This window comes from Nelumbo nucifera, chromosome 3, assembly GCF_055504915.1.
Source record: "Nelumbo nucifera cultivar China Antique chromosome 3, China Antique-T2T, whole genome shotgun sequence".
Taxonomy (NCBI): domain Eukaryota; kingdom Viridiplantae; phylum Streptophyta; class Magnoliopsida; order Proteales; family Nelumbonaceae; genus Nelumbo; species Nelumbo nucifera.
In genome coordinates, this window is record NC_142651.1 from 61,924,222 (window position 1) to 61,996,310 (window position 72,089).

The window sequence follows — 72,089 nt, forward strand, 5'->3', positions numbered from 1 at the left end:
GCGACTTCAATTCCAAGGAAGTACCTGGCAGGTCCTAGATCCTTCATTTCAAACTGAATGGCAAGAAAAAACTTCAATCTCTGAATTTCATCCTCCCAGTCACCAGTAACAATTATGTCATCCACATATACAATTAGAGCAACAATTTTACCTTTTCCTCTTTTCACAAACTGTGTGTGATCTGATTAACATTGCCAGTATCCTTACTGCTGAACTGCCACATGAAACCTACTGAACCAAGCTCTTGGTGATTGTTTCAGCCCGTATAAGGACTTCTTCAACTTGCACACTTTCTGTTCATTGCCTTGAGCTAGAAAACCAGGAGGTTGAATCATGTGCACTTCCTCTTCAAGGTCACCATTCAAGAATGCATTCTTGATGTCAAGTTGGTGTAAAACCCAATCCAGATTAACCGCAAGAGAGAAAAGAACTTTAATGGAGTTCATCTTGGCAACGGGGGCAAAACTTTCTGCATAATCAACTCCATACACTTGAGTAAATCCCTTTGCCACTAAGCGAGTTTTATACCTTTCCACTGTTCCATCAGCCTTATGCTTGACTGTGAACACCCATTTACATCCAACTGGAACATTTCCCTTAGGAAGATCAACAAGTTCCCATGTGCCATTTTTGTGAAGGGCATTAATTTCTTCCTTCACAAAAAAAGAAAAAAAAAAGATGAAAAGACTGTAACTTCTGGGTCGAACTGATTACACCAGATTAGGAGTTCGATGGAGACAGCTCTAGGAGATGAAAGGTCACTAGAACTTCTGAGTCAAACTGGATGCAACAGCTTAGCATTTCGAAGGATGCAGCTTTGGGAGATGGAGAGACCATCTGCACTTGACACCACCCTTCAGGCCTAGACGACTTGCTCTGATACCATGTTGAGCAAGAGCAAGAGAATAGAGGAGAGGAGAAGAGAGAAGAGAAGAGAGGAGAGTGGACTGAAAGCCCTCCTAAATTCAGGGGGCGAGTGAAAGAGTTATTATTTATACTGGCCCAGGCGTACAATATAAACAAGAGAGAAATTACAACAGTACCCTTGTGGTACTAAACCTGAGTACACAAACAACTGTCAACAAGTCACATGGATGTGATCTGCCCGAAGGATGATAGCTCAGCAAAAGGAGCCTAGTCAGCAGTTTTTAGAGCATGGGTGTTCGGTCACCTTGGCACAAAGCCACCTCGGCATAAAGTCACCTCAGCATAGAGGCACCTCGGTACCTAATCCAATTTGGGGCCCAAGAACCGGTGACACGTAATCGACTCCAGAAGCTTCCTAGCAGACTCCAAACCTCATGGGATCACGCCGTGTAACGGTTGGCCTTATCCTCTCCTCGTCCGGATCGGGTGGAGACGATAAACTTCATTAACTGATACGTTACTCCCCGATTAAAGTGGAAACGGTACTCATCCACTCAGGCCGAAGATCCCAGAACCGTTTCGTGAGACCCACGGCAGCTCAACTATATAAGGGCAACAACCTCTCGTGGGGCCTAGGTACGCGCGATTATTTGCTCACTAGTACACTTATCATTCAACTTTCAGCTCGCAATACTAATCTAAGCATCGAAGCAACCTCACTGGGTTAGCCACCCCGGGTTCTCTGAGCTTCACTATTCTGCAAACCAAACCAACTCACCACGCAGCCAAGTTCCAAGTCATCCTCTAGCTAGGAGCATCCAGATCGTGCTCCGTCAATCTCTTCTCACCGTTCAAATAAATAAAGGTAGTTTGGGAATTTAAAAAATTGAAACAATTAAATGAAATTTGTTTTAAAGTAAATTGAGGAAATACTAATGAAAGGGTCTTTGTCTAACGGCTAAAATTCAAAAGGGTCTTTATCGCAAATTAAAGTTTTGGGTGATCCTTGTCACCGATCCATAGTATATGGGGTCTTTGCAATTTACCCTTCCAATTAAAAATTAGGCCTCGAGGAGATTAATACTACTTCCATTGTATTAAAATGTATCAAGGCTTTTTAGCCGTTGATTGAGATGCATCACGGATGGATTGTGGCTGACATTTTACTATGGGAATATAATTGTACGGGTGCTCCTACCCAATCATAGAGGTAGTCCAGGAAAGAACCATTATCAATTTATTGCATGGTTCTAAGTTGTAAATGGTGTGGATCATGGACCACTTTCAGAGTTTTAGAGTCCGATCTCGTTACACACCTATCTAGTCAACGGCGTTATTGGGGACAGAGTGTAGGTTAGGTGGACGGGATTGACCTACTCACTTTTTTATGGTTATGGACCTTATGGTCCCAAGCTACTACCAACGAGTGTTTAAGATGCGACCGGACTATAAATCGGAGTGCTCTACGGCAATGTTTTAAAAAACTGATTAGAGGTTGAACTGTTTTTGCCACGGCGTCATGTGTCATGTATAGTTATATTTTGTTTATCATAAAATAAGTATTATTTTATGTTTAATTTATATTTTTTATTTTTTATTTTAAAAAAAATGTTAAAAATTGTGATTTGATGCCAAAAAAATGGTTTTGGGTGAAAATAGAAAGACAAGGTGCCTTTGGCCCCTTGAAATGCATAGATCTTGAAAAATTGTCCAAAATAAAATAAAAAAAAAATCACCCAATCAGACATTTAAGCACAAAGTTATGGTCTTTGGAAGTTTGCAAATACATTAATTGTGCAACTAGTGATTTGGTCATTGGGTCAAATAAGTCAACGGTTCAATGACCTGGATCAGACAAAATTTGACCAGGTCAAAAGGTTTTGACTAAATTCTAAGGTTTAGCCAAACTGGACCCAAAATCATGGCTTGGCGGCAGTTCAACTATCTGGGTCAATAGTGGATTGAAAACATTGCTCCAAAACCATCATTTAATCAGGACTTAGGAAGGCCACCAGTTCTTGGTTTTTTCAATCCAGTTGTCCAGTTTAGGCCGAGTCTTAAAACATTGTTACCAACCCATGCATAGACATTCAACACATACTATGCTATGGTGTTATATGTAGGGACAAGCATGGATTGGTTCACTAGGTTCCAAGGAAGAATATGGAACCTACCCTATAGGGCTCAATTCTAAGTTTCTAGAATTGGAAATACCCTATCAAGATCAATTCTAGGATCGGTTTTGGTCTTGGCGGTTCTAAGGTCTACCCATAACTCTAGGCTTTCACGACATCCCTATTCGGTTGGCCTTTTGTTATCACTCTTCTATCAGCCTTTGAGCCTTTCGCTACATCACCATTGACCAGAGATAAGGAGGAAAGAAGGGAAGAAAATTGGAAAGAGAAGAAGGAAAGAAGACAGAGGAGAAGAGGGAGAAAGAGAGGGCAGATTTGGATTTTTAAAATATCATAATAGTCACGTGATGCCACATGTGAACTTAATGGAAATATTCATCCTATTGCTAAAAAACTTAAAGGTACTTTAAGTCATTTTGTAAATATTAGGGATATAATTACTTAATTTTGCAAAACCCGGGGGTAGTTTTTAGATGAAAGGTTTGGTTAGAAATGAGCAGGGGTACAAATCAAGTCCAACTTTCAGATTGAGATCATCCCTTAATACCATGAAGGGGATGCAATTTGGACATGCCCCAACCCAAGATTTTGTATGGGTTGGGCCTGATTTTTCAAGCTGTGGGATGGGCATGAACCATGAAACTCACGCTCTTGACCTAAAACTGAGTTGGGCTTGGGTTGAGATCTCAAATAGCTTGAGCCTGACCCTTGCTAGCTTAATCCAACCCAAGCCCATTTCAAACAAAGATTACATAGTTGAACCCTACATATGGGAAAATCTATGATGCGGAAAAGATATGGTATGGGAAGAGTTTTGACCAATCAAAATCCATCCATGAATTTTGATAAATAACACCTAATTGGCTACCACGTTTATTATTCCAACTGATTGGTCATAAGTTTTTCAGATATCATATCTTTTCCATACCATAGTCGAACCCCATACATATATGTATTATGTTTATATAAAAGTATTTTTTTAATTATATATACATGTGTATAAACTCCCAAGTCCCTAACTTCGTAGGCTAGGGCTGTTGATGGGTCAATCTACCCGACCAATTAGACCGAATTGAACCATTTACACAAGTTCTGGTTTTTGTGATTTTGCCTTAATAATTGAATCAGTTCTGGTCCTTGCTTCTTCTGAACTGATTCAAACCCAAACCAATTGTTTTGTTAATAATATATAAAGGCTTGATAGTTTTTCTTGTAATTTTTATTATATTTTATGTCTAAAATGGTAAATTTAATAGGTAATATATAAGATAGTTTTAGTTAAGACACTATATTTATTAACATATAAATAATTTACTAATTTATTGTAATTTTTATAAGGTTATATTATCAAAAATCAAAATTTAAGTTATTATTTATATAAATATGTAAAATCTATTATATTAGAAAGACATGGTATGGTACTAGAAGTACTTTAACCAATCAAAATCCCTCGTGAATTTTGATAAATACCACCTAATCGATTACCATGCTCATGATATTGGTTGATTGGTCACACATTTTTGGGATATCATGTCTTTCCATTATCGTAGTTGAACCCATATAAATAAATATAGATCTTAGTATAATCGGGTTTATCAGGTCAAACCCAATTATCCTAATTAATAATCGGGACGGGACTAGGACACCCTGTCCCAACCCATTAATAGTGACAACCCTACCATAGGCTGCAAGTCAGCTTTTCTGATTAGAAGAATTTCAACCACATTGGACTTGGGTTAGGGTTTGAAGAACCAACTGAAAATTTAACAAATTTCAACATAACTCAATTAGGACTGCAAATGAATTGGATCGACCCAACTAACCTATTGGCTAGGTTGAACATATAGCACCCTGCCCCTATAGGGGCAAAGCTGCATATTACATTAGAATAAAAAAAACTATATTACTATTAAAAGTGTGAATGGGAGTGTGGAATTTTTCTTTAACTAAAATACCCTAAGTTTTGAATTTGGACCCTCTCTAATTATAAAGACAAAAATGTTATTTGAACAACCACTTTTCTCCTTATTCAAAATCCTTTTCATTAAGTCTTGTGTTTAAGGTATTAACTCTCATTAACATTCATTGAATCCTATTCTTGACTAGAATACCCTTATTTTTGAATTTAGTCACTCTAAGTCTCTCTCATTAAATCTTATATTTAGGGTATTAACTCCATTAATTCATTGAATCATATATTAATTAACCATATTAAAGAAAAATGTGTGACAAAGAATAATTGTTTCTTTTAATGATATAAAATAAAAATTTAAAACCAACTAAAAAATGGAGTTGTTTTCCCGTTTGGTGCCAATTCAACAATTAAACCTTTTGGGTTAAATGTGCCAACTCTTGATGTTATAATTAAATAATAATAAAATTATAAAAAAGATGAAAAAAATACAAAAGCATAAAAAATACAAAAAATATTGTAGAAAATATTTTGGGCACATCTCTAATATCATATGTTTATCATATTAAACAAAAATAAGTGTGACAAATAAGAATAATTTTTATAGACATAAAAATATAAAAAAAAACTGTATAAAATTTTGGAAACATATTATTTGCTATCATCATTATCAAAAATTGTCATGTGCACAACTAGTATGAAGAAAAGGAGAAGCCCTAACCCTAACCTTATTTTAACTTGACAGCTTTCAATCATATTAAATCCTAAACTTCTTAACCCTAACCAAACTCAGAGATAATGATGGATTAGTTTGGACTCGGGCAATGATCGAGTTGGTTGGATTTCTTCACATTTTTCCTTTAAAATAATTTCTCATATCTTTGATTCGAAGTTAGCTAATCAAGTTTAATATTAACACTAGTTAGGACTTGTGTGATGCACAGGATTTGTTCAAAGAAATTGAAGCAAAAGGAGTTATTGTACAATCAAAATGGGATAAGCCATTTTAATCTAATTGAACAAAGTCTAACTTTTTGGGTTATGTACATGCGATACAAATGCTTTATTAATAAAATTGTCGAAAGAGTGCTTTTTTTATTCGAAGTTAGCTAATCAGGTTTAATGTTAACACTAGTTGGGACCTGTGTGATGCACAGGATTTGTTCAAAGAAATTGAAGCAAAAGGAGTTATTGTACAATCAAAAAGGGATAAGCCATTTTAATCCAATTGAGCAAAGTCTAATTTTTTGGGTTATATAAATGCGATACAAATGCTTTATTAATAAAACTGCTGAAAGAGTGCTTTAACATACCAAAGTTTTTCATGTTCAAACTAAAAATAACAACTTACTTCAAGAGGAATTCCTAATGGTAAGGCCATTTTTAAGGGAAGTTGAGGGAAAAGGAACCTTATAACAGGCAAAACCAACTGATTAACTAAAAAGTTAATTTAAAATTGAATTGAAATGTATGTTAGTTTTATTAATAATTTTATTTTCATTATTTATTATTTGCAAACCATTGGTTTTGTTATTTTTATTAGCTTTAAACAGAACAAAAAATTTATTAATAAAATTATAATTTACTATTTATTACAATAGTAAATCCTTTTAAGAGAATTGTAAAAGAGTATTATTTTTTAAGATTAATAATAATCAATAATATTTTTATATTACAAATAATTAATTTTAAGAACAATAATTTTATATAAATAACATTTTTATTAATTGTTATTAGTTATTAATAAATTTTATTTATTTTTTATTTTTAATCATTAAAGTTTTCAAAAATATTAAATATTCATTAATTTATGGAAAATACCAAAAAAATTATTAATAAAATTATAATTTACTATTTATTACAATAGTAAATTCTTTTAAGAGAATTGTAAAAGAGTATTATTTTTTAAGATTAATAATAATCAATAATATTTTTATATTACAAATAATTAATTTTAAGAACAATAATTTTATATAAATAACATTTTTATTAATTGTTATTAGTTATTAATAAATTTTATTTATTTTTTATTTTTAATCATTAAAGTTTTCAAAAATATTAAATATTCATTAATTTATGGAAAATACCATCATTTATGGAAAATACTATGAGTTGAGGGAAAATGTGGTTTCCTGGAATCTTGTTTTTAGAAGGGCTTTTCAAGATTGGGAAGTGGATCAAGTGATGGATCTGTTTGCTTTGCTCTCAAATCAGATATTAAAAGTGGAGGAAGAGGACTCCTAGGTGTGGAAGTGGTCGGCCGATGGTCTATTCTCAGTGAAGTCGTTTGCCAAAAAATTGTCGGGGGGAATAATGAGAATTTCTTGACTAAAAAAGTTTGGAGCCAGATTCCCCCTCATAAAATAAATGCACTTCTTTGGGTTGTGGCCTTAGATAGAAACTTCACTAAGTTGAATATGGTTAGAAGGGGAATGCAAATTCAAAATTTGGGTTGTGCTCTTTGTGGCCAAAATGAAGAGGACAATAGCCATCTTTATATACATTATCCTGTCTCAACAGCCTTGTGGGATCATTTTCTTTCTTCTGTGGGACTATCTTGGATCATGCCAAGTAAAGTGATGGATCTCGATCTTAAGAAACTGGGAGCTTCAAGACCTCTCCAAGTTGGCAAAAAGTGTGTGGTTGGTTATTCCTGCAGCAGTGATCAGCACCATCTAGGTAGAGAGAAATAGAAGAGTTTTTCAAAATAAATCTAAAGATGTAGACAGTCTTGTATCTTGTAGTGTGGGGAAATTAGTGTCTTGCACTTCAACTGTGAAAGGGTTCCAATCTAGGGCTCTTAGTGCACAACTGAACTCTAGAAGTTTGTTTGAGCTATAATCTAGTTTTGGGCTTGGTCAAGGTTCAAAGTATCGGAAACGCCGAGTGTATCAGAAAGTCAATTTTGAGAGACGTATTGGGATACGCCTTGGATATGCATGCGTATCGGAGAAAAACTAAGATACGCAAGCATATGCTAGGAAACACTATAAATACTAATCATAAAAATACATCAATAAGACTAAATATAAGACCTCAATGAGGTGTATATACATTAAATTAACATATTTTAATGGTTTAATAAATAAATACATTGTTGTTAATTATAATTTCATTAAAAATCATATGCTTAACTATAATTTATAAATTATAATTCTTAACTTTTAATATTTTATGGGATGGGAAAAAACACAACTCTCCTATCCAAAAATAAAACATGCATTGGCATAACCTATAAGTGAAAATATAATTAATAATTATTATTTATTATTTATTTCCAAAAATTATAAAAAATAAATAATCATTATACAATATATTTAAAAAAATATTTATTAAATAAGAAATTTCAATTGCTTTGTGGATATGATATATTATCCATATAATTATAACATATTCAGTCATTGTGATCAAATGATAAAATATAATTAATTATTATTTATTTTTAATTCTAAAAATATAAAAATAAAAAATAATAATTAAAGAAGAAATTTCAATTGGTCCATGGATATGATAAATCATCCATAAAATTATAATATATTCAATTGTTGTGATCAAATGATAAAATAAAATTATTTATTATTTTTTTTAATTCCATAGATCTAAAACATATTAAGTCTTTATAGGCAAAGAAAAAATTACATTTTCAAATTTTTTGTTAATTTATATTTTCCCAAATATCTTCATGAAATTTCCATAGATATATTAATAACACAAAAAAAATTGTGATTTTGAATGTAAGAAATGTATATCAACATAAATTTAAACATTCAAGAAAAAAAAAAGTTACCTATTTTTTCCATATTTTTTCAAAATTTGAAAAATCTTTAAAAAGTTAATGAATCACACTTGTTTCTTGCATATTTTTGCAAATCTAGTACTCTATGAATGAGGTTTGGAGTTTTAAACTCACTCGGGGGGCTTATTTCAAGGAAAAGAATCTTGCTTTCCCCCTTTATTTTTTTTAGTTTTTTGTCGTATCTTTTTCATAGCGTATCAGTTGATGCACTACTAATACGTGCTGATACACCTCCCGATACACCCCGATACACCACTGATACGGGTCCAATACGCATGAAAAAAGATGAGACACCCAGTTTTCATGTGTATCTCATATCTGTTTTTCAAAGATACAATATGATACACCCCGTATTGGGCGCATGTATCGAAATTTTAAACTTTGAGCTTGGTTCTTTGTATTCTAGCTCCGATTTTGGAGCTCCTCTATAATTTTTGTTTGTCTTAAAAAATTACCTTACCTTTTTTCAAAAAAAGAAATCTAAGACACATATTATATAGATTCTTACAAATTAATACATGTACAAAGCCATTGTTATTTTATTTTCTATTAAAGTCCAAGAAACAAAATATATGCAATCTATTTGAATTATTATATCAATTTTTCTATTTTTCTATTTTTATTTTAACATTAACATAAAATCAACTACAAAATTAATTCGCAAATGCTTGGTAAACAATATTTTCATTTTTAAAATATGTTATTATAAAATGTAAAATAAAATTTTAATTAATAATTTATAAAAAAATATATATAATCTTAACTTAAAATATATCAAATCTATTAAAATTTTGAATATACATATCATATGAAAATTCATAAATTTTAATTACTAAAATTATTATTTCATTATTAATTTTTTATTTTATAAATTCTCTAAAGTGCAAAATTATTTTCATATAAATGTAGATTAGTGGATTTGATCACTTCAATTTATGTTATATTCTCAAGTGTTTTGTAAATAATATTTTTATTTTGCAACTAATAAATATATTGTTATTTAATGCAAATTAAAATATTAATTAATAATTTATAAAAATTTGAGTATACATATAATGTGAAAATTTATAAATTTTATGTATTAAAATAACTATTCTCGTATTAATATTTTTATTTGTGTAAATTTCTTGAAATTAAAAATCATTTTTTGGTATATATGTAGATTTGATAAATTATTTATTCCATTGGTTTATAAAATACTAATTTTGAAAATTATTCTTTTAATTTGTAATTGGACTTGTTGAATATTAGTATTTGTTGTTTATTTTGATTGCATGTAGACATTAATGTTGATAAAGGTTAATGTATTTCATTTATTATAAAAAAGTATAAAGTGGTTTGGTGGATGAAGAGGCATACACTCTTAGTCGTTGGGCGACTTGTGTTCCAGGGTTCAAATCACAAAGTGAGAGCAGTTTCGTTGTTGTTAAACGAAGGTGCAATATGCTTTTGCATCGGTGTGTATCAGACCTTATCACTCGATACTATATTATACGCGTTGATATGGTAGCATATCGGACTGATACACATGATTGATAGGATATGCCTCCAATCGTGACGAATCCATGTTGGTGAGGTCTGATACTGATATTGTACGCCCCGTATTGGGTGTATCGTGTCAAAATTTTAATCCTTGTTTAGGACAGGGCTCAGAAATAAAGGATAAGAGGCTCAAAGTTCTCTTCGATATGGGTTTTGTATATTTGAGCTGACAAATAAGGTCTTTACTACATTCTTACCTTTTCTTTTGGCTTCCCTTCATAACCACATGGATTGAGAAATGCTTTCTATGCCTTTCGATGCCATGAGTCATACATCTTTCTTAAGTAGTGAGGACTTTGTTTTGGAACGAAATGTGAATGGATAGGATTAAAATGAAATTAGAGGGTGAATGTTACCTAGAGAATGCATTACTAGCTTGACTGCCCTAGCTTTTTTTACTCCCCTTTTTCATTTGTATTTCCTTTTTCAATATTGTACTTTGTTGCCCCAATTTTCTCATTTTGATTGACCATATTTTCCAATTTCCCACTTTATTGTTTTTTTAATATGCTTTGTTGCTCCAATTCTCTATTGTTTTGGTGTAAGAACATTTAAACTTTTGACATTTGTCTCTTGGAAAGGGTTTAGAACAATGATTAACATGAAGGCTCAAAGGGTTAGCTAGCTAATTAAATAAAATAGGTTAGAGTGAACAAGGTAAAGTAAATGATTGATAGATGGCCTCCCTTCGTTTCTTGATTGTACGCATTCATAAAAAGAATTACATGTCAAGCTTGTTCCTAGTTGGTAGTTTAAGGGAGAATTATTGCTCTTGAAAATGTTGGGGCTCCTTAGTTAATTTTCCTTTAGTTTCTTTTTCCTTTAGTAGTCGTACAAGACTACAGAGACTCTTTAGGTTTTGAATATAAAATAAAAGAGAAGAAGAGAGATAGAGAAGGGGCACTCGTGGGAGAAGATTTGAAAGAAGAAAGTGGTTGGAGTGCATAAAACAGCCGCCCCACTCCTTAATTTATATACATAATTTCCTAATTGTAAAAGAACTTTAATAATTACATGGCAATAAAAGATAAGATTAAAATAAAACTAATCCTAAATAAGATAGAATAAAACTAATCCTACTAGGAAAGCTGATCCTAATCAATTAAATCTAAGTACATCTTAGGGTGTCAGACGAATACACTTAATGTGGGGTCCACAGTTTCCTACACTCCCCCTCAAGTTGGGTAGTAGATATTTGTCATTCCCAACTTGCATAGATCTTCTTCTAACTTCTTTCTTGAAACAGCCTTGGTGAGTAGGTCTGCAAGCTGCATGTCGGAGGTGATGTAGGGAAGACATACTTCTTGAGATGTAACCCTTTCTCTGATAAAATGCCAGTCCACTTTGATATGCTTACTTATGTCGTGTTGTACTGGATTATGGGCTATATTGATGGCAGTCTGATTATCACAGTACAATATTAGGGGTTTCTCATAAACAATACCCAATTCCTCAAGTAAAGATTTCAACCATAGAATCTCAGCTACACCATTTGCCATGGACCTATATTCAGCTTCAGCACTTGAACGAGAAACAACACTTTGTTTCTTACTCTTCCAGGAGATCAGATTACCTCCTACAAAGGCACAATATCCAGAGGTAGATCTTCGGTCATCAACACACCTAGCCCAATCAGCATTTCCAAGAGACCATATTACCTCCAACAAAGGCATAATATCCAGAGGTAGGTCTTCGGTCATCAACACACCCAGCCCAATCAGTATATGTGTAGACTTATATCTTCATGTGGTCATTTTTCTTGAACAAAATGCCTCTACCTGGGGACCTCTTCAAATATGCTAATATCCTTTCAATTGCAAGGAGATGAGTAGTTCTAGAAGAGTGCATATACTGACTAACTACACTGACTGCATAACTGATGTCAGGTCGTGTGAGGCAAAGATAGAGAAGCTTTCCAACTAACCATTGAAACATAGATTTATCTTCAATAGGCTCTGCACCCTCTGCACTAATCCTATGGTTCTGTTCAATGGGTGTGTCCGCAAGCTTAATTCCCAAATTTCCTGTTTCTTCTAACAGATCAAAAACATACTTTCATTGAGAGACAAAAATCCCATGCTTGGATCTAACTACCTCAATGCCCAAGAAGTATCGTAGTTCCCCCAAGTCTTTTACCTCAAACTCTTGATGAAGGAGTTGCTTAAGAGACTCAATTTCACTAGTATCACTCCCGGTTACTACAATATCGTCCACATACACGGCAAGCAAGGTTACGGAGGAACCCACTCTCTTAATAAACAAGGTATGATCTAACTGAGCCTACACATATTCGAACCTATCAAGAGCTCATTTGAATCTGTCAAACCATGCTCTAGGGGATTGTTTTAGTCCATATAGATCAGGAAAAAATGTTACTGAACAATTCTGCCCTTTTGTAATGCTACTAACTAAGAGCAAGTTAGTATTAATCTTAGGAACATGTAAGATGAAGGATAGGGAAATTGCATCAGACAACTTGATGTCTCCTTTGCCAGAAATAGGAACAAGGGATCCATCAGTAATGGACACTTTGTCTTTACCAGAAGATAAATGATAGGTAGAGAAAAGTGATGGCAAGCCAGTCATATGGTCAGATGCTCTTGAATCTATTATCCAAGAATGTTTTGAATTACCTAGAGCTAAAGCATGATAAGCTGAGGCCCGATTACCTGATTGAGAAAAATATGAGGTTGAAGGAGCTGATGATGGCTGAGGAGATGATACTAAGTTACTCACTTAAATTTCTAATTGTGTCAGAGCAGCTCGAACAACAACTAGGGTATCTAGAGGGGTACCTCTTGAACCCGTTGAAGCTGCACTATCAGTGTTGACAGTCATATTGGCATTACCCTTTTTGTTTCTGAGTTTTGTTGGAACTAGATGTGGATGCAACTTCCAACAAATGTCTTTGGTGTGTTTAGGTTTCTTGCAATGTTCACAAATTAGGTCCTTTTTAGCCTCTTTCTTCATATCCCTTTCCTTATCTCCCCCTGGCTTGGGTTTAACTACTGACAGGGCATATTCAAAAGGCTGCTATTGTAACATAACCTTTCTCCTAGTTTCTTCATTGTGCACTAGGGAATAGGTTTGAGATAGAATCACACTTTCTCTTGTCAATAGCTACTATCTTACAATATCATATTTAGAATTTAGACCAACCAAGAACTCAAATACTCTATTAGTTTCAATTTTCTTTCTGTAAGTTTGTGCATCTTTCTGACTCTCTCATTCAATTGTCTCAAGGTGGTCAATCTCATGCAACAGGGATTTTAGGGTTGAGAAATAAACAGAGATATGTTTCTCCCCTTGTCTGAGATTTTTGACCTCACATTTCAGCTCATAAGCCCTAGCAACATTAAGGGGCTAAGAGTAGGTTTCTTTCACAACATCCCAAATTTCTTTAGCTGTTTTTGCCCATATGTAATTTTGGCTGATGTGTGGCTGCATAGAGTTGCACAGCCATGTCATCACCAAATAATTTTTCTGAATCCACTTAGCATAAGTGGGATCCTCCTTGGTTGGTTCATTCACATCTCCCAACAAATAGTTTAGCTTTCTTCTTCCCCCAATGGTCATCATGGCTGATTGGACCCACTCTAAGTAGTTTGAACCATCAAACTTTACAGTTGTAATCTGGAAGGTGTTTCCAGCCATGCTACCTGAACCAACCCCAAAAACACCCTCCCCTTGGCTTTTAAACTCCATTAGAATGCTTCCTAATTATTGTACCAATCAGCCTACTGGGTCTGTAGCAGGTAATAGGAGGGTCCTGATTCAGAAACCCTAATTTTGTGACAGTCGGCCTATTGAGACTAAACTGTATCAGTCCTGTTGAAAAAAAAAAAACTATTGGATCTTCCAAAGAGCAAAGGAAAAATCAAGGGAGACAAATCTGATTACCTCCCAGAAAGGAATGCAGAAAGGAAGGGTTTTTTCTTAACTGTACCTCTTATATCAAGAGATCCTACTGATTTCAAGAAAGGCTTGAAAACTTACCAGAAAATTCTGAGAAACTTTGTTGTTGATAATCAACTTCAGTCTTGAATAGAGAAAACCGATCTTGAACCATAATTCTTCTTAAACTTTGATCAAACTTCAGTCTTGAATAGGAAAAAACTGATCTTGAACCAGAATTCTTCTGAATTTTTGATCGCCACCTCTAGTCTTGATCAAGAACTGATCTTGATCAAGAACTGATCTTGATCCTCTTCTCTTCCTCTGATTCTTCCTGGTTATCAAAGATTTGATCCAATCTTTGGACTGCTGTTGTAGATAACCTCCAAGAATCAGTCGAAGGGAGCTTTCTCTATTCTTCCAGCCCTAGGCAGTTCTCATGTGGCCGGTTGGATCAAACTCACGTGATAAGCCCTAAATTTGGCTCTAATACCAAGTAGTCGTACAAGATTACAGAGACTCTTTAGGTTTTGAATAGAAAATAAAAGAGAAGAAGAAGAAGAAAAGAATAAGAGAATAAGAGAATAAGAGAGATAGAGAAGGAGCACTCATGGGAGAAGCTTTGAAAGAAGAGAGTGGTTAGATTGCATAAAGCAGCCACCCCACTCCTTAATTTATATACGTAGTTTCCTAATTGTAAAAGAACTTTAATGCTTACATGGCAATAAAAGATAAGATTAAAATAAAACTAATCCTAGATAAGATAGAATATAACTAATCCTACTAGGAAAACTCATCCTAATCAATTAAATCTAAGTACATCTCAAGGTGTCACACGAATACACTTAATGTGCGATCCGCAGTTTCCTACACCTTTTTTTTTCCTTCTTTACTTTCTTTTTGTGTGTGTGTGTGTGTGTTGCTTTCCTTTTTTATCTTATTTTTTCTTTTTCCCTTTGATCTATGCATCCTTGGGAATTTGTAGGGTTTATCAAAAGAAGGGTTTTGATGAAAGACTTAAATGGGCTAACTAGTGTTAAAATAAGTGCCAAGGGACCTTCGGAAATAATCAACCAAGGATGGCCTCCAGTCCTCTCTTCAATTGATCAATAGTTGACACTGGATTTTAAGGACACATTTATTCCATGCTAACTTGAAAGGTACATTTTATGGACTTTGTTGGTTTAAATCAAGGCTTGATAGGAGCTATCATAAGTAGATTTTTCTTTGTACTTCTAATTTACCCTTCGAATGCATATTCATTGTTTGTGCTAACTAGGTTATCCCCTTCTTCGAATATTTCCTCCTTTGAACTTCTAGTTGACAATCAACTTTTCTCATAAGCACATCCCTATGACTTGATGTAAGTCCTTAGTCAAGTTAGGTTTAACCATCAAATCCAAATACATTGGAAGGGTAAAAAGGACTCAATCAAATTTTCTACTTTAACGGGAGTAAGCACTAAAAAATGACACAAAATATACAAATTTCCATTAAGTAACAAATTGACTACAATGACATTTTTTCACAAAACGAAGTTTTATTGCAAAGTGTTTTAGGCGGCAACATATCCACAAGCTCAAGCTTAGGGTTGTATTGGTTATCATCAATATGGCGCTAGATGGCATACTTCAATTCCTAACACCTATCAGTCTCATGTCCCAGTCTTTGATAATAAGCATAGAACATTTTGGTTGAACTATTTGGATCCATGGGAGGTTTCTAGGACAGGAAATGAAGGTATCATTTCTCAACCAAGATGAGCAAAAGTTAGGAAAGTGGGCATGGTAGCGGAGTAAACTTCTTTACTTCTTTCTTGGATGGTTGAACAGGTAGAATAGGCCTTGAGACAAAGGGAGGTTTGAAGATTGGATTTGTCGCTCCTGTGTGTGAGATTAGCCAATCAACTTTGAAGGTTAACAGGTTCACTACTTCTTGAAGTTTTTCAATCTCTTAATGATTCTAAGTGGATCTCAAATCGGTATGGTCATCCTTTTTGTGGGGAACATCAGACTTTAGAGAGAATGAAGACATGCAAGGAATGAATGTTAGTGAAGTTTGTGTAAGGTGGTGTACAATGTGTATGCATATAATGCTTAGATGATGTAATTGGTGCATAGACCATATGGGTTGCAACCTACAATGGGTTTTATAGAACGTCTAAAATTTTAGGAAAAAAGATTTAAGAAGTATTTATTTAAGAGTCTTAGCAATTGATTTGTTTTGATCAATTTATAGGGTTTTAATTTTATTTTATCATCCAAGTCACACCCAAGTGCCATTGCCCAGGCTTCCTATGTACCCTTTGTGATTAGATCAGATGCAGTTATTGGAAATATTACAATTTTGATTACAAAATTAGGCAATGCTTTAATGGATATTATGGGCACAGGTAGCCCATTTCATACTATTGGAGCTACCACCTGGAGTGATGTGACTCCTGATATTCGAATTTGAAATAAATTTTGATTTGTTGTGATTCCCATGCTAAGACAAAGGCCGTACGGGCAAGTCGGGGAGGAGAGAGGGAAGGTGTTAGGCCAAAACAGACTGATCGAGTTCATACAAATGAGCAATGGATCTCTTAATAGAAGATTCCACAATTCAACAATGCAAGCAGAGTAAAAGTACATTAAATGACCTGGTTCTAGGCAGTAGATGTTCTTAAGCAATTCTTGGGTCTTTCCTAAGTAGAGAATTTAAATAGATGAATGTAGACCTTAGCTAGTGCAAACAAACTGAGTTTGAGGAATGTCCTAGACTATGGTAAGCTTCCAAAGTGTGCAAAAAATACAATAACTCACTCCTAGTTGGTATGAATTGAGTCCAAAAAGCCTTTTTGGACTTTGGTGAACTTTCTAATGTACAAGAAAAAACCATAACTCACTCCCGGTGAGTACCAACTAGGTTCACAAGGCCTTCTCAAACACTAGTGAACTTCCTTAATGTGCAAAAAATGCAATAACTCACTCCCGGTGAGTATGAACTGAGTTTGAGAGGCCTTCTCAAACTCCATTAAACTTCTTAAATGTGCAAAAAATGCAATAACTTACTCCCAATGAGTATGAACTATGTCTGAGAAGCATTCTCAGACTCTACTAAACCTCTTAAATGTGCAAGAATGAGTGTGCCTAATGGGCAACGACCAACTTACTGCTACCATCGCTACTAGTTTTCTGCATTTATTTTATTTATTTATTGCTATTATTACTATTATTGTTTGCATTTCTTGGTAGAGAAAACATCTACTCTAATGCCAGACATGGTGACAAAGTTTACCCAGATTTTTAAACTCTATTTCCCTCTATACAAGAGGCTTATTGGGATAATCTGTCAAATACCTCTTAACCGTTTCAGTCGAACGATCAAGAACCCACCTAGGGATGTTCATTAAAATGCATGATTTTGTTTCATATAAAATGTGTTAAAAATTTACCTGAAATCAGTACCGCTTTGGCCATCAGTTTCTGAGTCAATGGTTCAACCATCTGCTGTAATTTAAAATAAAAGAAAAAAAAAAAAAAAACAGACAAAAAACCATTGTTTAGGTCAAATGGATCAACAATTTGACCACCTGGGCAGTGGATCGCTACCAACCAATTGCCTAGATGATTTTCAGGCCAAATGATCTGATGGTCTGGGTCAACGATGGTTCAAAAACCATGCACAAAACAAAAATAACTGCAACACAGGAAATAAAACAATTTCTTTTTACTGATGTGGAAATTGTTTTTTATTTTCACAAAACAAAACCATGCATATTGTATAACTCCCACCTAACTAGCAGGAAACTGTGACCATTATATTTTGACCAAGATACAATTTATTTTAAATAGAGCAGCTCAGTCGGTAGCCTAGAAAGCTAATATTTTGTTGAGCAGGTCTGGTGGCATCGTTAACCATCTTGGTTGTCAAACGATGTACTGATGAATTTTCTAGTAAATATATGTTTTATTTTAATTATCAAGAAAATTGTTCAAACATGTGTACCCATCCTATAATAGTTCTTGATTTTAGAAGGGTCCCTTTTACTCGGGTGGGCTGGTAGGTGGAACTTGATCCAAGTCAACAGGAAATTGGGAACTGCATCCACTAACTTTGGGGCTATTTGGTATTGTTAGAGTTTCAAATAGACACTGCGGCGACACCACATAAGTGTTTTTGAGTTTAAACCAATGTTTTAAAAACTGACCCAGAACCGGAACCGTTTTGGCTACCAGTTTCCAGATTAACAGTTCGACCATCCGGTTCAAATAAACAGCCCATTTTAATAAAAGAAAAGTTAAAATTTATAAAAATGGCTAAAAACTGTTGAACAAGTCAAACAGATCGACAGTTTAACAATTCAGATCAACAAGTTGTTCACCAATTCAACAGTTTTTGACCAGGAACTGGGTTTGGGATAAAATAGAACTGATTGCCTAGACAGTTCCCAGCCCGAACGGTCCAACCATCCAGGTCAACGGCAGTTCAAAAGCATTAGTTTAAGCAATCATAAAAACAGTAGGCATGCTAATCCGTGTTAGGTGTCTCAAGAAATATCAACTTGATGTTTCCTGCTCTGGGATAAAACGTGTTAGGTGTCTCAAGAAGCAAAGTTTAAAACATATTAACATCACACTAGTGTGGCATTAAAGTGGTTCTGACATGGATGAAAAACGCATTTCTCACCAAACAGGATCCAAGTACAAATAGCGATGTTCGTAAGGATAAACAGCATTTCAACTCAAAAACATTGCAGGTTTAAATGCCAACGGCACCCAAGACAACTTTTATCAGTTGAGCACACTTCCCATCTATTTTAAACAAATCAAAAAAATTGTTCAAGGCATCATCATTACAGCCTAGGCTATGTTTGGATCATTCTCTTGCATCTAATCTCAGTGGAGTGAAATGCTGAAACCATGGTTCAAAGTGTCAATACGATACGTCCCGTATCTTTTGAAAATTATACAATCCGAAACGCCTGTTTTCAGGGGTTTCGGACCCCCAATTTTTTTTAATAATAAAAAGCATGCTCAAAGCTTCCCAAAAAACCAAAGTTTGAAAAAAAAAAATAAATAAGAGTTTTGGCCGTTTCTAAGTGCTGATACAATTCGGCCGAAACTCGTATCGTATCAATACTTTTTTACCTTGGCTGAAACCTGCCCAGACGACTCCCGATCTAGTAGGCACAGCATTGTAATCACAGTAGATGAACACAATAAATATTCTACACCTGATTTTAGGATGCATTTGACATTCCTTATTTTATATCATTTTTAAAGTTAAAATGCCCTTATGAACAGTGTGCGTACCTGATCCGGACAGTGTCTAGACACAGTGGTAGCCTTCCATGTTTGTGTCTTCTTGTCTTCTTGCGTAGAATCACGAAGAGGGGATGTTTGGGTAATCAAAGGGCCCTGAAAATGGAGACATGTAAGATAAGAGGGCACAAATAATTATTTGAATGTTAATGGGTATAACACAAGAAAGGTCACTGGAACAAAGAAATAGTGTTCTCAATGCATCTCCAAATATTATGGGGCATCGCATTATCTTCAATGGCATGATTTTCTTCTCTATGGCGATGGGAACCATAAACCAAAGAATCTCCCATGTATCAATTTGAAGAAGCAAAATTTCATATTCATGATACATCAAAAAATGGGTATTCTCATCACCCATAATAATAACAAATTCCCTCCAATATAAATAATTTTCTATGTATCACTAAAGAACCCCCCTCCCCCCTCTTCCAGCCCCTTCTCTGTTCTCTCCGCTTTGTGTGTTGCTCAGTTGCACCAAAACTCGGTAAATGTAGATAGAATTTTGCTAAAAACTTATCATAGTTTCTCATAGAATAAGATGTAGGCCTCACTCTGGAGGACTTCTGCAAGGGTAACCTCCCGTACATAAGCATCACTAGCATAGTACCATGTGTACTCCCCGTCTCCATTGTTGGTCTTCCCTCTGCCTTTTCTGCCTCTCACATAGGCAACATAATGGCCGCCTCTCATGGTCCCAGAGTGCTCCACCACCCCAACCAGACTGTAGTCACACCTTTCTCCCCCACACCTGCAAAGTGCAAGCATAACTAGATTATCTTCTGATAGGATCAATTTCATGGTGACATGCATGTATGCAGCAGCTTCTAAATTATTGAATCAAATAAAAAGATTTCTTTTGGTAAAGTATAATATGATACTGCAGATAAAATTTTGATTGTTTGGATGGATAACAGCAGTCCCAAAAGAATAAGAAAAACAGTCCCAAAAGAATAAGAAATTTGATTAAAAAAAGGGGAAAAACAAAGAAGATAGCAGCAGCAAGAAGGAGAAGAGAGAAGAAGAGTTTGGTTGTGCGAAGGGTGAGAAGAAGTGTTGTTCGTACAGCTCCTCCTTCCCCTAATCCTTTCATTAAGAATTAATCATTAATTTTCAAAAATTACAAGCCCTTAATTGGGCGGCCAGCTAATTAAACAAAATAAAACTGATGTTAACAGGAAGGCCCATTAAAACAGAATAGAAGTATAATGATAAATAACAACCGTGGGCTATGGGCCATTCGGCCCATCTCCTCTACAAATACTATTCAGAAAGACTTCTCAGGCTTCAAAACAAGATCAATTCATAAAAATAAAGCAGATCTCAAGACATCAATCCATTAATAACCCTATTTCCTAAGACCAATAGAGACGATTTTTGGCTTTAGATGATAAGTTTTATAATGAATTTGAAATTATTTTTTTTCCCATTGAAAATAATCTTCAAAAGCTTGAAAATGGCAGTGATCTATAACTTTTTATGTATAATGAGTTTTTGGAGAATCTTTGAAGATAACAACCTGTTTTCTAAATAGATATTGTTTCTATGTTCGAATCACACTAGTTTCAGTCCTAGGTCAAGAAGAAAAGAGAAAAAGAAGAGAAGAGAAGAAGAGAGAAAGAAAATAGATGGCCTAGACTAGAGAGAAAGAAAATTCAGCCAACCAGATCTGAATTTATAGGTTTTTAATCAACATACGAAGACTTCTATATAACCCTACTTAAGCATGGGACATGTTACTTAAACTGAAACAAGAAGAAAAAAACAAAACACCCTTTAGTAAAACAAGACAAAAATACCCCCTTAGCCCTTGACTACTGACTCTAATACTCACCCTTAAGCTAGATGTCTTGAGATCAACCTACTAAGGACCTTCTCTCTTACAAAGTAACAATCAACCTCTATATGCTTTGTTCTCTCATGAAAGACTAGATCAGATGAAATGTGGACTGGGGCTTGGTTGTCACAATACGATCATAGGATTGTTCACCAAGTACCCAATCTCCTCTAGGAGGATTTTCAACCACACAAATTCACAAGTAATGTGTCATGGCTCTATATTCAGCTTCATCAATGCTTCCTGTAACAATAGTCTATTTCTTACTCTTCCATGTCAACAAATTTCCTCCAGGGTACAACTATAGTGGATCTTCTATCAGATATTGAGACAACCTAATCTACATCCATGTAACCTTCTATTTCAAGGCTTCCTTCCAACTTGTACAACAGCCCACAACCCAATGCTCCCTTCAAGTACCGCATAATTCTGAGGACTACATCACAATGAGGAACCCAAGAGTTCCACATAAACTAGCTAACCACATTATCTGCAAAGGAGATATCTGGTTAGGTATCAGATGGTTCAACATACCCACTAACCATCTATACCATCTAGGGTCATCAAACTCCTCACTTGCATCAAAGCTTAACTTGACATGTAGCTCCGTAGGTGTTTCAACTACTTGGCACCCATAGCCATGTCTCCTCTAATAAGTCAAGAACATACTTTCTTTGGCACAAATTAATACCATGCTTCGACCTTGCAACTTTTATTCCAAGAAACAATTCAACTTGCCAAGATCTTTTGTTCGGAAGTGATCTTGCAAAAAGACCTTCAATCTATCAATCCCCAACCAATGATTGCTAGTTATAACAATGTCATCTACACATACTATCAACAAGATCTTTCCTGCTTCAAAATCATAACTAAATACCAAGTGGTCAACCTAACACTACCCCATACCAAAACACTTTTACCACTTCATTGAATCTACTAAACCAAGCACGCAAAGAATATTTTAGCCCATGAATTACCTAATTAAGTCTATACTCTATACACATTACCATCCTCTCCCTGCACAACAAACCTTGGTAGTTGCTCTATATAGACCTCCTCGAGAACATCACCATGTAAGAAGCATTTATTATGTCTAGATAAAACAGGGGCCAATCATGCATAGCTACTAAAGATATCTGAACACAAACGGAACCAATCTTGGAAATAGGAGATAAGGTTTCGGTATAATCCACTCCATACAACTATGAGTAACCCTTAGCAACCAACCTAGCTTTCAACCAATCCACCTTGCCATCTAGTAAATACTTAATAGTGTACACCCACTTGCAACCTATAGCATTTTACCCAAAAGGAAGAGTGGTGAGCTCCCATGTAACCTATAGCATGCTACCTTGAGATTCAACAAAGGGTTTATCATCTTTCACATGTTTCACCTTATTGGCTCTCAAAAAAACCTTCACTAATTTGGCGCATGGCTCACCATTTAGTTTAATAGTTATCATTGCACATTTAAGTAATCAGGGGAAATCATAACACCTGACTTTTATCACAACACCACGAGGTTGCATGCGAACAGCCCATAGTCAACCTTCCAGTTGCGATGACCCCGCAATGCACCACAAGTTCTATGATGAACTCACAACACACATCGCAGAACCGCGATAAACTCACGGTTCACCGCACACCCTTGGCAAGCCCACTCGTAGCCCGAGCCAAAGGAAACCATGGCCAAACCCGTGACAGGGCCCCACACCTGCTTGAACGTGCGATAAACTCATGGCCTGTTAAAGAACCGCGTCCAGATGACACCTACGCGTGTGACTCCAAAGGGACAAACGTGGCAAGGCGCCACGTGTGACTAACAAGACATCGCCCGCCAGGCAGTGACGTCACTAAGCGCCACGTCAACTAAATAAAGCGTACGAGAGGTAGTAGCACACGTAAGTAATGAGGGATCCTAAGCGGAAGGAAAGCCAATCCCCAGGAAGATCCTCACGAGACACGTGGCGAAAACCCAATGGTGCACTTAATGATTGACAGCAAATAAAATATTCCCTTTCCCGATAGGTCACAAGTACCTTTATCTCCTACCTTTTAGGATCTCGGGATCTCCCCCATAAATAGAGATCCTCCTTGTATTGAAACTCATTCAATATTCAGCATTCAGCGCTCGAGCACCCTTTGCTTTGGACTCCTTACCCTAGCACCCTTTGCCCAAAAGCCAATCTCCCTAGTTCCTAGTCTTTCTCTATCTTTCAAAGAGACCATCTCTCAACCCAGCCTTACCCTACCTACACCATGAGACTAGGAAAAATCAAGTTTCTAATCAACAATACCACACACAACTTAGCACCCACACACTACTAGTGGTCAATTGTTGCTGAAATACCTATCACATGGTTTCAGCAACAAAATCACAACTGTCACACACTTCTAGCAAAAAAAAAAAAAAAAAAAAACCTCTCTCACGCATACCTGTTATTTGACAACCAAATAAGTTTAGAATCCACTTCCTTACTTTAAAGAGTCAATAAATCACCTCAGAAAATAGGCACGACCTATCTGTCTATTGACAGTCCCTCTTTGATCAACCCACTGAAATTGCAACTTCAACAACCACTGGAGGCATGATTGCCTCCTACACAGAAAAATGATGAGCTCTTTGTCTTCTCTCCCTGTAATCCCAATTAATTGATAAGTTCTCTTCAAAACAAAAGGGTGGAAGAGATAGAGGGTTTTATGGATTGACCATTGAGGCTCTGATACCAAGTTTTTATGTACGATTCACACTAGTTTCACACCAATGACAACAAGAAAAGAGAAAAGAAGAGAAGAAAAGGAGAGAAGAGAGAGAGAATAAATTAAATGGTCCAGACTAGAGAGAAACAATCTAATCTCTCCACCTGACCAAATCTATATATTAAAATGCAATGTGCCAAGCTGGTACTTTCTTGCTCTATGGTTTATTCTGAAATACACTTGTCTCTTTTCTGGTCTCCCTCCCTCTCTTAACTCTTTTAATAATCTCTCCTCGTTAATTATGCCATTAGCTCTCCTTCAATAACTCATGCCACTATCTCAATTACTCCATTAAATTGCATAAATTCATTAAATTTATTTATATATATCCATTTCAATTTAACTATATATATAATAGATATATTTGCATTAAAATGTAATTATCAGTAAAAATTAATTATTATTTCACTAAATAATCTACTTCCATTTAAAATTGCAATCCATTTATATTCCATTTGAAAAGAATAAAAACTAATTAACAATAATAAAAATAATTTAGTAAGTTACTTAAATAAAATAAAATAATTATTAATTATTGTTATGATAAAAATATTTTATTAATATAACAAAAAGAATTTAATTAATAAAAGGAATAAGATAAATTAAAAACAAATATAAATTTAAAATTAATATAAAACTAATACAAAATTATCTAACAATTATAAGTTTTATAATTAAATTTTATTAATTTAAAACCAACTTAAGTTCCACTATAAAATAAAAATTTATATAGTTAATTAACTTTTACAAGGAATTTAAATTTAATAAAAACTTAATATACTTAAATAAATTCAATTTTTACTAATTTAAAAAATACCCTTATCATTGTCAATGCATTATCATACATAATTTAAAGTTTCAACTTTACCCTCCAATAACCTATTTTGCTAGACAACTTTCAAAGAATAAATTCTCCTTACTCTCCTTGGAAAAATGTAAAAAGGCTGAAGTGAAGTAAAACTAATGCATTACATTAACATTTTTTATTTGGAATGCTGACTAAAGGAAGGTATTTGCACCTTTTTTCAAAACAATAGAGGAGGTTTTTGTTAAGGTCAAAACACTGGGGAGTTTCATAGGATTGATAGAAAACCCAAGGATGTTTTTATAATTTTCCTTATTTTTAAATAAATTTAAATTGATTTTAAAACAATTATTGCACTTTTTTCCCAAAACTATAGGGGAGGCCTTTGTTAGGACCAAAACACAAAGGTATGATAATGCACTAACAATGATAAGGGTATTTTGGTAACTTTAATGTCTTTGTTACCAATGAGCCAAGGGAAGAGAGGTATTTGCACATTTTTCTCAAAACTATAGGGGAGGCCTGTGTTAGGGTCAAATCACAAAGATGGTTTATAGAATTGTTATAAGAGGATTTTTTATAATTTTACCTAAAAATTATACATATATAATAATAAACCAATAAAAATTAATAAAAAAACTTTTCCAAAAAAATTAAAAAAATAGCATTAAGATACAAAAAAATAATTCAAATTTATCTAGAGAATAGGAAATTGGCCACTCTCACTAAATCGCAACTTAGATTGTGATCGGATAAACTAGACATAACCCCAAAAAATAATACTTGAATTGAACTTAGATGGACACTATTTAATAGGAAATGTCATGGAGCTCCATCTTCGATTTTGCTGATAAATAAAGCTCGTGCGTCGCATGGGTCCGAACTATTGTTGCTTAAACTGAAACAAAAAAAAATACAAAAACCCTTTAATAAAACAAGACAAAAAGACAAGAATACCCCCTTACTGTCGAATTTAACAGATATGAAGTCTAGCAACTCTTCAAAATGACGCAGGCCCAAGAGCAAATTTTTTAACGCTCTTTAATAACTCTAAAATACCAAATGACTGATATTTTGGTTCAATTTTTAGCCAACAAAGCCCTACATCAACCTAAGCCATTAAAACTCAGCAAAAGGTTTTTGAGCAGAACCTAATCCTATCCTGATTTGGCAAACAATAACTAGTTGATAACCAATCAAATATTTCAAAGTTTCCAATCACTATACCCCAACATCTAGCCATTCAAAACCATGCAAGAGTTGTAGAGCCAACTAGGCCTTCTCTCTCTTCTTCTAAGAGGTTCAAGCCTATGGTGCAGCCCTAGTTGAAACCAAGTCAGAAGGAGGAACTGCCCAAACCAAGAGGTTCTACCCATATGGCCATATCAATAATCACAGTCAGGAGCTACATACAATCAAAGAAGAGTCCCAGCGTCTCTCTCAATTCATTGATCACCATTATTATCTTTGGTAGAACTTTTCAATAGGATTTTCCTTGGTTTTATTTACCTATCGTTTTCTCTTTCTTAAGACTCTTCAAGCTGAAGTAGAGATTGACCTTTGCAAGGCCTGTTTGGGTGCCTATCACCTTCCTAAGAAGGACCAAAATCCCCATCCATGGAGACCTTTCTTTGATTGGAGTTAAATCAACTAAAATTATTTTTCTTTAAAAAAAAAAAAAAGGTTTATCAATTCTCATTTTAAAAATTTAAAAGTTATCCTTGTCTTTGTTTGTCTCAGGTTGGAACAAATTACTATAATTCATCCCCGCATACGGATCAGTCGACATTTTTCACAAATTTTACGAACGGAGGCCCTTATTTTCATATTTGTTATGTGACTCCCAAATTATGACGCCACTCAATTGCAATTGACCAACATCTTGAATTTCAACATTTAAAATTCTGTAGGATGGAACTCAAGCTTACCCTCATTATAGAAATTTTATTTCCAATCTGTTCGACTTCATTCCTACCTTCAATATCAGGATATTCATGCTAAAAATGCAAGGAACCATTTGCAAACTTGAGCCCTGTCATCTTTGTATCTTCAAATTGCTTTAAATATATGTCCACGTGAAGGACTAATTGAAAACGATCATTTAAATTATAGATTATCTAGGTCTACATTTCCTTTTAATGTCCACTCTTAATCCATTCTTAAAACAACCAATCTTTGCATGTCATCTTCAATGATAATCACAATAAACAACTAGCACTTCAAATACCTCCACTAATAGACAAACTTTCCTACTTGAAAGACATAATCTCATATAAATCATTTAGAAATTCAATTGGTAGGTATTTCCCCAATAATTTGCTATTCATCTCAGTAGAAATCTGTTGAATTCAAAAAATATGAACAGAAAAAGTAGTTTCTTGAAGAGAGAAGGAGAAGAAGAGAAGAGATCTTGAAAAGAAAAGAGAACAATAATCTGGCCGCCCCCTTCACTTATTATTTATACTAAAAATATAAGAGCAGTACAAAGACAACTATGCCCTTATAGGGTGGCATAACATAAAACAATATATATAAGACTCAAACATAATAAAATTTGGACTCACATAACTATTGTGGTCCCTACCTCCTATCTAACAACTAACATAAAACATCTACTCATAAAACAACACAAAACTAATTAATCTTCAACACTCCCCCTCAAGTTAGGAGTAAATGTCACACATTTCCATTGTGTAGATCATGTTCAAGCTTGTTCTTTGCCACCCCTTTAGTGAGAACATCAGCCAACTACAACTCTGAAGAGACATTAGGCAAACAGACTTCTCCGGCAATTATCCTTTCTCTTATGAAGTGTCTATCAACTTCAATGTGTTTTGTCCTATCATGCTGAATTGTAATGTGGGCAATATTGATTGCAACCTGATTGTCACAGTACAGTATCATAGGTTCCTCTGCTTTCACCCCAATCTCACTCAAAAGAAATCTAACCCAAAGAAGTTCTGAGACACCATGAGCCATGGATCTATACTCGGCCTCTGCACTTGACCTTGCCACAACCGCTTGCTTCTTACTCTTTCATGAGATCAAGTTTCCACCTACAAAGGTACACACTCCTCATGTAGACCTCCTGTCATCCAAACACCCTGCCCAATCTACACCTATATAGGATTCTAGCTTCAGATTTTCATGACTTGAGAAAAGAGTGCCTCTGCCAGGGTGCTTTTTCAGATATGCAAGTATTCTCTCAAAAGCTTCCCAGTGCTGAACCCGAGTTGCATGCATCTACTGACTCACAACACTGACAGCATAGGAAATATCTAGTCGTGTCATACACAAATATAGCAATCGGCCCACCATTCTTTGATATATCCCCACATCTTTTACCAGCTCCCCATCCACAGCATTAATTCTATGATTTGGATCAATAGGAGTGTCTGTTGGTTTGGTCCCCAGCTTCACAGTCTCCCCCGTATTATGTCAAGTACATACTTTCACTGATAGATGAAGATCCCTTGGATCTTGCAACTTCAATCCCCAGGAAGTATTTGAGCTCACCAAGATCTTTGATCTCAAATTCTTGCTGCAATGATTTTTTGAGATCATCAATCTCCTCCTGATCATTTCCTATAACCACTATATCATCCACATACACAATCAGAATTGACACCAGAGCATCTCTCCTCTTTACAAAGAGGGTGTGATCAGACTGGGTTTGAGTGCACCCAAAACGGATAAGTGCCCCTCTAAACCTATCAAACCATGCCCTAAGTGACTGTTTCAAGCCATATAATGATTTTCTGAGTTTGCACACCTTTCCTTTACCAACATTTTCATAAAAACTTACTGGAATGTCCATATATACCTCCTCCTGTAAATCACCATTGAGGAAGGCATTTTTAACATCACGCTGAAACAAGGGCCATGAGTAGGTGGCTGCCAGAGATAAAAGAATATGAACTGAACTCATCTTAGCTACCGGTGCAATGGTTTCCAAATAATCAACACCATATGTCTGAGTATACCCTTTTGTTACCAACCTTGCCTTGTACCTCTCTATCTTGCCATCAGCCCTGTACTTTACAGTGAATACCCATCTACATCTGACTGTCTCCTTGTCTGGAGGGAGATCAACTATTTCCCATGTTTGGTTTTTAACCAAAGCTTCCATCTCTTTTTGCATGGTTGTTTTTCACTTAGGTTTGGAGAGAGCCTCAATAACATTCCTGGGTATAGACACAGAATCCAGGGAAGAAAGGAAAGCTCGGTTGGAGGGTGATAAAGCATTGTAGAAAAGATGGTGTGAAATGCAATGGGTTGTACACTTTCTCTTCCCTTTGCGAAGTGCAATGAGAAGATCAAGGTCAGTGGGATTAGCTGCAACAATGGTGTTAGGTACAAGAACATTATCATTAGAAAACATAATAGGCTCAGGCTCAAGGGGAATACCTGGAACTGTATCAGTTGAATTTGGAGCTTCAAAAGGACTAATAGAGAGTGGTGTGGGTTGAGGATGTGTGGAGTCAACCATCATCTGTCGGCACTGATATTTCTATGAGGCTGGCCGTAGTGGCTCAGGCAATGAAACTAATGAAGGTGCTAGCAATGAAACTGATAGAGGTGTTGATGGAACTAATGAAGGCACAAAAGAAATAGGAAGAGGAACAGACTATAAGTTCTCTCCAAAACTCTCCCCCTGAGGAAAACCACTCGAGAAGAAGGTGGATTCGAAAAATGTAACATCCATAGTGACAAATCTGCTCCTCGACACAGGGTCATAACAACAATACCCCTTTTGGTTCGAAGTATACCCAAGGAAAACACATTTCTTGGCCTTAGGATCCAATTTCTTGCGATGGGGGCCAAGAATGTGAACAAAGGAAACACAACCAAAAACCCTCAAAGGTATGTGAAATATCTCTCCATCTGGAAAAAGAAGGCTAAATGGCACCTTAAACTCCAAAGTCTGTGAAGGAACATGGTTAATCAAATGCACAGCTGTAAGAACTGCATCTCCCCAGAAATGCACAGAAACTGAAGCACACACCATAAGACTTCTTGCCACCTCCACAATGTGTCTATTTTTTCTCTCAGCTACTCCATTCTGTTGCGGTGTATATGTACAACTGCTTTGATGAATTATACCATGCTCCAAGAAATATGTGGTCAAGTCCTTCTCAAAATACTCTTTGGCATTATCTGATCTAAAAGCCTTAGTTCTCACTCTAAATTGTGTGAGAACCATATGGTGGAACTGTCGTACCAAGTTAGGAACCTCATCTCGTGATCTCATCAAATATATCCAAGAATATTGTGTATAATCATCCACAAACAAGAGAAAATAACAGTATCCTCCCATGGAAGGAATATGATATGGCCCCTATACATCAAATGTGAACAATATTAAAAGCAAAGGTACTTTTATTTCTTGGCTTAAAAGAATGTCTACAATGCTTTCCCTAACTAACAACTCTCACACTCCAAGGTAGATAATTGAACAGACTCAAATAACTTTGGGAAAAAAAATTTCAATGAACTAAAAGAAAGATGTCCCAAGTGATTGTGCCAAAGCATAATCTAGCTCACTGACCCTGACCCACTACTACTGTTGTTTCTAACATGATGGCTCTGATGTCTCGAAATCTCATTCAGAAGGTAGACTCCATTCACTTCACGACCACTCCCAATCATCTTCTTTGACTCCAGGTGCTGCAAAACACAATTACCAGGAAGAAAGGTCACTGGACAATTCAAATTTTTTGTCAAAGAACTAACAGAAAGTAGGTTGGTATGAAGTCTAGGGACATGTTAGACAGAAGATAAAGTAATATCATTGGTCACTCTAACTGTCCCCTTCCCAGCAATGGGAATATGTGAACCATCTGCTATAGAGACTGTCTCTACCAAAACACAACTAATAGGAACTGAAAAGGGTAGGGACATTATTCATGTGCTCAGATGCTCCTAAGTCTATAACCCAGGGAGGTCCCTCCTTACCTGAAGTGGATGCAAGACTTGCAATTGCATATGAACTACCTGTATGTGTAAAAGAAGTGGTGTACTTGGCTCCTACACTCTGCTGTCCATTTGGAAGGCTAGAGCTAGTTGTGTCTTTCTTACTCGTAAGCTGTCCAAACCTCTCCAATTCTGTTCTCACTGTTGCTACTGCAATGGATTCCCAATCAGTTTGGGAAAGAGGGGCCAAAGAGTCTCCTGTAGTGGCCACATTTGCATTTTCCTTCTTGTTCCTTATCCAGGTAGGCATAAGATTTGGATAAAGCTTCCAACAAGTATCCCTGGTATGTTTAGGCTTCTTACAATAATCACACACCAAGTCCTTCTTATCTTCCCTTCTAGTCTCACTGCTCCCCCTGTCTCCATTCGGCTTAGGTTTGGTTGTACTAACCATAGCCAACTGGTCAATCCCAAGCTATCTCAGCATGACATTCCTCCTGCTCTCCTCTCCAAAAACAAAGGCATAGGCTTGAGAAAGTGTCACACTCTCCCTATAAAGAATATGTTGCCTAGCAATGTCAAATTCAGGGTTCAGCCTAGCCAAGAACTTAAAAACCCTATTTTTCTCTACCAGTTTTTGATAGGTTGCTGCATCATTTACACTTTCCCATACCATAGTTTCTAAGTGATCTATTTCCTGCCAAAGGGATTTTAGCATGAAGAAATACATGGCAAGGGGTTATTCTCCTTGTTTTATACTAATCACCTGATTCCTTAACTGATAGGCTCTAGCTACATTTTGCTTCTGAGAGTAGTTTCAATCTCTCCATCCCAAATCTCCTTAGCCGTATTAGCCCATAGGAAATTTTTTCCGATATGAGGTAACATAGAATTACACAGCCAGGACATTACCATGTAATTCTCCTGTACCCATCCAGAAGAATTTGTATCAGGTTTCTTCTCCTCCCCAATGATGTATCCTAATTTTCCACGGGCACCAATAGCCTTCTCGGCTGATTGTGCCCACTCTAAATAATTTGTACAATCAAGTTTTACTATAGTAATGATTCCAGACCCGAAAATATCACTACTACCTCCAACACCCAGTCCCATGGTACTGGTGGATTTCACCTTGGTACTCCAACTCTCCATCTTACTTCAAATAGTTCAATAGTAAGAAAAAAATAGATTGAAGATCTTCCAAAAGCAATTCAATATCACACACATAGAAACCAACCCTTCCAAAAGAAAACCCTATTCGAAGAGAAATCCCACTCCTCCCCATGCCTCATAAACAGAGAGAAGAGTGAACTGATCACTCCAAGAGGCTCAGAAAATTCCAGAAACTTAACCGCCCTCTTCAGAATAACAAAAGAAAACTAACAATACCTAGGCGCCCAAGATCAGATCAAAAACAAAGAGTCCAACTTTTCTGAAACTCTTCCCCATACTCCAGTTCTTCCTGATTTTGATGTCGAACAGTAGATCACCAAAAAATCCAAGAACTGAGCAATCTATAGCAGATCGATCAGCCCTTTGTTACTTCATGCAGTCAGCCGATCTAGGGCTGCATGAGAATGCTTCAAGAACCCTAGTCGAGGCTCTGATACTAAGTAGAAATCTGCTCAATTCAAAAAAGATGAACAAAAAATGTAGTTTCTTGAAGAGAGAAGAAAGAGAGAAGGGGAAGAGCAATAATCTGGCCGCCCCCTTCACTTATTATTTATACTAAAAATATAAGAGCAATACAAAGACAACTATGCCCTTAAAGGCGGCATAACATAAAACAGCATATATAAGACTCAAAAACATAAATAAAATTTGGACTCACATAACTACTGTGGTCCCCACCTCCTATCTAACAACTAACATAAAACATCTACTCATAAAACAACACAAAACTGATTAATCATCAACAATCTCCTTCCAAGTAACAGGCAACAACATGTTGTCAATCTAGTGCACTCAAGACAACCCTCCATGTGCCTCCACCTAAGGCTGTCAATGGACCTGATATTGATCCAATATGATGTGGGTCCAGATTCCAGTATGAATCCATTACAGATGGTCCAGGTCCAATCCAATCCGGTGAATACTTTGGACCATTCTGGACTGGTCCAATTCAATGTATGGACTGTCCAAACTGTTCAAATGGGTTTTACTTTAGATTGGGCCCAACCTAAACCTGGTCCATTGACACCTGTACTCTTATCTTATATAAATGGACCGAATATTGGTTCAATCCAACCCAGTCCAATATAAATCCATTACAAATGGACCAGGTGGTCCAGGTCCAATCCAATCCAATAAATACTTTGGACCATCAAGTCTGGATTGGTCCAATTCAATATGTCTTATTGGCCCATCCAATCCATTCAAATTGATTTTGAATTGGACATTTGGACGAGGTCCAATAAAAACCCGGTCCATTGACACCCACAAACTACTGATATTACCTACCAATTTACTTTGTGCAATTTTAAGTCATCAGTCATCAGAAATGTCTTTCCAATCAAAGGTAAAGTATACTTGTCCAATGAAATTAACCAATCAAAGAACACTAGTGGGTTTCCATCTCCCTAAGCTCTAATATTCCCTTGCATTCTTGGTAATGCTACTCATTTGAACAGGAATTATCATTTCTGAATTTTTCCACTAACCTCGTATACAATTTAACCATAGTGTCTTTATATGGTCTAGGAAATTAATTGCCATTGATTCCAGACCCATAAGAATTGGTTACCATCAAATCCATATCCATACAATTAATTAGGAGAGAGACTAAGTTTATTGAATCAATCATTTAGTAAGAACATAAATAACTAACTCTAACACCAAAGTAGGGTCACTGCTCTAATGCTACTAGGATGTAGGATCTCATGATTTGACTCAAAAATAATGTAGGACCAATAACTATGATACCAAACTACCATGTAGGAAGGTGCCAGCTAGCCTTCTGGTAAAATCTCTAGCTGGTTGTAGCAGAGACCAGGGATTGAGTCCCACTTCACCTGCGCTTGGGAGGTGTCTAGAGGTTTGGGGGAGGGCTTTCCCCTGTTGTGTAATCCATTACTGGAAAAGTAAATAAATAAATAGAGCAGGAAAAGTAACTACCATAGGATAGCCATGACCTAAGGGCAAGTTTATGAAGGTTTAAATAGCTAGAACAGGGTTTAGTGGCATTGGTTAGGTAGGTTATTGCAGTTCAACCACTAGAATTGGAACTTTGTTCCAAGATGGTGAAAAACTTTGAATTGACAAAAATAGGTCCAGGGTTGGAAACTCTAACAGAAACTTGGAATGGATGGTTCTAGAGGACAACCAAGTATTTTAAGGTTCAGAGTACGTCTTGGACAAAAGGACAAAAGGATGAAATGGCTATGAAGATAAGAGATGAGCTTTGATGGGTTGAAAGGTTATGAAGATAAGAGATGGGTTTGGCACAAAAGGATGAAATGGCTAAACTGGGAAAAGTTTCAATTGTGATTAAAAGAATAAAGAAAAGTTTCAGTTCGTTGACAATGTTGAATGGACGCTTTTTATGACTTGCTGTTAATGGTTGGAATTACTACTTGCAAAATGAGAGAGAGAGAGAGAGACTGTAATAACTCAATCGAGTGCCTAAAATTACTTTAGGGCATGAGAACCACTCACCATTCCTAGTGTAAGTTATAAGAATTCAAATAAGCTCAATTCATTTCTCTCTCCACATTGGAACTTTACAATACATATAGACAAAATAGGGGTGGCCCAAGGTTTAGGTTTAAAAGTATCAATACGGCCGATATGCATGAACAGGCATATTGGGTGTTTCAATACCACAAAAGATCTTTTTTTTTTATTTTTTAATCTGAATTGGTCAACGGTCGGTCTTAGGCTGCCTACCTACTGAAAACACCCAAAATCCCAAACCCTTTATATTTTGAAGTATCGGTGGCTTGTCGATACAATACAATATAGTACACCTAATCATGGTTTCAAATGTCGCGACATTTCGCTAATGTCGCCCGACATATGTCGATGTCGAGGCTCACCGACATGAAAATGGATGGCAATTTTTCCTAATATGTTGACAAGATGTCAACTAATGTACATTAATAACACAATATGTTAGTATATTATATTAATATAATACAGTATATTAATATAAGTTATTCCATCAATAATTTCTATTTAATATTTCAAATAAAATATTTATAAAAAAAGAATTAACAAAAAATAAAAACAAAAGAATAAATTAATTACTTTATAATATAAAACATAAAATATTTTTCAAGTAATAAAATATTAACTAGTTAGTATTTTTAAAATATTTATTAAAATCAGAAAATGTTTATTAAATTTTATAATAAATCATAGTCTAAATTTAATATAAAAAATCAGAATAAATTTATTAAATTTTATACTAAATGTCTAAATCATAATTATTTATAAATTTAGTATTAAAAATCATAATAAATTCATTAAGTTTTATAAGAAATCAGAATTTATCATAATCTTAATACTACAAAAAGGAGAATCAGTTTATTAAATTTATAATAAAACATAATGTATTATACCTTTTATATTTAAAAAATCAAAATAAATGTACTAATTTGTTATTGATCTTAGTTTCTTAGCTTTATATAATGGTTGGGAATAAGATAATAGTCTAGAAATATGTATTAATGCTTCTTTTATCATTGTACAAAATATCAATGCATATTTCCACATATTTCATAATATTTCCACAATGTCTCTAACTTTTACAATATTTCCCCTCAACATTTCCAACATATGTCCTATATTTTGGTAAGCGACATTTCCATCGACATCGACATTTTAAACCTTGCGCCCGATACAGGGCATATCGTGTCGATACTTTAAACCTTAGTGTGGCCAATCCTACTAAAACTAGGAAAAACAAAATACTTACCACTACCATACGAAAATACAATAATTCATAAGCTACCTAACCAATGATTGTGAAACTTAAAAAAGAAAAAAAAAAAAAAAGTATGAGTAGACAAATCAGATGGCAAGCTGAACCCCACAAACAATCCATAAAATGACCAAAATGACTCTACTATCAAAACAACATGCATAAAAATTTCAGAATATTCAAGTTTTCATTTGTTTGCTTCTACATCATAGGGCCCCTTGTCTAATGGTCAAGTCATCTCTCATCATGGCAGTAGGAAGGTAGGTTGTCTCCAGAAAGCATGAATTAACATATTTGTGAGAGTGAATGGAGTCTTTTAAAAGATGTCATAGAGAAGGGGGTGGAGTACTAAATCTTTAAGCGAGGGGAAGAGCGAGTTGCTTGTTTTCTTGTTATGGTGTCAGAGGTATTGGGGAGTAATGGCATAACGGGAGGAAGGACAGCCTGACCATGACATTTTTTATAGGCATATGGATCCTAAATCATGAATAGGTTTGGATTGTTATTTGGAAATTCAAGACAATCATTCAATGATGGAATTTTATATGGATTATCACAAATTTGGATGGTCATGGATGTTAAGGTTCCAACATAGATTTCAAGGTGCCAAGACAAGGCTAGGCAATAAAGGGGTGCCTTGTTGCCTAGTCGTCTAGGAATTTTTATGAGTAAAAACCATGAATCTTAGGGTAATTTCCTAAGTTCCATAGCAAGCAGCAACAATCTTTCACTAGTAATTGTCTATAATCTTCATAAATAAATGTATAAATTTCATTTAAAACATAGAAAATGAATGTATTCATGAAAAAAGGGAATAAAGAAAGAAATTCCAAAAAAAAAAATAGAGGCAAACCCTATTTTTGTCCTGAAAAAAAAAAGAAAAGAAAGGATAAAAGAAGAAAATAATTAATATGTCTTGATTGGACAATATTTTGAGTTCTTCCTTGCTTATCTGCTCAGGTTTTGAAGTCTCTGAGGGTTCAAGTCACAAACTGAATAATTTAATTTAATAATGTTTGATTTATTATTATAATTTCAAAAAATTAAGAATATAAAATATATAAATATATAATAGCACCATGTATAAAACACCTTGGCAATTAAGCAAGGCAACCCTCCATGGGCACCTTGTTGCCTAGTCATCGCCCAGATAGGGCACCTAGGGATCGCCTTGACAACTATAGTTCCAACTTCCAACCATGTGGGTTTGTGCATTTTTGTGAATCATTGAATGCCAAAGTTCTATATTTTTTTAGCACTTTACACTAATAACACCGCATTCTCTTCTCCTTCTGTCAAAAACATACACCAGTTTTCTTTCTCAATTTGCACCCTCCTTCCTGTTTTTAAATGGATTACTTGAAATTTTATCGAAATCAAATAAAAGAATTTCCATTTACAATATGACCTGCACCTTTTTTACAGAAACGCTCAAAATTGCCCCTTTTACATTGATTCTGCATTTATTAGTCCCAGAACAACTGTTCCCTATGTACTCCTTATTTTTCTAAAGTCTCAACCAACCATTGGCTGATCTTCTCACTCATGTAAATGTGATATTCCCACCCCCCCACCACCACCAATTAGATATTTTATTTCCTTTATTATTTGCAAGTACCGTACTGCCAATGTTCTTGTCCTCCTCTTAGCCAACTCATCACTACTCTTGAGTCACCTTCAACTGGTATATTGTTGTAAGCTGTAACTAAAGGTTCTTGCCAATCCCAAGCCTTGCAAAGCTGCAACTGGTTCAGCCAACAGAGTTTCCAATACCTATAAGACCAGAACGCATTGTTAGTATGGTTCCAAACTCATCCCTAAAGACTCTTCCCAATGCCAGAAGGGCCTAGATTACCCAAAGTACACCCATCAAAATTTAACTTTACTTGGTTTCTTCCAGGAGGGTGCCAAGAGACTGCCGTCCTTGTGCTAGTTGAAGGAAGCCACTTGCTGCCATTCTGTAATAATGTCATACACTAAAATGAGAAAATGTGTCCAAAGTCTTCAACCAGTGTGCCACCTTTACTGAAATGGATTCAATTACAGCCTCTTTGTTCTTTCTTTTCCTTCAAAAAAAAATCTTTCATTCCTCTCTCTCTCTCTCCCCATACAATCCACAATACTGCAGCTATAGTACATCTCCACAAATTCATTCTTCACTTCCTGGGTGTATTCGTGTTAAACCATGAAGTTTTGAACAAATTCTCCATATCAAGAGGGAGGCTTCACTAGTAACCAAAGAGAGAGAAAAACCAATCCCAGAAACTAGTGACAAATGGACAAGAGATTAGCAAATGATATGTAATCTCTCCATTTGCCATGCAAAGAGAAGAAATATGTGAGGATACACACCAAAGAGGTCTTCTTCTTTGAAGAACATCACAAGTATTGATTTTCATATGATAAACCTCCCAAGTAAAAGCCCTAATCATAGGCAGCACTGGAACTTCCTATTGCATGGAGATTTTTCTCTTAGCATTCACCAGGTCTCCACAGCCCTTTCCATCCTTTTGATTGTTTAGAGATGGACATGTCTATAATTTGAATGTGAAATTTATGATAGGAGGCATCTACATGTACCTTCGTTTTTCCTTAAGAAAAAGAATGGGCTTAATTCCAAGCCCATGTAATCCAGTATTAAAACTGTTTACGACCCAAGGACTGTTGGTCTAACTAGAGCCCATTTAGACTACTTGAGGTTGAAGAGTGTCCTATATTTTGTTATCCCTCTCTTTAAGTGGGGAACCCAGACGTCATTCACCTATGGAGGAGGGTGGTTAAGTAACCACCCTAATCCCTATTTAAGCTCCTTAGAGGAGGGTTATGCTTTCTCCCTAGAGAAAATATTTCTAAACCCCATACTTGAGTCTTAAGAGAGTTTGATAGTGAACAAAAGCTTGGTGGCCGAATATAGGAGAAGAAAGGGTTTGGTTAGAGGGTCTAGAGTGGCCGAATATAGGAGAAGAGAACAGGGAGTGGCTAGAAAGCAAACTTGAATTGAAGGAAATAAAGGAAGTTGTGTTTTCAAATGATAGAACAAAAGCTCTGGGCCAGATGCATTCACGATGGCTTTCTATCAATAATAAACCGAGGATCAAATTCCACATCTATTGCTTTGGTCCCAAAGAGGAGAGAGGCTTTACAACCAAGGGATTTTAGACCAATAAGCTTGGTGAACAGCTTATATAAAATAATTGCAAAAGTGTTGTCTCTCAGGATCAAGAAAGTTCCCCCTACTATTATTGCACCAACCAAGGAGCTTTTGTAAAGAGCAAACAGATTTCTGATCAAATCCTAATTGCAAATGAGAGTTTGGAGAGTTTCAAAAGTTTCAAAAAGACCAAGAAGAAGGAAGTGGTGTGTAAACTAGACCTAGAAAAGGCTAATGATCAAGTTGATTGATACTTGTTGGAGGTTTTGGCCAACTTTGGGTTTGGGGACAAATGGTGCAATTGGATCTGGGGATGTGTTAGGAGTTGTCACTACTCAATCCTAGTTAATGGAACTGTGGTGGATTTTTTCCTGCACTGAGAGGGATTAGACAAGTAGACCAACTATCCCCTTTCTTGTTCACATTGATTGTAGATGTCTTAGGGAGATTAATCCATAGAGCTGACTCGAGAAATATATTATTAAGAGGTTGGAGAATTGGAAGGGAGGAAATTCCACTTACACACTTGTAGTTTGCAGATGATACAATACTGTTCTGTGAAGGTGGGGACATTAATTGGATTAGGAACATGAAAATGGCAATACAACTCTTTGAGCAATTGCCCAATCTTAAGGTGAACTTTGATAAGAGTTGCATAGCGGGAGTGAACATGGAGGAAAGGAAAATAAGAGAATACAAAGGCTAATTAGGTTGTGAAATTTCGAAGTGGCCTATGAATTACTTTGGTCTCCCCTTAGGAGATAATCCCAAGAAATAAAGTCTTTGGAACCCGGTGGTGGAAAATTTTGAGAAAAGACTTGTTTCTTGGAGGAAAAATTATCTTTCTTTAGAGGGAAGGATCACGTTGATTAGGTCTACCTTAACTTACCTGTGTATTTCCTGTCAGTGTTCAAGATATCCACAAAAGTCTCTAATAAATTGGAAAAGTTAATGAGAAATTTATTGTGGGAGCTAGGAGAGGAGAAGAGGGACCATAGGTAGGGTGGGAGCCTGGGAGGTGGTAACTAGATGTAAGAATCTAGGTGGTCTTAGGATTGGGAATATCAGGAAAAGAAACATGGCTTTATTGGGGAAGTGGCTATGGAGGTTTCCGTTTCAAAAAGAAAAATTGTGGACAAAAATGGCTCGCATTCATGGGTTAGAGGACAATGGTTGGGATCCTGGAATTCTGACAAGAACTACAAGCATTCGGATGTAACAAAAAAACAAACCTGAGCACTCCTGTTTACGTCATTCAATGAGATACCTCTAAACAGATCAGAATTGATAGCCCATCGATTGCAATGATAAGTAATGTGAGAGACTACCTCTTTGTGAACGTTAGTCTTGTTGTCAAATAAACAATTGTTTATTTCCTCTCATACACCCCACGTCACTGCATGCAGAATTGTTTGCCAATAAACTTTGCCTCTTCTACTTAAAGTCTTAGACCTCTCTGCCTTGCCATTGTTGAAATAAATCCAGAATATCTTCCAGAGCATCCCAACTATAACCAGCCATCTTCAGAAAATGATGCCAGATTTTCTTGGTTTCCTTGGAGTAGAGGAGTAAGCGGTCAGCTGATTCTCCTCCACATAGGAACAAGATGCAAGTGTGGGGAGAGATAAAAAGTCTACTCAAGCTCTTCTTTTAGAGAAGATCACAAATGTTGATTCTTTGCAAACAGCCTTCCCACACAAAGAAGCAGACTCTTGAGAGGATATGACTGCACCAGACCTTCTTGAAAGGGAAAGAAGAAATCTGTTCACCTGCAATAAAAACCTTGAAAAAAAGACTTAGAAGAGAACTCACCACTTAGGTGAAGGGTCCAGATTCATGAATCAGGGGAGCAAGGTGGGATGTAAACCTTCTTAAGAGCTTGAAGAAAGCCTGCTAAGGCTTAAGTTTATGGTTATCTATAACTCTCTTAAATGTCTTCCTTAAGTTTATGATATTCTCAGACGGAGAGGTACGAAGACATGAAGAAATGGTTGCTTCTTGGTCTAAGGTTAGGTTATAGAGTCTAAGAAATGAAGCGGCTAGGGTAGAATTGCCCACCAAAGGTCCTTCCAAAACTTTATCCTGCAACCATTACCCACTTTGTATATAATAAAAGGAAAAAGAAAACTACTACAAGTAGAAGTAATACCTTTCCAAGGGTTCGTCAATTTCGCCCAGTTCAAATGGAGATTGCTAGCCCAACCACTAGCACTTGACCCATAATTTCTGGTGATGATAGCTGTCCACAAAGAATTTGATTCTTTAGGAAATCTCCGAAGCCATTTTCCCAAAAGTGAAATATTCTTCTCCTTAAGATGGCCAACTCCCAGCCCACCTTCCTCCTTACATTTGCACACTAGTTCCTAGCTCACTAGGTGGCTACTTTTCTCCCCTCCACCTTCCCAAAGAAAATTTCTTTGGAATTTCTTAATCAGAAATCTAACTTTCAAGGGGATCTGGAAAATAAATCGACAAGTTTGCAAGGGAGGCTTTTAAAAGAGCGAATCTTCTCCTTTTGACAAATATCACCTGTTTCAAGTTGCTAGTTTTTTTTTTTTTTTGGTAAATTCCAAGTTGCTAGTTTCTTACATTTTTCCACCACCAGCCCCAAAAACTTAAACTTTTTGGATTCCCTCCAAGTGACATCCCCAAGTAGAAAATAGGAAGAGGCTCCACTTTACAGCCCAAAATGGCTTTAAAATTCTCCAGAAGTTCCTCTTCTACCAAGTTTAAGGCCACAATACTATTTTTGAAGAAGTAGACCCTCAAACCAATAGCCAACTCAAAGCAATTGATTTCCCTTTTGACATTTGTAATGTTTTCTAGAGAGGCTTCCAGAAACAAAATGATGTCATCTGACAAACAATAAATGTTAGAAATGGAGAGAATCTCTTCCCACTTCAAAACCTTTTACAGTTTAAGCTTTTAGCTTTATCAAAAAGCTGGCTAAAGATGTCCATCACCAAAGTGAAAAGAAAAAGGGGAAAGAGAACAAGCAGACAACCTTGTCTTAGACTTCGGTTTGCCTTGAAATAGCCTTTGGGTTCTCCATTTATCACCACTGAAAACCAAGCTGATTAAATGCAGCCTTTAATCCACCAAACCCACTTAGTACCAAAGCCTCCAACCTTCAGGACATGTAGGATACAATCCCAATCCACTTTATTATAAGCTTTTCCAAGGTCTGGTTTAACTAAAACCCTGGCTTTCCATTTTGCCTTCTATCTTCAACACACTCATTTGATTTGCCTTCCTTTCACAAAAGCAAATTGGTTCAGGGAGATTGGGTTGCCTAAGGCTTCTTTTAGTCTCCTTGCCAGCACCTTAGCCAAGATTTTATAGAAACTTCCTACTAGACTAATCAGTCTGAAGTCCTTTACCTCCAAGACTCCCCCTTTTTTTGGAACAGGGCAAATAAAATTGGAGTTAAGGCCTTTATTTACAATGGCCGAAGAGTGAAAATCCCAGAAAGTCTCCATTAGATCTTCTTTTACAATATCCCAACACATCTGAAAGAAGAGCTAGGGGAACCATCTGGTCCAGGAGTCCTATCACCATCCATATGAAAGATTGCCTCCTTGATTTCTTGCTCTTCAAACTTCCTTGCAGCCAAATCCTCTTCTCTTCTGATAACTCCGACTCTTTCCAACTATCCAAGGTGAGATGGCTAAAGGAAGGGGATAACAACTGTAGATTCTTGCTTGGGAAGCCATAGGAAAAACTACATTTCAAAGCTAAAAGGGGTCAGAAGGAAGTGGAGGACTTCAAGGAGATCACCGAGGCTTTTCTCACTCACTTTAAGAACCTTTATACCGAAGAAAATTCTAGATAGTTATAGAAATCTTTCCTGATATTTTAGATTTTCTAAATATCTTAGTGAAATATCTCTGAAATTTCTCCATCTCTACATGGCAAAATGTCCATCAATATCGAAATTGCAAACCATGCTTAGTACAAAACACCACAGCCACCATCCTACCTCTTTGATTTATCTTTCCAACGGTATTTCACCATCAAAAAGTTTCTTTTCAATTATCAAATATATACCTCATCTCTAAATCAATTGATCTCCAAGGGAATGTTTATCTATAACAGTTTTAATATATGGAAAATTTTCAAGACATAAACTACTGAAAAAAAAAAAAAAAGATTAGGAAAGGAAAAAGATTAAGAATGTAAAAATACAGGCATATCCATAAGTATCACCATCACCATCTTGTTTAAAAATATTAGCATGTCTTCAGGACCAACAAGAAAGCCCAGAGCTATAAAACCAAGATGGTTCTTTATCCATGTCAAAGGCTTAAACTTCGAGTATGAATTCCACACCCATTCCATGTACTTGCTATGTCTAGGTAACAAACTCCTATAATTATTTCATGATCTCATAATGTACACAAAAGACGCATAAAAAAGATTGAATATTACTAGTACATCAAGAATTACATAAAAATTTGGATTTTCTTACAATAGTGGGATTCCAATTTCAGAAAGGAAAAAAGAGAGAAAGTAGATAGAATTTATTTCATACTGCCTTAAGTCTAACAAAAATTATAGACTTCTAGAATCCATGTTATTCTTCAACATGTACCAACTTTGAACCTGGAATAAGCAACAGACCAAAACAAATGTGCGCACAAACTCCCTGTTTTACTAATACATCTTCCATCCCATTTGCAATTCTTCGAGCCCAGGTAAAAGTGGTGTGGAGTTCCCTTGAAAAGCAACCTATCTCCCTGAATCCATGTCTGTAGCTCCAGAGTGCCAAGTTCAAATGTCTTGTCAAAGAAATAACTAATTTGAGTCTCCTTCAACTTGTAACTCTCAAAAGCCTAGCTGTTTTGCTAGTCTTACTGTCTTAACCCTTGCAACAATGCCAAAATTTCAGCTATAACCGAGTCACCATTGCCAATTGGTCCTGAATACATGATCACCACCTAACCAAGTGATTCTTGAGCACACCCCCTATGTCTGCCCACCCTAGATTACCCATAGAACTGCCATCAAAGTTATATTTCATCACAATTTCAGATGGAGGTTTCCATTCCACAATCGCATTTTCTTTCCTTTTATCAGTTTTTTTTTTTGGATGAATAAAAAAGTAAACCGTTCTCCTTATTTCCTTTTATCAGTTTGTGCCATTGCTGATTAGGACCTCATTATCTCATTGATTGAGAAATGAGAATACGCAAAAAAGTTCCAGTGTTTTTACCTAATATGTTGCTCAGACTCTAATGCCTTCTACTAACTACTCCTTAGATCTGCTGATAGCATTGAAAATTCTTTGATTCCTTTCTTCCCAAAAGGACCAAACCACTGCTGCCCTTATTGCCCTTCACATAATTCTCCCTCTCTTTTCTGGCAGCTTTAGGAAGTTGGGATTAAAAAGACTTACCACATCTTGTGAGGGAACCCACCTACAACCAAAGAGAGAACCAAAAAATCCCATACACTATGCACCAAAGGACAGGATATCAATTAATGGGTAATGGATTCACCACAAGCTTTGCAAAAACACACATTTGTGCAGCATGCCACAGGTGTTAATCTTCCCAAGGAACACTTCCCAACACAAAGCTTGAACTTTAGGAGAGATAGACATACACCAAATTTCTTTCACCAAGAAGTTCACCCCCAAGGAATCAGAATGAATGAGCAGGTTGAAGAAAGAAGCACAAGAAGACAGGCCATCAGGGAAGGAGCCCAAATTCTACTATCCTCTATTGATCCAAGAGAACCATATCCAATTTGACCAAAAGTAGGACAAGAGATTCACATTCATTACCCCTCAAGCCCCTCATGAAGCCGAAGTCGTAACCTATCCCAGAGGAAGAGGGTACACCGAATTTTGATATGGGTTTAGATCTGTAGTTGGAGAGGGTGTAAAGTAAAGGAAATTGTGATTTGAAGGGCAAGTCACCAAGCCACAAATCCTCCCGGAACAAGATTTTATTTCCAAAACCCACATGAAAACAAGTGAAGAAAAATTGGAAGTACCTCATGCCTTGCTTTCCAAGGGGAGATTGAAAAAGAATGAGGAGCCACCTTTGCAACCCAACCATTTTCCATAACACCATAAATGTTTCCAATGACCTTGCGCCATAACCTTTCACTTTCTCAGGGAAATCTCCACAACCATTTTCCTAGTAAGGTTGTATTCCTCTAAATCAGGTTCCCAAAACATAGTCCACCCTATTCTTTCGATCTGCATACCTACTCCCATTTCACCAAATGGTCCTTTCTTTCATCCCCTGGTTCCTATAAGAAGTCCCTCATTTCTAATTTCCTAGCTACTTTAGTTGGTATCCGAAATGTGGATAGATAGTAAATAGGTAAATTGGCCATGGTAGATTTAATTAAAGTTATTATTCCTCCCATTAAGAATTTAAGATATAGTTTCTTTTCCATAGAGCCAACTTCTTAGCAAATCTTTCCACCACAGGTTTCCAAAATCCTTCTACCTTCAGATTAGCCCCCAATGGAAGTCCAAGGTATTCTAGTGGCCAAATTTTAACCTCACAACCTAGAATCCCTACCAAGAATGAATCTCCTCTTCCCTTATGTTTACCCCTGCAATATAACTCTTTCCCCAATTCACCTTCAAATTAGAAGCCCTCTAGAACCAATTGGCTAACTCCTTTAGGTTCTTCATGATACTTTCATTACTTCCATCATAGAACACTATTATATCATCTGTGAATTACAAGTGAGTAACTACAACCTCATTCCTGCGCACTCTCTAATAGGGGTGCTCATGGTTCAATTAATCAAACCATGGGCCTATTTTTGAAATCGAACAAGTATTACTAGTTTCTAGAAAATCAACAACCGAAGCTGATCGGTTAACCGGTTGACCAATTCGTTAACCGTTGGTTCAGTTCTTCAGTTTTTTTATATTTACAACATATGTTATAAAAAAATGAATAAATACATACAAAAACTAGAAATATATATAAAATGTTATATTTGAAATAATAAATAATATATTATATATTATAAATATAAATATGTACTTTTATATATATTGCATGTTTATTAATTTATAATATATAGAAGACATAAAATATATAATATACATAAAATATATAGAAATATATGTATACCGGTTGGTTCAGTTAATCGCTGGTTTTCCATATTGGTTAACCAAAACCGAACTGACCAGTTCGGTTAATCGGATTTTCGGTCGATTTTTTGGTTCAGTTTGGTTTTTCGTTTTTTCTTGCTCACCCCTACTCTCTAACCCCTAACTACATTGTCCAAATCAACCTTAATAATCATTCTACTAAGAACTTAGCTACCAAGGTGAAAAGGAAAGGAGAAATGGTGTCTCCCTATCTCAAACCTCTTCTTGCTGAGAAGAAATCTCTAGCAACACCATTTATCAAGGTCGAATAACACTACAGCCATTGATCCATTTTATCCATCATTCACCCAATCCTATTCTCTCCAAAATGTTAGCTAGGAAGGACCAATCCACCATGCCATTTAAAGATCCGGCTTGCAAACCAACACACACCATACATTTCTTAATAAATAATAAATGCCATGTGTATCAATTGATTTACTTCCAATCAGTTAAAAATAGATTGGTTCTTTATTTCAAGTTTACTCTACTTCTTAGTTGATCAAAAGAACAAAATAGCATAATAATAAATAGCCATTCAAAAGATACATGCAAAGTCAGATTGAAAACAAAATAATAATCTATATTATTATAAAAAGTATGAATGAGGGTGTGGAACTTTTGTTGACTAAAATGCCCATATTTGTGCATTTAGTCCATCTCTAATTATGAGGGTTGAAAATGTAATTTATTCTCTTATTAAATCCTATATTTAAGTTTGTTTTCACTAATAAATGCTCCTTATTAGATTTATCTCCAATACTTTTAACACTATAAACCCATATATTTTAAAACTTCAGTAAATTGCTAAAACCTCCCCTAAAGTTTTAGGTTGTTGATGAAACCTCTCCTAAAGTTTAACAATTGCGATTACCTCCCCTAAACTTTCTGATATAGTTGCATGTAGATCCTGTTAGAATCTTCTAAAAAGAAGCATGAAAATGACAAAATGCCCATGCAGTTACTTATGATCAAAATGTTTATTTTCCAAATGTTCTCTTCATATGAATCACTTGCACAAATCCTTCTAATCTCTTTTTTTAAATTGATTTATTTTCCAAATTTGTCCTTCACTTCAATCATTCAAAGGCAAAGTTACAACTTTAAATTCTCTTTTTTTGTTGTTTATAAAATTTGCATTGCTTTTTTTGTAGAAACAACCTCAATGGTAATTGCATGGGTATATGATAAATAATATGACATTATACATGTGCCTAATTCTTTTTACAACATTTATATATTTTTTTCATATTTGTATTTTATAGTTTATTAACTTTTATTATTTATTTATGGCATTAAAGGTTAACATGTTTGACCCAAAATTTGAACTATTAATCTTTGCCCAACAATAAAATAAATTCATCTTTGGTCAGTTCTAAATTATGTATTTCATTTTCATTACCAATAAAAATAATTCTTTTTTATTACACTTTTTTAAATTTGATTAATAAAAATATAATAAACATGTCTAACGTTTTCTACATATTTTGCAAGTTTCTATATTTAATTTCTATTTTAAAATTTTTATTACCTAACTATGACTTCCTAGGTTGATCAATTTGATTCGGATGATTGAATTGCTTAGCCACTACTTGGATTAAAAAATGGTTTGGTATTTGAGTCAGTTTTAAAATATATGGGTTTATATTGTTAAAAATATTGACACAAATCTAATTTAATAAGAGAAAGTGGAAGTTAATAATTTAAGTGTAAGACTTAATGAGAGGGGATTAAATGAGGTGGGAAGTAATAATTGAAGTTGCATTGTCAACCTTACCATTAGAGATGGACTAAATACACAATTATAGGCATTTTAGTAACCATTAAATATGACGTTAAAGTTGTAATAAAATGGCATTTATACCCTTTCTCAAACAAAGAAGTAGGTAATTTTAGTCCAAAAAAAGTTTCACATTGCATCCACACTTTTATATACAGTATAGATATAAGCCCATATATTTTAAAATTGACCAAAAAACAAAACCATTCTTTCTCCAAGTGGTGGCTAATCGAATCAACCATCTAAATTAAATTGATCAACCTATGAAGTCATAGTAAGGTAATAAAGTTTTAAAGTATAAATAAATATAGAAAATTCTAAAATGTAGAAAAAAATTAGACAAACTTATGATATTTTTATTAATCAAATTAAAAAAATAAGTATCATAAACAAGAATTATTTCTATTGATAATGAAAATGGAATACATAATTTAAAATTGGAAAAAAAATGAAATATAAAAATTACTAATAAATAATTCAACTTTTGGGTTAAATGTGTTAACCTTTAATGTCATAAATAAATAACAAAAAATAATAAAATATAAAGATATAAAAATGAAAGAAATACATAAATTTTGCAAAAAAAAAAACATTAAGGCACATGTATAATATCATATATTTGTCATATTGAACAAAAAGTAAGTGTGACATATCAAAATTATTTTTACACACAAAAATACAAAAAGAAACTATAGAAAAAAATGAACACATCTATAATTCTACATTTACACTACTATTAAAATATTAATAAAATTGTAAAACTTTCTTTTGACTAAAACACTCATTTTTGAATTTAGTCCCTATTTAATTGAGTTTTAAATTGTAAATTGAACTACTAATTTTCACCTAATTCAATTATCTCTATTTAAATCTTACATTTTTTTGATAAATGAATAAAAAGGATACACCAAAAAGATAAAACATTACAAAAATAAGAGTTTAGCCAAGCAAGTGGGCCTGTCAATGATACTTGAAACTTCAAAACTCGATCCTATTATCATATATTTGAACGAGGTGTTTATGTAATCATATTTGTTTTGCAATCTGCATTCGATTAATAATACAAAATAAAAAAATATATAAAAATAAAAAAAAATAAAAATACATAACATTGATAGAAAATTTTGGATATGTTATTAACTTATTACTATCATTATCATCATCTAGAATTGTCACGTGCACAGTTTCTAGTAGTAGCAAAAGAACAGCAATATAGTATTAACACTAGTAGAAAAACAACAATAGTAAGAATCAATAATAAAAAATAGTAGCAACAATAGTAACAGCAACAACCATCAAAAGCAAAATAAGAAAATACAACTGAGCTTGGATGAGCATACCTGGGGTCCATATATGGCCTGAGATCAATTACATCCCTAAAATGGACATGACCATTCAATTTACTCAAGCGACCACGAGCATCTTGGCTGAACCGCTTAAGATGAATGGTGAGAATAGGTGGTGCCCTATTGATGAGAATCCTTTTAGTCGCATCTCTCTTAACCTTTACGTTTTCAGAGTCCATTTCCTCATCCGCACTGTCATCCAATTCCTTATCACTAGTCATTAACTGGGATATTGGAGGTTGAGTTTTATCAGCATTGTGTACCATATTAGTAGATTCATCCGGACTAGATGAATCAGTGGTTTGAGCCCCAAAACTCATTTGGCTGATGGATTTACAATGACCTGAGCTTGGTGATGACTCTCGAGAAGCATGTTCCAATTTACCAATACCTTTATCCCTTGGAGAAATCTGTGGATGATCAACTGGAGAACTACATGTAGGCTCTACCAACCCTGAATAAACTTCCTTTCCCATTTGATTGTTTGTACAATTGGTACATTTTGGTTTTGAATCATCAGGTTTCTCAGTATGAAGAATCAAACATTCAGTAGTGGTGGTGGAAACATTATTGCCTTCAAGCTTTCCATTACCCAAATGTCTGTAATTAACAGGATTCAAGGAATCATCATCTGAACCAAATGGAGAATTTTTCCTTCTCAATTTAGCTGCTTTTTCCCCAGTCCTTGATGCGGTCTGCTGGAGGTTCTCCCTATATTCCCTTCTTTGGCCTCGCAGTATCTTCGAACACCTCTCACAATGCCAAGCATGCTCCTTGGTTAGAAGCTCAGGTTTTGTAAAATAAGCTAAACAACTACCTATAGAAACTGGGGCATCTGTATTATCAACTTCATCTGGACCAGAATCACTGCTGTTTGCAGCTAAGAAACTTGAGTCTGTCACTTCGCTTGCCTGGAACTGGAAATTACTGTCACATAACCAGGATTCTGCATTAGTTACAGCAGGCATCTCAGGCTCATTAAATAGGTCCCCAAAGCCATCAAACTCTAATGTATCTTGTTCACAGCCTGCAACACATGTGAAGGTCTCAGTTTCTCTTCTCATCATCTCCTCATTGTTTGAGTTATCCTCCTTGTATGGAAGTAACAGAACCTCAGAACCTTGAATCTGTAAAGGGAGTTCATCCTCACAGGGATTACTCTGAGAAGAACTATGTTCCAATTTTGATTCTCCATTTGTTGAACAAGCCCAGCTTTGTGAATCAGAGCCATTCTGTGGTATGCCACTTTGGATCACCTGCTGGTTTTCAGAATCCTGAACAACCGAGATATCATAGTCTTGTGATACCAAATTATTGTCTGCAGGTGCTTTCACTGGGTCAATGTAATCCAACCATGAAAGCTGATCCAGGGAAGCAGATGTTTGCTCTTCAACATTCTGAAAGACTTTGCTGTTTTCAGCATCTTGAATAGCTGAGACATCAAGGTTTTGTGAATTCAAGTCTAAGTCATGGGAAGCTTCATCTGGCCCTGCATAATCAAGCCATGTAATATTATCAAGTGAAACAGCATTCTTTTCTACAAAAGAAATGCTAGAATGTAGTGGGCAAGAAAACTCACTGCTTTCTGAAGGGCTTAGCTCACTTTGAACCAATTGAGTGGTTGCATCAGTATTCCCCTTTACACGAACCTTTCTGCCTTTTTTCATAGGAAGCTTTGTTTTCCTACGATGGGACACTGGGGTTGCTTTTTTCGATGGAGGTTTCTTAGTTGGGACTGGCAGTGAGAGATCTAGGAAGGGCTCAAATACAATGGAGGAATGCCCACATTCCAGACAGCAAACAGTACTTGACAGTTGGCCTCCAAATATCATATCTATGAAAGTGGAGCCCTGATTTGAAGTTGAAGTAGTTGCATCTCTCCCAGAAGAATTGCGCAATTTTCTCACACTCAATTCCTCTGTACATAGCCCATCAAGTAAGCATCGGAGCAACTCATGGCTGTCTTGTTGCTGGTATCCTCTAAACTGTGGGGATTTTGAACAAATGCATCCAAACAAGGCTTTTGGGTTCAGTACATTTCTCGGGTCCACATCCAGACTTGTTTCACTAAAGAGCTTTTTCAAAGACATAGTAAGAGGACCAACAGACTGATCCAGCTTCATGAAGTAATCCCGCAACATATCCATTGAAAATAAGTTCTGCATTACTGAATTAAAGAAACAGGTATTCCCAAGGTTAACTAAGCCACGGACTGTATAAGCACCTTTTCCATCTATAAGTTGTGATTGAGCATCATCTAACTTAATTTTGTCCGCACCATTGCCAAACCAAACATCTTCAACATCATGCATGGAGACTTTTACAGATCGTCCCTTGATTAATTTCACAACATCCAATAAGATATCTTTCTGCTTGCCATTCTCTTCTGATTTTTCAACTGGAATTAGTGACTCACATGGAAAACACCAGCGTAGATGAGGATTATCGTACTGAATTACACAATGGTGGCCCATACTTCTGGCATGCCGAATGGCATGGCTTTGAGGTGTTGTTGGCAAACCAATCCCTCCACATGCAAAATGCCCGCAATCCAAACACACCCAAATGGATTTTTTTTCCGGCGTTGCCTCCATAGAACTTGCTCCTTTCTTCTTTCCATGTTTTCTCTTTCCCTTACCCGCCTTCCGGTCAAGAGCACCTTCCCTGCAATCTTCGCACTTAACATGCTCCGATGACCCAATTTTTGAAGAGATTTTCTCCAAATTAACGCCCTTCTCAATATGGGTACATCCTTTTCTCTCTTTTATTACTGCATCTTCGTCATGCCTAATCTCATCTGCTGGATTCGAGTACTGGGGAACTGTTTGAGGAGAACCAGAAGAAACCCGCTTCTCCTTATGACTACTGTTTTTTGCCTTCTTTTTAGCCTTTTTCCCCATTACTTCCTATGTGGATCCAACAAAACCATGCACGCCAAAACTCTCAAAACCAAGCAAAAATCATCACAAAGTACTCAAATATCCCCCAACTGTTCAAACAAAACCACACTCTGATTTAAAACAATCAAACCCAGCACCGATTATCTGCTGAAACATATAGTCATGGTGAAAACCCCATCAACAAATTCGTGTTCTAAAATGAACCGATATGGTATTCTGAAAAGTAGAAATCTCTGAGCAATCGAACAAATAAATAAAAGACAAAAAAAAAAGGAAAGTTCAGTATAATTTTTTTTAAGAAAGAAGAAGAAGAAGAAGAAGAGTTGCTCACCAAAAAGACTGAATGGAGAAGCAACCGAGATTGCATGGAGATGATTCGAACGAATAGCATTCATGTTGTGCGAGCATTACCTCGCTACGGTACAAGTAGAATCTGAAGCGACGAAGACAGTAGAATGGTGTGCGATTGTGCGCTCTTTAAGGCCATGCGCATAATGGAACTGGATGTGAAAAAAAGCTGCAGTGTTCTTTGGGCAAAACTGTAATAACGTAAATAACTGGACCCGATTAACAAAGTTGTCCGGTCTGATCCGGTCTGGATGTGGAAGGCCCTTTTTAAGAAAGAGATCTACAACTACAAGGATCTCTCCTGACCACTTTCGCAAGAATATGGCCCACGTAAGAGGCAGCTTAGGGGATCTTAACCGTCCATTGCATTCACAAACACAAAATGTTCTTAGAAAAATTACTGATTTTACCGATTTGGACACTTATGAATTTTCATTTACAAATAGGAATGTTGAGAAGAAAACTGCCATCGTGGATGCGAAGTATTTTTAGAAAATTATTAATTTTTGAGAAATTTTCCGATAAGTACCTTCTGCTTTAAGCTTAATAAAATTTTAAAACATTACCTGAACTTTCAATGATGCGATTTGAATAATTTTATAGTGCCAAAACTAACCTATGATAATTTTCAGACTATTTTACCCTTTTTTCTTATTTTTTTCCTTTTCCCCTTTCTCTTCGATCTAGGTTGAAGGACCGAGAGAAGTGGTAAGCGCACCCCTTCATTCCGAGCACAGTGTTCATAGGTGGTAAGCGTAGCCTTTGATTCCGACCTCCACGGTAATTTTCTGACCTCCTACTCTTTTATCGCGTAGGTGGTAAGCTTCGATCAACTCCAACTCGAAGGAACGATAGAGGAGAGGAAAGGAGACTGCTCACGCGCAGGTTGAATGAACGGCAAAGAAGGTGGTAAGCTTTAAACTCCTAACGTCTGATCAGTTTCACAAATTAGCTATCGTGCTAGAGTGGCTGAGTGGCTGCCTGTCAGGTCGTCCGTTATGAAAGAGCGCAAGGTCCAATTCTGAGCATTGATGAGGGCGAGGAGCCTGCTGACTTTTGGGATGCTCTACTTGTGCTCCGCTTCTTAGTGACGATCTTGACAAAGTGGCCAGCAAACTCGATTTTTCTACCAGTAAGGATCAGGTTGCAGCAGCAATTCGTCTTGGGGTTGGTGGGAAGAAGGTGGGTGAATATGATTTGGACTATGAGATTTTCCAGAATGCGCTTTCAGGTGGTGTGGTTATACAAAGAAAAAGAACCTAATTTTTCAGGTTGAAAAAGTCCCTTTCCCTATTTTTCTTCCTCTTCTTTTCGTTTGATTTGTTTGGAGGAGCAAGGTGGCTGTTTATGAAGTATATATGCAGGAAAAGAAATGGATGGGGATTGGTAATTTTGTCTAGTAAGAAATGGATGTCCAGCAATAAATGTCTCTGCTTTTCGTCTGATCAGTGCTGGCCATCGGTACATTGCCCGGCAAGAAATGGATGGGGATTGGGAAATTTTGATTTTTTGACAAATGGTTATGAAGTATATATGGAAAGAAAGTGTGAATTAAGGCTCTCCATTACTTCGTAACGGTCTCACCTGTGTCTCTGTAATTCGATCAGTTTGTTTACTCAGATTCATCTGGAGCTCTCTACAGAACCTACAGCCAACAAGTTGACAGAAACAGCTTGGCCAAACCCAGTAGTTGCACAACTGGACCTTGAACCCTCTAAGAAAAACCAAATTTTGCCGGAGGCATCAGAGATGGTGGGACCAAAAGGTTTAGTAGCAATAGCTTCATATAGGCTAATCAGAAAATCCTTAAAAATCTTGCATTAAAATCACCCAGAAGTCAATCTGATATAAATACAATAAAAAAGCATAGAGAATAATAGAAGAAAAGCAAAAAAAAAACCCTGGTCGTCTCTTCCGGCACCAGCAACAAGGGGTCGTCTTCTCCGGCAACGGTTGAGTTAGAAAAAGGGGTACCATTATCAGATGCCAATTCTTCCGGCAATTTCTTCCACAATACACAGAACAAATCTTCGTATGGCGTTGTCTAGTTTGTCACTCGTCGATTCAACTTTTCCGGCGTCGCATTCCGCTTAACATTACCGGCGTGTGGAATTGGTTTCTTTGGAACTTCAGGTAATAGAATGGGTGAACAGTGGTTCCCACTCCAGACAAAGGATTATAGCTGGGGTCATTTTTGTCATTTCAGAAAACAGTTCATACATTGGTCGAACCTGCAGGTGGGTAATTATCTCTTTTTGCATTTTGACTGATGGTGAGTTAATGCCAAGTATTGATTTATTGCAAATTGAAAATTTAAGTACTAGATTGTCACATTTTAAAGTTTGAGTATTAAATCGACACTAGGCCTAAAGTATAGGGTATTTATCGAGAATTTTTCCTTAATTTTTTAATGACTAGATAGAAAAGATACCAGTTTGGAAACTTTTAATGCGGATCAAAAATTTTACTCTATAAAGAATTTTAGGTCACATCAGCGCCCCACAGCACATCCCGACCTTGTGTTAGGAACACCGTCGGGATGTGCTATGGGGCATTGTGGGGCGCTGATGTGAACTTCAAGAACTTGTACCCACTAGAACCTCTTCATGCTTAACATCCGCCTTACTACTTATTAAATGGCTTTGGAACATTTATTTAATTATTTATCATTGTTGTTATAATTTTGATAATATTTTTAATTTTTTACATTTATTTAATTTAATTAATCATCAGTCCATTTGGTTTTTGAAAAACCTATTTATATATACTATATAAAGTAGATACTTTCTTATATATAATGTATGAAATTAAATTCAAATACCATATATCATATGAATAATATTTTGATGCATATATTCTTACAACAATATATATATATATATGAAGTTGGAATGCTGCAATTAAAAAGACAACTACAACTATCATTACTATTGTTCAACCTACAATTAATAATTAGCAAAATGAAATATATCTCACTAGAAGGACATTTAAAAAGCCATCTCCCATAATTTCTTTTAGTTTTTTCCATCCATGCCCACATGAATACATCAATCATCTTCTAATCACAAACGTTACTTATTCCCATAAAAAAGAAAATAATACCAAACCATGATTAGTATTAATAATAGATTGTAACAAGGTAACAAGTAGGGGTGTCAATTGGATCCTAATTTGATCCAATCGAACATGGATCCATTTACAAATGGGCTGGACTCAATCTGGTCTGAACCCATCCATACAAACCGAGTCCAAACCGATCCAATTGAAATGCAAATGGATTGGATTAGGTCCAATCTATCCAAACTAAATGACATAACATAAATCACATAAAAATGCAAAAAAAAACATTAAAAATTATAATAAAATATCTTATATTTCACAAAAATATAAAATTTTAGAGAAAACAACAAAATTATAAAAATAGAAATTACATAAAATACTAGAAATTGAATAAATAATATAAATTTTTCAATAATTGCAAAAAAATAAAACAATCTAAAAATGAATTGCAAAAATTATAAAACATCTACAATCAATCCAAGTTTTTCGAAATTAGAATTTATACCAATTTCTCCATATTAAACCTTTATTCTTGAAATCAATTTGGAAATTTGATTGTAATAAAAACTCTAAAAGAAAATAAAAACAAGAAAATAACAAATCTACATAAAAATAAACGGGTCGATATTAAGGATTTAACCTTTCATTGAAGATGAATGTAGAGAATTTAGAATCTAAATGGATAGGCATATCAAAGCACAGGCTCACTAAAAAGTAAAAAAGAGAGGAAATTAAAAAAAAAAAGAAAAGAAAAGAAAAAGTAAATGCACAGTTACATCTTCTTGGAGTAGGAAGAAGATGAAGGGACACCGAACACATTTGCTTTGGAACATCGTGTACCCATCGAGAAAAACAACTTTGACCACAATGATCGTAGCTTCGATGATGTGCCTTAGTAGGCTTGGTGTTCTACCCCTAAGAGCCTCCATGCTGTAATACTTGTGAAGTTGTGTTGTAATACTCGTGAAACAGACCTAATAAATTAAATCACTAATACCCTAGCACTAGAATTCTGCTATGATTTTCCTTTTATGACATATTAGATTTGATTATTTAAGACGAGAATTAATTATTGAATTACAATTAGTCAAACACCGAAACAGAAAAAAAAAATGTACAACCAAAAAACAATGTTAAAATGATGACCCGTCTACCATTAATAGGTGAGAGAGAAATGTTGGAGAGAAAGGTCCACATTGTTGAGAGAGAGGGGGACCTTGTTTTTGGTTTACTTTTTTTCAAACTCAAATATTTTTTCTCGTTGCCTCTAATTTCCCTTCTTTGGATAAGAATGGGGTCCATAGACTATTAAACTAAATCCCTAACAATCCATTTCACCAATTGGACCTTTAAGTTTGGACCAGTTCAATTTAAAAGATATATTGGACTATCTAAATCCATCTGAATTGGGTTCTATTCAAATTGGGCCCAATCCAAACCTAGGCTATTGACATCCCTAGTAACAAGTCAAATTTAACACAAGTACTGTTGTGAGGGTTAAAAATCAGACATAGCTGAACCAGATCTAATGGCTGGCTGAATGGCTGATTTTTAAATTTTTTTCTAACCCAACCTGAGAACCAACTTCTTGAAAATTCATTGCCTTAGGCAGTGAACCCTTGACTCAATCAGTGTGGACCCAGTTTGGTCCCAATATTTAAATATAAATGATCATTGAATTTAGCCACTAGGAATGGCAACGGGGTAGGTTCGGGGTGGGGACCATATTCACCGTCCCCGACCCTAATTCTGAAATTAACCCCCATCCCCGTCCCCGATCCCCATCGGGGATAAAATTTGTCCTCCATCCCCGATCCCCAATAGGGATGGAGGATGGGTTCCTCATGGGGACCTGAATCTCCGAAATGTTTTCAAATAATAGTATTTTTTAAAATAAATAAAAATGTTAAATTATAAATAATGTTTTAATTATGTTTTCATATATATATAATATAATATAATAATATACTTAATATAAATAACATTTAACATATATAATCAGGGTTGGGGCGGGACAGGGAAGTATCCATCCCCGGCCCCGACCCCATCGGGTCAAGGAAGTCGGGCCCCTGTTGGGGATGGGAAAAATTACCATCCCTATCAGCCACCCTATAAAGACCCAAGGATGATGGACTTATTTAAGACGAAGTCCGTTCAGTAATCAATCTTATAATGGTCTCTTACACCTAACATCTCGGCCCATAATCATCAATACACTACTCATAGGGAAGAACTTCTTCCCTAACTACAAAATGCAATGTCACACTCTCTACTCAAATGGATCCTAAGATTAAAACATTTTGCAAACATTTTTATAAGTAGCAATATAACATATAAATTTGTTTTGCAAGTCAAATTTTAAATACAATTGAAATCCATTGCTGGTAGTTTAGGATTCCACCAGAGAGAGTAAACCCTAATATTCAGTTTGTCTAACAAATGAGTTGATCCTATCATTATGATCATATCCACTCAGGTAATTTCCTAAACTGCCCCAACATATTTAGCCCTTGATGGATCTCATTGGTTGGCATATAAAAAATAGTTCAGTCCAAAACCTAGTGTGGTATTATAATTAAGTCTAGGATTCAATGCAATTTTTAAGTTTTTCCATCTATCTCCAAAGTCAAAGGCATAACTAAAAATTGATCCAATTTTAGTACTTTTTCCAAACACCCACTAATTGTGCTTGGGGTTTAACCTTATCAACTGAGACAAACTACTCCACCAATTTAGTAGCACATTAATGTCAACCTTGTTAGGATAAACTCTCTAAGTTTATCCAACGGTTGAGAACAATCTAAACTAACATGAGTAGTCTCATATGTATCCATTTTAAGGAATAATTCATAAAAGCATACCAGTTCTCATAAGTGTTTGATTTAGGCATTTAAGTATGTTCTTCATAGCTGACCAATGCTCTTGTCTTGGGTTGGATTGATATGTACATACAATATTAACGGTCAGAGTAATGTCAAGTCAAGTGCACAACATAGCATACATGATGCTCCCTACGATAGAGGTATAGAGAACCTTTCTCATGTTTTTTATCTCCTCAAGGGTCTTATGTGACATTCTTTTGGGGAGGGTGGCTACATGTCTAAAAAGAATGAATTCATTTTTATCCTGCATGTTGAATCTTTTAACTATCTTTTTAATGTAAGTAGATTGGGACAATTCAATTAACCTCTTTGATCTATCTCTATAGAGTCAAGAGCAGAGCTAGGGGTGGCGGAGGGGGACCATGGCCCCCTAATACTCACTTAAACCCTCACCTATATTTTGGTCCCCATATTCATGTGTACTAACTTTTGGCCCCATATTACTAGTCTTTGGCCCCCTTCAATAAAAAATCCTAGCTCCACCCTTGTATAGAATCAAAGTTCTAAGATATAAGAAGGTTCCCCAATATCTTTCATGGAAAATTGTTATAAGAACCATACTTTCACTATTGTTAAAATTGTTGCATCATTCCCAATGGGCAATGACTAGTTGCCTATTTATAGGCAACGACTAGTTATGGATTTCACTTTGTCTACACTTATCATTTTGACAAGTGTTGGATAATCCCATACCTTAAAGTGTCTAACACTTGGTTTCTTACCAATCCAAAGCTCATATGGAGTCTTAGTAATTGACTTGGTTGGAACATGGTTCACCATGTAAATCGTAGTCTATAATGTGTCTCCAAAAGGATATAGGTAACTCTGAGTAGACGAAGAGTGATTGGACCATGTCTAATAAAGTCTGATTTCTTTTCTTTGATACACTATTTAACTGTGGTGTAGTAGGAGGAGATAGATGTGATATAATCCCATTGTCTTTTAAGTAGTCCTTAAATTTGTCAAAGAGATATTCACCTCCTCAATCTGATCGAAGAAATTTGATTTATCTCTCTAACTGTTTCTCGATTTCATGTTTGAATTCTTTAAATTTTTTAAATGATTCAAATTTATGTCTCATTATATACACATAATTGAGGATAATCATCGGTAAAGGTTATAAAGTATGAACATAAGTTACGTGTCCAAACATTTAGGGGACCACATACATCTGTATGTATAAGGTCAAGTATGTTTGTACTATTTTCAGGCTTATCTATAATTGACATTTTAGTCACCTTGCTTTGAAGGCAAAGTTCACAAGTTAGCAGATTTTCTACAACGAAAAAAATCAAAAGGACCATCATTCACCAATCTTGTGATTTGATCTATGTTTATATGGCTAAGTTGGTAATGCCATAGGCACCGTGGGATTAACAGTTTTTCATGTTCTTTTCATGGGGTTTTGTTTCAAAGTTGTTTCGGTTACGTTTGTTTTCTAATGAAGGGTGGAGTACATAGAAACCATTCTCAAGCTCTCCATAAGTAATAAACTTGTTGTTCAATTTAATTGTAATCTTATTACTAAATAAAATGGAATAACCATCTCTTCTCTAAAAACTAATTCTACTGATTCTATGGCAGCAGTTGCAATGGTTATAGATGCACATATGTAGATCACGATCTTATCATCATTCAACCTTCTACTTTCCTTAAACCCTTGTAGAGTGTTATATGTATGAGTAAAAGCCTCGGAGTTAATACACCAGGAGGTAGGAGTGACAAATATATTGGTCTATATGAACTAAGTTTTGAAATTACCTTCTTTCTTTTTCTTGAGAGATTCCAGATACTGAGGACAGTTCCTCTTCTGGTGCTCGGTTTGCTTAGAGAAGTAACACTTTGAAGGATTCCAGATACTGAGGACAATTCCTCTTCCAAGGCTTAGTTTGTTTGGAAAAGTGACACTCATCTGACGAGCATATCTTAGTTAATTAGAAAACACGCATGATGTAATCCAATAGCTAAATTACAAATATAAATCTTTAAAGTTCAAAAATGCAAATTTCTATAAGAAAATAAAGACTTTTTGAATAGTGTTCTTTATTTTACGATTCCTATTCACCCCAAAAGATGAATCGATTAAAACTTTTAATCATGTAAATGAAAAAAATTGAGTTAAAGAATATATATGACTACATAAACCATTCCATATTTCAAACTTTAGATAGAAAACCATTCTACATTTCAAATTTTACACATTAGGAGACCATTCTAAATTACAAAAACATGGTTCTAATATTAAATTAAAATATCCATACTCCAAAATGTTTAATTCAAAGTTTGATTGTAAAAGTTCAAATGCTATCCCATCTTAGGCTAATAAAATATCAAATAATAACAATCCACCTTGTCCTTAAATACATCTTCATCAACATCATTTGAAAATTTATCCATGAAATTGATTTGTCTCATCATCTTCATACAATAATTGTTCATTTACCAACATCTCTTCATCTTTCTCATTAACTTCATTAGTCTTTTATCTTTACCTAAATATGCAAATAAGAAAATAAAAGTTAAAATATCTTAGATATGCCTTAGTTCTAAAGATAATTTTTCAAAAAACAAAATAAGAGGCTCACTTTTTTATTTTTATTTTGAAATCCTTTTTCATTTTTATTTTGAAATCCTTTTTCATTTGGTTGAGATGGTCCTTCTTTTTAACTATTTTCCATTATCTCCAACATCATTTCATCATCAACACTAAAATTAGCAAGTAATGATTCAAATGTACGAAGTTCTTTTAACACTAAATCATTTAAACATTCATCTATAATCCATTAATCATTTAATCCTATATCATCAGGTTCTATACTAATTGGATTTTGCAGTTTTGTTCCTCAATCATTTCTATGACAACTTTAAATTGTTAATGTCATACATCAATGAATTTAACCATTTCTATGCTAAACAACTTCTCCTCTTGGTATGAATCTAAAAATTATCACAATCGTTCAGAGTTAGAAATCTATTTTTATATTAAACTTTGAATATCAAATTCTTTAAAGAATTTTACCTGATTGAATGAACTTCAATTTCATTCACAAGTAAAAGTACTACAAATAAGACTTAATATTCTTACTACAAATTTCATCATCTATTGAGTATCCTCATATACACTAGCCACTAGTTCTCTCAAAACTCTATCCATTCCCTATGGGAAATGATAAAATTTTAAAGTTATAATTACAAAAAGGGATTTCGAATGTTACAAAAAGAACATGGATTCATATAATTGTAACCCTATCATTCCAAGGTTGTAGTAGGAGTTGGAGTATTGGTCATTGGTGGTGTAGTTGCCACATCTAATCCATCACAACTAGACAAAGGAAATGCAATTGAGACCTAATCAACACCTGCAAAAAGAAGAAGTCCATGTATAGTAACCACGTATGGGTCTCATTAGGCATCAATTATTTGACCGGATCATTAAAGACCAAGAGTAACTTATAAACATTCTTATGCTCCATAATTAGAGGAAACAACTTGCCTCATCTTCTTCCTCACACATTTAATAATCATGTCTATGGGTGCAAATGGATCGGATTCTAATCCAATCCAAAATTAGTGGATTCGGATACCCCCTCTTCGGACTTTCGAATTAGATAGGATCGTGAAATTGGATCCGTTTAGAATTCGGATCGAATTCGAATCACCCCCTGATTCGATCCGATTCGATCCTTCACACACATATATATATATATTATATTTAATATTGTATATAATATTATTTTTTATAATTATTATAAAATTACATTTATACCCCATTTTAATATTTTGTTTTAAAATAATATAATGTAATTTAGTTAATTACATAGGTCTAAAATTATAAATTTAAAAATGAGCTCCTATCTAGTAAAAACTAAAAAGTGGAGTTCGAATACCCTAGACTCTTCCTCTCTTCTATCTTCTAAACAACTGAAAGAGTGAAAATGAGAAGGCAAAAGAACCCTGGCCGCCGCACTCCACTGTGTTGTTGCCTGCTGCCATCGCTGGTGATCGGTTGTAGGTTGCAACTTGTCGACTTGTCGTTCACCCATTTGGTTCAATCTTGACCATTGCTAGTCGTCGGTTGCCTCGCATTTAACCATTCATGACTCAACAACACTGCTAGTAATCTTTCTTCCCCCATCTTCTATTTTTTTTCTATTCCCTTTTCTATGAGTTTTACCATATGGAATAGGTTTAGCCATTTAAGTTTGTTCGAGTTAGATTTTGTTTAGTTGTTTAGGTTTTTGTATGAGTGTATTTGTTTTTTTTTCTTGTGTACGAATATTAAATTGATTAATTGAATATGTTGTATGCAAACAGTGAGAAAGACATGAGTCTGAGATCTGAAATGCCCAATCTGATTTTTCATTTTTTGTTATACATGTTTATTATATTTTTAAATTCTACTTTAATCCAATTTTTGTATGATAATTTTTTTTCTTAATGTTAAATTGAATATCAGAATAGGGTAGTCTGAATATTAAACTGAATATAATATTTGGGCATTTCAAAAAATTTACAGGTTGAATTTGTGCTAGAAGTTTATCTTAAATTGTTGAAAATTACAGGTTAAAATGCCGATAATTTATAAGTTAATTTTTTGAAAAATTCACAGGTTAAATTGCTGAAATAATGAAGTTTTCATGTTGAATTTATGTTACAAGTCAATGTTAAATTGCTGAAATTTTACAGGTTAAATTTATGCTTAGAAGTGTGTTAAATTGTTGATAATGCATAGGTTATAGGTTAAATTGGTGATATTCGAATCGGATCGAAACAGATATTTGATTAAAAAATGCTCAATCGAATCAAATAAAATCGAATCTGTATCAAATATTCGATGAAAAGGTTCAAGTCGAGTTCGAACCGCTGAATACAAAATCCGACGGATTCGAATTTGAACATTTGATTTTTTTATCGAATCGAATTCGAATCCACCCCGATTCGAATCCAATTCGATCCATTGGCATCCCTAATCATGTCCTTTAAAAGTAAAAGTAAGAGGAGCAAGTATAAACTAATTAAATTACTATTGATGTAATAATTACAAAAACCCACCCATTGTTGCATCAAAGCTAATAATTTGAACCCAAATCACTATAGGAAAACAAGCTTTTCATGATATTTCATAAATGTCTCTAAAATCTAAGCAAATCTTGCAGAAAATTTTTTGTGACATTTGCAGTTCTATCATGATTGCTAATGTCTTAAAATGTTTTTTTTTTGTGTGTCAATTATATTAATTTTTGCGACATTTAACAAATGCCACTAAACATTTCCCTAAAATTCAATCACATCATACAATGGTGATGTTTTTTTTTGCGACATTTATTAAATGTCGCTAAAGGGGTTTTTGCGTCTTTTAGTTAGCATCGTAAAAAAGAAAATCACTTTTAGTGATACATTTAACAATTGTCACAAAACCCCCCACCTTTCACAATATTTAATAAATATTGCCAAAGACCCCTTCTATATATCACTAAAGGTGGTTTTGGTGACATTTACCAAACATAGTAAAAAATGGTGTTCACTTCACAAATTGGGTTTTGCCGCGATTTGTGACTGCCAACATACATTGACATTAATTAAAAAAAAGTTGTTTTTTGGCAGTCAAAAACTACCAACATAGGTCAACATTAATTTAAAAAATATTGCTCTTCAAAATGAGATTTTATCGTTATGCATCACATGCAATGATAAAAATATTTATTTTTAGTACAAAAGGGTCCTATTTATAATTGTTTCATGAAGTATGGACACCAAAGACTTATAAAAGAACAAAATCAAATGTGAGAAGACAATAACCTAATTCATGATATAATGTTTCCTTCACAAGTTAACCCACCTTGCCACCTTTACCACCTCATTGAAGGCTGAACCAAACAAGACTCAAACACAAAGATGACAAGACTTAACCCGACTTCAACATATATCCGGTCACATTAACCTTAACTTCACTTCATTTCTTCCCCATATGAAACCATGTAATTTATCATCATCACACAATTGGCTCTTAAGGTACTTGTATGGAAAGAATTTTATTTATTTAGTTAAAAATAAATAATAATATCAAACAAAATTTTTTTTTAGATAAAAGGATGGCAATTACAAAATGAGATCATCTATAGGAAAATTTTCCAATTGACTATAATTCACCATGTACATCACTTGTCAATCCCTTTTTCAGAATTTAAGCAATCATATCATTGTTGTTGAAATTCTTATCATTCATAGTCCATAAAAAATAATAGCAACAAGAACATAGCTCATGAGAGGGACATGGTAAATTTCATATGAAGTTGTATTTCCATTTTAGTCTAATTTCCATGTTATGTTGTAGCTCTACAATTCTTGCATCATATTTTAGGGTGTTTACATATTTAAGATTCCAAAATGCTAGGTGATCCATCTTTACAATTTCAATAAATTTCATAAGAAAAATCATATGTGTTTGGTCGCCGAGAAAGGGATGGGAAGAGAAACATCTTGACCGAATATTCCATTTTCTCGGTGTTTGTTTTGAAAGAAATGCTAAGATAGAAGTGGGATACGGGATCCCAAAATCGAGTATGCAAGGTCACACCAAAATAGTGAAACCCCATCAAGAAAAGAAAACTGAATGTAGTTTGTGAGAAAATTTTGTCAACACTATCAGAGAACACCACTCCAGGTCTTCGTCTTCCACCTACACCCTCCAGTGACATATTTGGCGATTTCCTGCGATGGTAAGCACATATCTAGCATTCTCTCATGATTTTCATTCATTTTTTAGCCATTTTCATCTTCTTTCATTGATTTCTTCCCCCTTCAAAATCCATCATCTTTCCCCTCCATCCCTGGTCATCTAAACCATTTTTCCATTGTCAACAAGTGGTCAATCTAATGCCCTACGCGTCATTATTCTAGATCAATTGCCATATGCTTTCGGTTTAACGTCAATGCACCAAATCTAGCTTCTAGTATCTGCTTGGTCCATATTTGCTGCTTTTGTTAGCATCAACCACTAAACTTGGCTTTCACTGGATAAACTTAATATAGATATGCTATTAGCCCTCTTTTTCGCTGATTTCCATCAGCTAATTTCAGATTTTGCCGATTTCTAGATCTACTATATTCAATTCTTGTATTGCTTTTTTTTTTGTTTTTTTATTTGTTTCAAGTCATCTCTAAAAAGGAAGTGGGTGGTTCCTATTGATTTAGCCTGAGGTAATAACACATTCCTTGTACAATAGTTGATAATATTGATCGATAAATCTCTCTTTGGTTATTCCTACCTGTTGATAATATTGATCGATGGTCCTCTATTTTTCTATCCATGTTTCCCCTATTAAATGGTATAACTTGTGGCTGTGTTCAAAGTTTTAACGCCCAATAGGGAGTGAAATAAGCACCTAGTGAAGTTAAGATCTGGAGGATAGACTTGCCATCTACCTATATGATTTTTATTATACTTTGAACTCTCTTTACATGGTTGTTGAAATTGATGCTAAATGTCCAAGAAAGCATCAAAAGGAATTTGTCCTTTCCTTCAAATGCTACTTTATACATAATCTTTTATCCTTATTTGCATTTACCAATTGCATTCTCTTGTGGAGAAAACTGGGTTTGGGGTTGAGTTTGCCTAATCCATATTTTAGAAGGTTGATGCTTTCTAAATTGAGTTTTGAAGTTTGATATAAAGGTATGAAGATCAACTTGATTTCATGTTAGAAAACATAAGCAGCGACCAATAAAATAATATAAAGGTATGAAGATCAACTTGATTTCAACTTGGGCTGGTTGGGCAGTAGTCTAGGCGGCTTGGGCTGGGCTATGGGCAGGCTTGCTGGGTTGGGTCATAGGTAGGCTGGCCTAGGTGGCTTGAGCTGCAACTAGACTGTGGCCTGTGGCCTAGGCAGCCTAGGATAGGTTGTGGCTGTGGCTATGGCCTAGGCTGAATTGGGTTATGGACGGGGTTGGGCCATGGGCTGGACTAGGTCGTGGCCTTTGCCTATTTGGCTTCGGTTGAGGCTTGGTTTTGAGCTAGAATGTGCTTGTGCCTAAGCCTATTTGGTTTTGGCCTTGAGTTAAGTTTGGCTTTTAGCTGAAATGGGCTTGGGCCTAAGCCTATTTGGCTTTTGGCTAAAATGGACTTAAGCTGGAATGGGCTTAGGCTGTGGTTTGCTTGGCATATATGGCCTAGGCCGGATTGGGCTTGGGCCTAAGCCTATTTAGCCTTGGCTTAAGTTAGGCTTCTATGTTGCAATGGGCTTGGGTTAAGAATTTAGTTGGGCACTAAGGGGAAATGGGCTTGGGCCAAGGTTTAGCTCTACCACTCTACCCTCCTTAACCCCTTTCTTTGTTTCTTGATTTTTCTTTTTCTATTTTTTTTTTGTTTTTTGTTTCTTTATATATCCTAAAGAATTAATCATGGCTGGATTTTAATTTCCTTAACATGACTTTACGTTTGCACACATTATACCACCCTAACCAATCCCCTACGTTAACCTACCTAGTTTCCTATCTCATCATTCTCTCAAACAAGGCCTAAAATAATTTGATTAAACTAAGCTTCTAAGGCCTTCTCATGAACTAGCCCCCCCCGCCCTCATACCCAAACACTTTACATCACCCAACCTCAAAGAAAAAGAAATTGCACTAGACTCCCATTACACTCCCAAAACCATAGATTGATCGAATTTTTTTTCAAAGTTAAAGCAAGCCAACTTACCTCAAACCTCCTTTATTTTATTGATTCTTTTACATTTTTAACAAAAAACAAGTTACATAATGTCCTAAACTTAAACCAATCACTTACTTCAAGCATGTGAACAACTAATTACATTTCCTAAAGTTGGATTATTATCTAATGATTTATTTTCCCCAAACATTGAACTATGTTTGGTTCCTATGCTTGATTCAATTATCCTAAAGCAAAGCTTGCTACCCCTATTTCCTTCACCTCTTATCTTAACTAGTTACCTAAGGCTCACACATGTTAACCTTTCCAATTTTTATTTTTTCTACCCCTAGTTTTTTACGTATTTTTTTCTTTTTTTTTGTGTTTTTTCCTTTTTTTTTATTCTATTCTTCTTTGGGTTTCTTATTCTCTTAGTTTGTTTTGGTTCTATGTGTCAAAATATGTTCTCAAAGGGGGTAGGTTCAAGTGTTATCATTTCAGCCCCAGATGCCACTATGTTCTCATGCTATAGATTTTGCAAAAGACATCATGTCATGGACTTCAGCATGTATCAAATCCTAATTATCATGATTCTCTAACATGTTTAACTCAATTGATTGCACATGAAACATGATTTCAGCCCAAGGACATTCAACTTAAGCCATCATACTGTTTATATATCATCAAACAACATGCAATTCAGCATCGCTATCATTCTTGAACTACCCTTGATAACATCTTATTTGCACAATTGAACATGCATACAAACATAACCATTAACAGTCCAAGAAAACTCTCAACCTATGTGTATGTACACAGAACCCTTAATAGTCCCAAAGAACTCAGCCCATGTGCATGCAAAAACAACCATGAACAGTCGAAAAAATTTCAGTCATCATACATGCCAACAAAACTACTAATAGTCAATGAAATTTCAGTTTTCATGCATGTTGACAAAGCTATTATCAGTTCAAGAAGTTTCATCCCTCATGCAGGTCAACAAATTAAGCTATTAACAGTCCTGAAATTTTTGCCTTTATGCACACCAATCTAACACTTAACCCCAAAGAAATCAACCTTCATGCATGCAAACCTAAGCATTAACAGCTCACAAGAATTCAACCTATGTAAATGCTAGTAAAATCATTAACAGTCCTAAAAATTTCAGCATATATGTACACTAATCTAACCATCAACAGTCTTAAAGAAATCAGCCTACATGCGTGCAAACCTAAGCATTAACAACCCACAAGAATTCATCCTACGTGAATGCTAGTTAAACCATTAACAGTCCTAAAAATTTGGGTTTACATGCATGCATAGATAGCTATTAACAGTCCTAAAATAATCAGCCTACATGCATGCAAGCCTAAGCATTAAGAGCTGACAAGAATTCAGCTTTTATGCATGCAAATGAAACTTTCAACAGTCCTAAAAAAATCAGTTTTTATGCATGCTTACATAGCTATTAACAGTCCAAGAAATTCAGCTAATATGCATGCAGTCCTAGGCGTTAACTGTCCCCAAAAAATCAGCTTATATGCACTTAAACCTAAGCATTAATAGTTCAAAGGAATTCAGTCTATATGCATGCAATCAAAATAATTAATAATCAAAAAGAAATCATCCTACAAGCAAGCAAATGAAACCATTAACAACCTAAGAATGTGAGTCCTTTCCCCACTTAAGTGGAAGAAGGAATGGCTTACACACACCTTCCCATCTCCAATGGAGTCACCATTCTATGAACATCCCAATGAATTTGGGTGCTACTTCTTAGCTAAGAGAGGAGCCACCACCCATCAACAGCTAACACAAGGGAGTGATGGGTCTCCCAAGTTTGAAAAAGATACAGGAAAGAATAAAGAATGACTCCCTAAACCAATGCAAAGGCACAATTCTAGGCATCAAAGGGAGGGAGAGGGAAGGTGTTAGGCACCCCTCTCCCTTTTGTATTGTGAATGCCAATTCTAATGATGATAAAAACTAAATTAGTAGCTACGAGACTTCCCCAATTTGATGGAGGTTTTACCATTGAGAGAATGTTGTCTTCTATGGTTCAATCTTCTCTTCTTCTTCTTTTCGGGTGTAGGAAGCCCTTAGAGGAGCAAAGGGGTGAGTGTCTGCACACCCTACCCCTTTTATCCAAGGCCTTCTACATTCCTACTTAAGGGAGAGAGGGATTAAGCCATAAAGGGCGTATTCCTCATGGGGTTCCCTCCAAATAGGGTTCACAAGTAGAGTAATAAAACAAATGCAAGATGCAAACAATTAAAGCACTAATAGTGCAAAGAAGAAAGAAAGCTATTCATGAGAAACCTATCAAGACAAATACAATTTCTGGTAGACATTCTAGGGAGAAATGGTATCATATACATTCCATAAAGCAACATTCAAGAGAGAGTAAAGGATGAACTTAGCATGCATTAGTCTAAAAAGAAGTCCAAACAATTAGGCAATCATAGAAAAACCAAATTCAGCCTGTAATCTTCATTCATCCTCAAACGAAATAAACAACAAAAAAATCATTAAGATAGAGACAACATAAATCATATAAGTTCAATCTAGCATTTTACCTATGAGAAAAACATGAAAAATAATCAACAACAAGGGACTAGTAGTGACAGTCCGAACTGATGGTTTAGACTCTCTATTCAATTGCTAGTCAAGAAAGCCAAAAAATTGTGTTGAACTCATGGGATGAATGGTGGCAAGCTTTGAACCGAAACTATCTTCCTCCTTGAAGCCTTCTTCCTCTAGCTTCCTTCCTCTCTACCTCAGACTAGAGATGGGAGTCTTCATGTTTTTCTTTTTGTTTTGCGTGCTTAAGATTGAAGAAGGAGAGGGAGTGGGGGAGTAATTTCGGTGGTCTAGGTTTTTTGGGGGGAATGAGAGAATAAGGGTTGTATGGGAATGAGCGAGTGTTGAGTGAGGGAGAGTTCAGTTATGGAGGTTTCATGAAGGAGGGGGAGATGGAGGACTGGATCTGTTAATGGAGGAAGAAGGTGGAGAGGAGAGGAGGAAGAAGAGATTAAGGTTTGGTTGGGTGAGAAAAGAAGAAAGATTAAGAGGTTGAATGGAGGAGGGAGATGAGGGTAAGGAGAAGAGTTTGGTGACTAGGTTTCAATGGGGAAGATAGAGGAAGATGGAAGAGAAAGAAAGATAAGGAAGATGTTGGAGATTGGAGGCTAGGGTTCTGTTATGGTAAGGGTAAGTGGGAGAAAGAGAATCAGAATCAGTTTGGTTTAGGGGTTCCTTTTGTCTAAAACCGAATTGGAGAGGTTTGGTTTGGTTCAGTTTTGTTGGGAACGGTTGGGTTGGGTTGTGACCGAATAGGTTGAGTTTAGTTTTGTTTCGGCTGGGTGGGGAACAGTTCAGTTAGGGTTCGATTTAGCTTGGACCGAATAAGGGAAGGTTAGTTAGGGTTTGAGTATGAGAGGTTAGGGTTTTAGGTTATGGAGGTTTAAAATGATGGGGGATTGGGACTGTTTGGATTCTAATATAAGGGATGGGGCTCTCTAAGAGTTTTTTTTTTTTTTTCTTCTCTCGTTTATTTTTTCCTTTTTTTTTCCCATTGGCTCTCACCATTGACCACATAGGCTGGGGGATAGCCTTCCCTAAAAAGCTCCCCCTTGTCTCCCTCATTTATGACTAGAATGGGGGAGTTCTAAAATTAAAATTAAAATTTGAATTTCAAATAGGCTTGGTTGAAATTAGAGAGGGAAAGGAGAGGAGGGCGGCTAGGGTTTTGATATTTAGCGTTTTGGGTATGATAATGTGAGAATGGGCCAATCCTAGGGTGGAGGATGTGTGTGGGATTAAATCTAAGGCTAAGGATGCTTCTAGGGGATGGGGGGCTCTAGTTGATTTTTCTAAGTGTAGGGGCCTAAATGAAAATTTGGAGGGGTTTTATGGAAAGAAAGTTTAGGTTCAAGGGAGTGTAATGTGTAGGATCTAAGGGTTGGGATTAAACTACAATGTGTTAGGGGTGCATCAGAGTGATAAATCGTGATTTGGAGAGTAGTGAGCAATGAGAGTTATCGAATAAGAATCTTTCTTGATTGAGGGGTAAAATGGGTATTTTTTGGTCTAAAAATTAGGGGATGATCGATTGGGATGCCTAAGAGGGTGATAGAAAGTTCTAAATGTCTTGGAGGGTGTGCCTCAATGTAGATCTTGAATTTGAATAGTTGTGACCAATGAGAGGCTTCATTTTGGAATCTTTTTGTACGAATGGTAAATTGGGTATTTTGGGGCTGAAATTTGATAGGTGGTTGATCAGGAGGTTTGGGATGGTAGTGATAGGGTTTTTGGAGGGCTTGGAAGGTGTGTCACAATAGAGATCTTGAAATAAAAGAGTAGTAGTCAATAAGGATGGTTGATTTGGAATCTTTTCAGATAAGGGGTAAAATGGATATTGTGAGGTTAAAAATTTGATGCATGGTCGATCAGAAGGTCAATTGAGGTTTTGATGGGGTTTGGGGGTGTCAGATGATGTGTTACAATGAAAATATTGAATTTGTAGAGTATTGGACGACAAGGATTGTCTATTTGGAATCTTTTTAAGTGAAAGGTAAAATGGTCATTTTAGGGTTTGAAATTTAACAGATTGTCGGTTAGTAGGTTTTTATGAGGTTTGAAGGTGTTCGATGATTTGTGATGATGAATATCTTAAACTTGGAATGTCGGACAATGAAGATGATCTATTTGAAATCTTTTTAAGCGAAGGGTAAAATGGTTATTATCGGGCTTGAAATTTGACAGATTGTTAATCGGGAGGTTTGATGGGGTTTAGAGGTGTTGGATGATGCATGATGATGGATATCCAAAATTTGGAGAGTATTGAGTGGCGAGGATAACCTATTTAAAATCTTTTTAAGTGAATAACAGAATGGTCATTTTAAGATCTAAAATTTAAATTGGAAATTGAGAGGTTTTGTTGGGGTTTGGGGTGTCTATGATGTGTTATGATGGAAATATTGAATTTGGAGAATATTTGATGGGTCATCGATTAAGAGGTTGGTGGAGGTATCGGGCAATGTGTTATGATAGAAATCTTGAACTAGGAAAATATCAGGTGACAACGGTGATCCATTTGGAATCTTTTTAAACAAGGGGTAAATTAGGGATTTTAGGGTCTAAAATTGGGTGGATTGTT

General features: G+C 35.5%; 1 protein-coding gene and 1 long non-coding RNA gene across 14 annotated transcripts; one reads left to right on the plus strand and one right to left on the minus strand.

Annotated features, from left to right (window-relative positions):
- Nucleotides 1–16,787: 16,787 nt before the first annotated feature.
- Nucleotides 16,788–52,462, minus strand: LOC104609416 (ubiquitin carboxyl-terminal hydrolase 2-like). 11 transcript variants are annotated; one of them, XR_016084533.1, is made up of 6 exons: nt 52,320–52,461; nt 50,668–52,221; nt 49,083–50,577; nt 20,007–20,203; nt 19,444–19,548; nt 16,788–17,637 (listed from the first exon to the last, which is right to left on the minus strand). XR_016084533.1 is itself a non-coding variant. In XM_088902014.1 (5 exons), the coding sequence occupies exons 2-5, from the start codon at nt 51,986–51,988 to the stop codon at nt 19,514–19,516; spliced, it is 3,048 nt and encodes a 1,015-aa protein (XP_088758140.1). In that variant the 5' UTR covers nt 51,989–52,221; nt 52,320–52,461; the 3' UTR covers nt 18,955–19,513. The 11 variants fall into 11 exon arrangements, 9 of the variants coding, with proteins under 9 accessions (XP_088758140.1, XP_088758141.1, XP_088758139.1 ...); XR_016084534.1 differs by having other exon boundaries at nt 17,618–17,634; XM_088902014.1 differs by lacking the exon at nt 16,788–17,637 and having other exon boundaries at nt 18,955–19,548.
- A 208-nt stretch (nt 52,463–52,670) lies between these two features.
- LOC148801262 (uncharacterized) lies at nt 52,671–54,758 on the plus strand. 3 transcript variants are annotated; one of them, XR_016084537.1, is made up of 3 exons: nt 52,671–53,085; nt 53,152–53,245; nt 53,325–54,758. It is a non-coding gene; the product is annotated as an uncharacterized LOC148801262 (long non-coding RNA). The 3 variants fall into 3 exon arrangements; XR_016084536.1 differs by having other exon boundaries at nt 52,671–53,044; XR_016084538.1 differs by having other exon boundaries at nt 52,671–53,044; nt 53,152–53,242; nt 53,325–54,756.
- Nucleotides 54,759–72,089: the final 17,331 nt, after the last annotated feature.

Coding starts and splice junctions, on each gene's coding strand:
- LOC104609416 (XM_010275720.3), bottom strand. CDS start 51,988: ATGGGGAAAAAGGCTAAAAAGAAGGCAAAAAACAGTAGTCATAAGGAG. Junction 20,204..49,082: donor AGGCCATATATGGACCCCAG/GTATGCTCATCC, acceptor TGCACTTTGCAG/GTGTGGGGGAGAAAGGTGTG.